The sequence below is a fragment of the Bos mutus genome, chromosome 6, assembly GCF_027580195.1.
Source record: "Bos mutus isolate GX-2022 chromosome 6, NWIPB_WYAK_1.1, whole genome shotgun sequence".
NCBI lineage: Eukaryota > Metazoa > Chordata > Mammalia > Artiodactyla > Bovidae > Bos > Bos mutus.
This window is the reverse complement of record NC_091622.1, coordinates 5,374,913-5,447,001: the sequence shown is the minus strand read 5'-3', so window position 1 is coordinate 5,447,001 and position 72,089 is coordinate 5,374,913. Positions and strand designations below refer to the sequence as shown.

At 42.5% G+C, this 72,089-nt stretch overlaps 1 protein-coding gene across 1 annotated transcript; it reads right to left on the bottom strand.

The window, feature by feature from the left end:
* Positions 1-22,431: 22,431 nt before the first annotated feature.
* APELA (apelin receptor early endogenous ligand) lies at positions 22,432-48,409 on the bottom strand. The gene is made up of 3 exons (XM_014477658.2): positions 48,151-48,409; positions 46,794-46,883; positions 22,432-24,354 (listed from the first exon to the last, which is right to left on the bottom strand). The coding sequence occupies exons 1-2, from the start codon at positions 48,224-48,226 to the stop codon at positions 46,795-46,797; spliced, it is 165 nt and encodes a 54-aa protein (XP_014333144.1). The 5' UTR covers positions 48,227-48,409; the 3' UTR covers positions 22,432-24,354; position 46,794.
* Between the last annotated feature and the right edge of the window lie 23,680 nt (positions 48,410-72,089).

Here is a 72,089-nt window from a genome sequence, read left to right as displayed (position 1 = left end):
CCAAATGCCACAAATAGAGAGAACATCCTCTCCACAGAGAACCCCCAGAGGAGGCAAGACAGCAACTAGAAAGGAACCATGAGTTCCCTCCTGAACTTGAAAAGAGGCTTATGCCATAACTCAAGAGAAGCCCATGGCCACAACAAGAGAGGAGCCCACCTGACAGTACTGGAGAGTGACCTACCACCACAACTGTAGAGGAGACCCTGGACATTGCACCTCAAGAGGGTGCCCTCCACCCCAAATAGAGACACACCACCTGTGCCAGTCGAGTAGACCCCCCCTACCACCATCAGAGAAGAGTAACCTCGGCACAAGTAGAAAGCAGCCCCTTGAACATCACCACTTGAGAGGAGCATTCCCATACAATGCAATTACACAGAAGCCTCCTTCCTCAACTAGAGAGGAGGCTCCCACGCCATGACTAAAGAGGAGGAGCTGTGCCAAAATTAGAGAGCAGGCTCACAAATATTGCACCTGTAAAGAGTGCCTGTGTACATCGCTACCAGAGAGGAAAGCCGCTCCACAATTTGAGAGGAACACTCCACTGGGACTCTAGAGGTGCCAGTCACACACTGTAACTAAAAAACTCAAGAGGATACTTCACACCAAACTATAGAGGAGCTCATCCAACACAAGTAAGCGTTGACCCCCCCCACACCAACTAGAGAGGAGCACCATGCCACAGGTTGTTTAGCTATCCACACATTGCAACAAAACAGAAGCCACCCTGAACACTGCTACTAGAGAGGAGCCACACCATCACACTACCACAACTAAAAGGAGCCCCCACTACCGCAACTGGAGAGAAGTCTGCAAACAACAATTAGATAATAGCCATCCCACCACAAATAAAGAGTGGACCCTCACTGCAACTAGAGTGGAGCCTCATGTCACAACTAGAGAGTAGCCTCTGGCACATTGCAATTAGACAGGGGCCAGCCTGCACATTACTACTAGAGAGGGTCTGCCCCACTGTAGCTCGAGAGGAGGCTCCACCATAAGTCTAAAGGAACCCTGAGTCAGCTGCTACTACTCAAGAGGCAATTTGACAGGAGACCTAGGCTGTAAGAATAAAAGACACCTCTGGCCAATGTGACAGAGGGACTCCCTGGTCAAAACTTAAGCGGATTCCCCCAGATAAACAACAGTGGTGTCCCCCAGGATATCACACCTAGACCTTCTGCCTCCAATGGAGATGAGCTCCATGAAGTAAGTCGAGTGAAGTCCCTCACACCTAGAGCAGCAATCCCATTAATATTGGTGAGGAACCCCCTGGTACCAAAAGTAAAGAGGACCTCCCCCATGGAGATGGCCACACCCCAGCCAGAGAGGACACAGCCCCACACCTGGAGAGGAGCCCACCACCACAACTCGAGAGAAGCCGCTGCTGGACATGACACATAGATAGGAGTCCTTCTGCTGCTAAAAGAGATGAACCTCACACCAGAAGTAGAAAGGAGCCGGGACACCACAACTAGAGAGAATCGAAACCATCACAGCTACAGAGTTGACCTTGACCAGAATGATAGAGAAGTATGATGTCAAAACTAGCGAGTAGCCATCCAACATTGCAGCAAGACAGGAGCCACCCTGCACATCCCTGCTAGAGACAAATTGGGCCAAGAGAAAGAGAGAGGAGGCCCCAATGCAAGTCTAGAGGAAGCCTGAGTAACCCCCAAGTCGAGAGGAACCCCGAGTTCACTGCCATGGCTACAGTGGAACCATAGGTCCCACACTGCAACTCAAGAGGAACACTGATTTCTCATTGCAACTCGAGAGTATCTCTGAGTCCTTGCTGAGACTCAAGAGGAACCCCGAGTTTCCCCCTTCAACTCAAGAAGAGGCTGGACTCCCCAGATGTAATTTGAGAGGAAACCCGAGATCCCTGATGCAACTCAAGAGGAACCCCGAGTTACCCGCCTCAACTTGAGAGGAGGCCTGACTCCTCAGTTGCAACTTGAGAGAACCCCAAGTTTCCACTGCAACTCAAGAAGTACCCTGACTTCACCACCTCAACACGACATGAGGCCTGATTCACCTGCAGTGACACAAGAGGAACCCCTAGTTTTCCATCACAACACAAGTAGAGGTACTAGCCAATTGATGCAACTCCAGAGGATTCCCAAGAGGAGCTTGCTGCTGCTGCTGCTGCTAAGTCACTTCAGAAGTGTCCAATTCTATGGGATCGTATAGACGGCAGCCCACCAGGATCCCCCGTCCCTGGGATTCTCAAGGCAAGGACACTGGAGTGGGTTGCCATTTCCTTCTCCACTGTATGAGAGTGAAAAGTGAAAGTGAAGTCGCTCGTGTCCGACTCTTGGCGACCTCATGGACTGTAGCCCACCAGGCTCCTCCATTCATGGGATTTTCCAAGTAAGAGTATTGGAGTGGGATGCCATTGCTTTCTCCACAAGAGGAGCTTCAGTTCAGTTCAGTTCAGTTCAGTCACTCAGTCGTGTCTGACTCTTTGCGACCCCATGAATCGCAGCACCCCAGGCCCAGGCCTCCCTGTCCATCACCAACTCCCGGAGTTCATTCAGACTCACATCCATCGAGTCAGTGATGCCATCCAACCATCTCATCCTCTGTCCTCCCCTTCTCCTCCTGCCCCCTATCCCTCCCAGCATCAGTCCTTTCCAATGAGCCAACTCTTCGCATGAGGTGGCCAAAGTACTGGAGTTTCAACTTTAGCATCATTCCTTCCAAAGAAATCCCACTGCTGATCTCCTTCAGAATTGACTGGTTGGATCTCCTTGCAGTCCAAGGGACTCACAAGAGTCTTCTCCAACACCACAGTTCAAAAGCATCAGTTCTTCGGCACTCAGCTTTCTTCACAGTCCAACTCCCACGTCCATATACGACCACTGGAAAAACCATAGCCTTGACTAGACGGACCTTTGTTGGCAAAGTAATGTCTCTGCTTTTCAATATGCTATCTAGGTTTGTCATAACTTTCCTTCCAAGGAGTAAGCATCTTTTAATTTCATGGCTGCAGTCACCATCTGCAGTGATTTTGGAGCCCAAAAAAATAAAGTCTGACACTGTTTCCACTGTTTCCCCATCTATTTCCCACGAAGTGATGGGACCAGATGCCATGATCTTCATTTTCTGAATGTTGAGCTTTAAGCCAACTTTTTCACTCTCCACTTTCACTTACATCAAGAGGCTTTTTTAGTTCCTCTTCATTTTCTTCCATAAGGTTGGTGTCATCTGCATATCTGAGGTTATTGATATTTCTCCCAGCAATCTTGATTCCAGCTTGTGCTTCTTCCAGCCCAGCGTTTCTCATGATATACTCTGCATATAAGTTAAATAAGCAGGGTGACAATATACAGCCTTGACGTACTCCTTTTCTTATTTGGAACCAGTGTGTTGTTCCATGTCCAGTTCTAACTGTTGCTTCCTGACCTGCATACAAATTTCTCAAGAGGCAGGTCAGGTGGTCTGGTATTCCCATCTCTTTCAGAATTTTCCAAAGTTTATTGTGACCCACACAAAGGCTTTGGCATAGTCAAAAAGCAGAAACAGATGTTTTTCTGGAACTCTTGCTTTTTCGTTGATCCAGCGGATGTTGACAATTTGATCTCTGGTTCCTCTGCCTTTTCTAAAACCAGCTTGAACATCTGGAAGTTCATGGTTCACATATTGCTGAAGCCTGGCTTGGAGAATTTTGAGCATTACTTTACTAACATGTGAGATGAGTGCAATTGTGCGGTGGAGCTTACCCCACCACAATTCGAGAGGAGCATTCTACTGCCACAAGAGAGGAAGCCTCAGACCACAACTAAGCAGGAGGCATGCCCTGCCACAAATATATAGGAGCTTCCTGCATATCACAACTAGAAAAAGTGCCCCTTCTCATTACAACCATAGAAGAGTCACCCAACTCCCAGTTTGAGAAGAGCACTCTACAGCATCTAGAGAGCAGCCCAATTACCACAATTAAAGAGGAGTTCCTCTGCCACAACTAAAGAGGTGGCTGCAAATGACAACTAGAGACGAGCCGACCCACAGCAAATAAAGAGTGCACCCCCACTGCAATTAAAGTGGACCCATACTGCATCTAGAGTGTAGCCTCCCACACATTGCACTTAGACAGGGACCAGCCTGCACATCACTACTAGAGAGGATCTGTCCCACTGCAGCTCCAGAGGAGTGTCCTCCACAACTCCAAAGGAACCCTGAGTCACATGCTGCAACTCAAAAGGCACCCCAGGTTCCCCGCTGAAATTTCATTGAATCCCTAGGCTGTAACAAGAAAAGGGGCCACTGGACCAAATGATGGAGTGGCTCCCATGCCAAAACTGAAGCAGATTCCCCAGGCACGACTAGAGTGGTGTCTCCCAGGATATCACACTGAGAGAGAAGACCCTCAGCCTCCAATGGAGATGAGCTCCCTAAAGGAAGTCTAGTTGAGGCCCTCACAACTAGAGAACAGCAATCCCACTAATATTAGTGAGGAACCTATAGAGCCAAAAGTAGAGAGGACCTCCCCCTTGGAGACATGCACATCCTAACCAGGGAGGACACAGCCTCGACCCTCAGGATGAGCCCTCCACCACAACTTGAGAGGGGGCCACTGGACATCACACAGAGAGAAGAATCCCTCTTCTGCTAATACAGATGAACCTCACACCACAAGGAGAGAAGAGCTTGAATATCACGATTAGAGAAAATTGAAACCTCTGCAACTACAGAGTTGACCCGGACCACAAGGAGAGAGTATTCCCTTGCCAGAACTGGTGAGCAGCCACCCGTCATTGCAACAAGATAGGAGCCACCCTGTACATCCATGCTAGGGACGAGTTGCCCTAAGGAAACTTGACAGGAGGTCCCATCACGAGTCAAGAGGAACTCTGAGTACCAACAAAGCTTGAGAAGAACTCCGAGTTTCCCACCATGACTCCAGTGGAATCCTTCATCCCACACTGGAACTCCAGAGGAACACTGATTTCCTGCTGCAATTGGAGAGGAGCTCTGAGTTCCCTGGGGCAACTCTAGAGGAAACCTCGAGTTTCCAGCAACAACTAGAGAGGAACTCCGAGTTTCTGCTGCAACTCAAGAGGAGGTCCGACTCCCCTGCTGCAACTCAAGGGGAAACACAAGTCCCCCACTTCAACTCGAGAGGAGTCCTGACTCCCCTGTTGCCACTTGAGAGGAATCCAGAGATCCCCGTCGCAACTCGAGAGGAACCCTGAGTTTCCTGCCACAAGTCGAAACAACACTGAGTTCCCCTCAACTCAAGATAAGGCCTGATTCCTCTGCAGCATCTCTCGAATGGAACACATGACCCCAGGTGCAGGGTCTGGGGTGTGGTGTCACCCAGAGTTTGTGCAGGTGTGACCCCAGGTACAGGGTCTGGAGAAAAGTGTCACCCTAGAAACTGTGGAAATATGATCCCAGGTGCAGGGTTGGGAGGGGATCACGCTGGAAATAATGGTTATGTGAACCTATGGGCATGGTCTGGGAGGATGTCAACATGGAGATTATTGACGTGTGACTCCAGGTATAGGGTCTGGGAGGTGGGGTTACCCTGGACTGTGGATATGTGATCCTAGTTGCTCAGTCTGGTGGGTGGGGTCACCCTGGAGACTGTGGGCATGTGACCCCAGGTACAGTGTCTGCAGAGGGCTGTCACCAATAGACACTGTGGAAATGTGACCCAAGATCCAGGGTTAAGAGGGGGTCACCTTGATACTGTGGACATTGACCCCAGGTGTAGGGTCTAGGAGGTAGAGTATCCTAGAGACTTTGGATGTGCGACTCCAGATACAGGGTTTGTGAGGTGGGATATCCTAGGAGACTGTGTACACATGTCCTCCGTTACAGGTTCTGGGAGGTGAGTTCATTTCTGGGACAGTGAACATATGACTTAAAGTGCAGTGTCTGAGGAAAAGGTTGACCCTGGAGACTGTGGACTTGTGACAACATGTATATGGTCTGGGAGGGGGTAACCTTGGAGACTATGTACATGTGACCACAGGTGTAGGGTCTGGATGGGGGGGTCACCTTGACACTGTGGATGTGAACCCAGGTGCTGGGTCTGAGAGCTGGAGTAACCCTGGAGATTGTGGATGTGGGACCTCAGGTATTGGGTCTTGGTGGTGGAGTCACCATGGGGACTATGGACATATGACCCAAAGTGCAATGTCTGGGGAAGAGGCTGACTCTGGATACTGTGGATGTGTGACCCGAATATATGCTCTGGGAGGGGGTCATTGTGGATACTGTAGACATTTAATACCAGGTATAGGGCCTGGGAGGGGGGTCACAATGGAGACTGTGGCCATGTGACCCAAGTACAGGGTCTGGGGAGGGTTGTCATCCTGGGGACTGTGGATGTGTGACCCCAGATACAATATTTGAAGGGGGTCACCCTGAAGACTGTGGACATGTGACACTAGATGCAGGGTCTGGGAGGGGATCACCCTGGAGACTGAGGAAGTGTGAACCCAATACTGGGCCTTGGAGGTGGGATAACCCTGGAGACTATGTATGCGACCACAGGTGCAGGGTCTGGGAGGTGGGGTCACCCTGGGGACTGTGGACATGTGACTCAAAGTGCAGCATTTGGGAAGGGGGCTCTCCCTGGAGACTGTGCACGTGTGGTCCAAGGTGAGTGATCTGAGAGGGGATCATCAAGGAGACTGTGGGCTTGCAACTACAGTAATTGGGTCTAGGAGTTGGGGTTACCCTGGAGACTGTGGACATGTGACCCCAGGTCCAGGGTCTGAGAGCTAGGGTCACTTGGGGCCAGTGGACTTGTGACCCCAAGTGCAGGATGGGGGACGTGGGGTCACCCTGGAGACTGTGGACATATTATCTCAGGTTCAGGGTCTGGGAGGGGTTTACCCTGGTCCATGGATGTGAGAACCCAGGTACAGGGTCTGGGAAGGGAGTCACCCTGGAGAATGTGGACGTGTGACCCAGGTACAGGGTCTGGGAAAGGGCATCATGATGGAAACTGTGGATGTGTGACCCCAGGTACAGTGTCTGGGAGGATGGTCACAGTAGAGACTGTGGACATGTGATCCCAAATACAGTACCTGGGAGGGGTCACCCTGGGAACTGAAGACATGTGACCTCAGGTACAGGGTCTGGGAGGCTGTCATCCTGTAAATGGCGGACGCATGACCCCATGTGTAGTGACTGAGCGGGAGGTTACCCTGGAGGCTGTGGACATGTGATCCCAGGTGCTTGAACCAGTGTTGTGGGATCACCCTGAAACCCATGGATGTGTGACCACAGGTTCAGTGTCTTTGGTGGTGTCACCTAGAGACTATGGACTTGTGACCAGATGTTCAGAGTGTGGGAATGGTGGTCACCCCAGAGACTGTGGAGGTGTGACCACAGGTAAAAGTTCTGATGAGGTGGAGTAACCCTAGAGACTGGGCATGTGACCCAAGGTACTAGTTCTGGTGAAGTGCGGTCAGCCTGGAGACATGGACGTGTGACCCCATGTGCAGGGTTTGAGAGAGTTACCCTTGAAACTGAAAATGTGACCCCAGAAACAGAGTCTTGGAGGGGAGTCACCAAGGAAATTCTGGACATGTGACCCAGGTGCAGGTATTTTGAAGGGGTCATCCTGGAGCCTGTGGACATGTGACACCAGGTGAAGGGGCTGGAAGGTGAGGACACTGGAGAGTGTAAACATGTGACACAGGTGTAGGGTCTTGGGAGAGGGCTCTCCCTGGATACTGTGGATGTGTGACACCAGTTACAGGGTCTGAGGAGAGGGATCACTGTTGACATGTGACCCCAGGTGCAGAGTTTGGTGTTTGGGATCACTGTGGAGACTGTGGAGTTTTTGGAGGTGGGTTCATGCTGGAGATGGGACATGCGACCATATGTTCATAGTTTTGGAAGGATGTCACCCTGAATATGGTGGACGTGTGACCTCAGGTACATGGTCTGTGTGGGGGAGGGTTCACCCTGGAGACTGTAGCCATGAGACTCTAAGTACAGGGTTAGGGTTAGGGTGTCAGCCTGGAGACTCTGGACATGTTACCCCAGGTTAGGATCTGGAAGGGAGTCAACCTGGAGATTCTGAACATGTGATTCCAGGAACAGTGTCTGGGGATGTGTGTCACCCTATAGAGAGTGGAAATGTTACCCCAGGTGCAGGTCTGGAGGGGGTCACCCTGAAGGCTGTGAATGTGTGACCCCACATACATGGTCTGCAAGGTGTGGTCTCCCTGGAGACAGTGGACATGTGACCCCAGGTAAGGGGTCTTGGAGGTGGGGTCACCCTGGGGAATGTGGACATGTGCACAGGTGCAGGGTCTGGGAGGGCTTTACCCTGGTGACCGTGGATGTTAGAATAGGTACAGGGTCTGGGAGTTTTGGTCACCCTAGAGACAGTGGTTGTGATACCCCAGTACAGGGTCAGGGAGGTTGGGTCAGCCTGGAGAATGTGGATGTATCTATCACTCCAGACAGGATGTGGGGAGGATTGTCACCCTGGAGACTGTGGACATGTAACCCCACATACAGGATCTGGGAGCATGGCCACAGTAAAGACTGTGGAAATTTGACCTCAGGTGTAGTATCTGTGAGGCAAGGTTACCCTGGAGACTGTGGATGTGTGATCCCAGGTGCTTGGACTATAATTGTGGAGTCACATTGAAGTCTGTGAACATGTGACCACAGGTTCAGTGTCTTGGATGGTGTCACCCTGGAGACTATGGATGTGTGACCAGATGTTTACTGTCTGGGAGTGGTGGTCACTCTGGAGACTGTGGAGGTATAACCATAGGTAAAAGTTCTGATGAGGTAGGGTCACCCTAGAGACTGTGGACATGTAACTCAAGGTACAAGTACTGGTGAAGTGCAGTCACCCTGGAGGCTGTGGTGGTGTGACTCCAGGTGCAGGGTCTGGGAGGTTGGTGTGACCTCAAGTGCAGGGTCTGGGAGGGGAGGTTACTGTGGAAACTAGAAATGTGACCCCAAGTCATGGTGGGGTGTCACCAAGGAGACTATGGGCATGTGACCCAGGTGCAGGTATTTCGAAGGGGTCACCCTGGAGCCTGTGCACCTGTGACCCTAGGTGAAGGGTCTGGGAGGTGGGGTCACCCTGGAGACTGTGGATGTGTGACCCCAGGTTCGGGATCTGGCAAGAAGATTCTCCCCAGAGACTGACAAGTGACCCTAGGTGCAGGGTTTGCTGACGTGTGACCCCAAGTATAGTGTCTGGGAGGTGGGGTCATACTGGAGACTGTGCAGTTTTGAACCCTGGTATAGAGTCTAGGGGGTGAGAAATCAGGCTGGAGACTGGATATGAGACCCCATGTATGTGGTCTGGGAAGGGAGTCACCCTGGAGATGGTGGCGATGTGACCTCAGGTACAGGGTCTGTGAGGGGGTTCCGTGGTGACTATGGCCATGTGACCCCAGGTACAGGGTCTAAGGTAGGGTGTCAGCCTGAAGACTCAGGATTTGTTACCCCAGGTGCAGGTTCTGGAAGGAGGTCACCCTGGAGATTCTGGATGTATTATTCCAAGTACAGCCTCTGGGTACATGTGTCACCCTACAGACATTGGAAATGTGACCCTAGGTGCAGGTTCAGGAAGGGGTCACCCTGGAGACTGAACGTGTGACCCCAGGTGCATGATCTGAGTGGTGTTGTCTCCCTGGAAACAGTGGACGTGTGACTCCAGGCACAGGATCTGGGAGGTGGGGTCATTTGGAGACTGTGGACATGTGACCCCAAGTACAGGATCTGGGAGGATGGTCAAAGAAAAGACTGTGGACATGTGACCCCAAATACAGTGCCTATGAGGGGTTGCCGTGGGGACTGAAGACATGTGACTTCAGGTACAGGGTCTGGGAGTGTGTCCCAGGAAACTGTGGACATGTGAACCCAGTGCAGGATTTGGTGGGGTTAACATAGGAGATTTTGGATATGGGAACCTAAGTGCTATGTTTGGGAGTCTTTGCCCTAAACTGTGGATGTGTGACCCCAGGTTCAGGATCTGGGAAGGGTGTCATCCTGGAAACGGTGCATATTTGACCCCTGGTGCAGTGTGTTTGGAGGTGGGTCACCTTGGAGACTGTACCCTACAGGTGCAGGGTTTGTAAGGGGTGCCACACCAGAGACTGCAGATATTTGACCCCAGGTACAGAGTCTGGGTGGGGGTCACACTAGAGACTGTGGAAGTATGATCCCAGGTGAAGGGTCTGGGAGGGAGATAATGCTGGAAATTGTGGAAATGTGACACCAGGTGCAGGATTGGGCAGGGGTGTCACCATGGATATTGTGAAAGTGTGACTCCAGGTACAGAGTCTGGGAAAGGGCATCAGACTGGATACTGTGGACGTGTGACCCAGGTACAGGGTCTAAAAAGGGTGTCAGCCTGGAGACTGCAGATGTGTGAACCAGGCACAGGGTCTGGGAAAGGGTGTAAGCCTGGAAATTGTGGACATGTGAACCTAATTTCACTGTCTGGGAGGATAATCACAGTACAGATTTTGGATGTATGACCTCAAGTACAGTGCCTGGGAGAGGACATCCTGGGATTTGAAGACGTGTGATCTCAGGAAAAGGGTCTGCTGCTGATGCTGCTAAGTCACTTCAGTCATGTCCGACTCTGTGCGACCCCATAGATGGCAGCCCACCAGGCTCCCCCGTCCCTGGGATTCTCCAGACAAGAATACTGGAGTGAGTTGCCATTTCCTTCTCCAATGCATGAAAGTAAAAAGTGAAAGTGAAGTCGCTTAGTTGTGTCTGATTCGTACAACCCCATGGACTGCAGCCCACCAGGCTCCTCCATCCATGGGATTTTCCAGGCAAGAGTACTGGAGTGGGTTGCCATTGTCTTCTCCAGAAAAGGGTCTGGGAAGGTGTCAACCTGGAAACTGGACATGTGACCCCAGGTGTAGGTCTGTTAGGAGTGATTACCCTGGAGATTGTAGACATGTGATCCCCAGTGCTCAGATTGGTGTGGTGGGATCACCCTGAAGTCTGGATGTACAGAGCCTGGAGGAGGGGGGTGCGGCGGGGTGTTACTCTGGAGACTATGGATGTGTGACCACAGCTAAAAGTTCTGATGAGGTGGGTTCACCCTGGAGCCTGTGGACATATAATCCCAGGTAAAGGGTCTGGAAGTCAGGGTCCCCTCTGTAGACTGTGGATGATGTGTGACCTCATGTACACATCCTCACCCTGAAGATAGTGGATGTGTGACCACAGGTACAGTGGCTGGGCAGTAATGCCACCATAGAGACAGTGGAAGTATGACCCAGGTGCAGGTTTGGAGGGGATTGCCCTGGAGACTGTGGAAGTGTGACCCCAGGTACAGAGTCTCGGGAAGTGGGGTCACCCTGGAGACTGGACATGTGATCCCAGGTACAGGGCCTGAGAGGTGAGGTCTCTCAGACATTGTGGAAATGTGACCCCATATGCAGAGTCTGGGGAGGGGGCTCATCAGAGACACTGTAGACATATGTCCCCAGGGACCTGGTTTGGGGGGTGGGGTAACCCTGGAGACTGTGAACATGTTACCTCAGGTGCAGGGTCTGGGAGTGATTTACCATGGAGACCATGGACCTGAGAACCCAGGTGCCAGGTCTGTGAGTTTTGGTCACTGTGGTTGTGATACCACAGTACAGGGTCAGGGAGGCTGGGTCACCTGGAGAATGTGGATGTGTGACCCTATGTACAAATCTGGGAAGGACTGTCCATGATGAACTGTGGACATGTGACCCTAGATGCAGGTTGTGGCACGGGGTGTCGCAATGGAGACTGTGGATATATGACCCCAGGTGCAGGGTCTGGGAGGGATGTCACTCTGGAGACTGGGGACTTGTGAATTCAGGTTCATGGTCTGGAGGGGGTTCACATAGTAGGCTTTGGTTATGTGAACCCCGTGCACTGTTTGGGAGTCCTCTCCCTGAAGATTGTGTATGTGTGACCCCAGGTTCAGGGTCTGTGAAGGGGTGTCACCATGGAAACTGTGGACATGTAACCCTAGGTATAGGGTCTGGGAGGGGTTCACCCTGGAGACTGGACATGTGAGCCCAGGTGCAGGGTTTGGGAAGTGGGATCACTCTTGGGATTGCTGACAGGTTACCCCAGGTGCATGGTGTGGGAAAGAGTCACCTTGTAGACCATGGACTTGCAATCCTAGCTGCAAGGTCAGGAGGTGCTATCACCCTGCAAACTGGCCATGTGACCCCAGGTACTGGGTCTGGAGGTGAGCTTATCCAGGCAACTGTTGATGTGTGATCCCAGGTAAAGTGTCTGTGGTGGCTTGTCACCCTATAGACTCTGGACATATTACCAATGTGCAGCATCTGGGAGCGGGTCACCGTGGAGACTGTGGATATGTTACCCCAAGTACAGGGTCTGGGAGGGGTAAACCCTGGGGACTGTGGACATGTGATTCCAGGTGTAGGGACTCAGAGGTGGGGTCACCTTGAGACTGGAAATGTGATCCCAGGTGCATGGTCTGGGAGGAGGTCACCATGGAGACTGTGAATGATTCCAGGTATACGGCCTGGGAGGTGGGGTTACCCTGGACTGTGGACATGTGATCCCAGTTACTCAGTGTGGGAGGTGGGGTCACACTGGAGACTGTGGATGTGTGAGCCCAGATACACTGTTTGTGGAGGGATATCACACTAGACACTGGAAATGTGACCGCAGGTCAAGGGTTTAGAGGGTGTCACAATGAATACTGTAGACATGTGACTCCTGGTACAGGGTCTGAGAGGTGGGGTCACCCTGGAGACTGTGAAAGTGGGACCCCAGCTACTAGGTGTTGCAGGTGGGGTCACACAGTAGACTGTAGACATGTGACCCCAGGTACAGAGTCTGCAAGGTGGAGTCACCCCAGGGACTGTGGACGTGTGACTAAAAGTGAAGGATTTGGTGAGACAGCTCTCCCCGGAGACTCTGACATGTGATCCAAGGTGAATGGTCTGGGAGGGGGTCACCAAGGAGGCTGTGGACTTGTGACTCTAGGTATGGGGTCTAGGAGTTGGGGTTACCCTAAGACTGTGAACATGTGATCCTGGTACAGGGTCTGAAGGTGGGCTCATCCTGGAAACTGGAGGTGTCACCTCATGTTTATGGTCTGGGGGTTACCCTGGATACTGCAGATATTTGACCCCAGGGACAGGATCTGCAAGGGGGCTCACCATGGAGACTATGCACACGGGACCCCAGGTACAGGACCTGGGAGAGGTATCACCCAGGGGACTGTAGACATGTGACCCTGATCCAGGGTCAGGGAGGGTGTCACCCTGGAGCTTGTGGACATGCGGCCCAGGTGCAGGGTCAGGAGAGTTTCACTGTGGAGACTGTGGACACATGACTGTAGGTGCAGGATCTGGGAGGTGGGTCACCCTGGAGGTTTTGGACATGTGACCCCAGGTGCAGGGTGTGTGTAGGGGGGTCACCTTGGAGATTGGAAGTTTAATCCCAGGTACAGGGTCCGGGAAGGGGGGTTACCCAGGAGACTGTGGATGTACACCGGAGTAGGTTCTGGGAGGGGTTCACCACAAAGACTGTGGACATGTGACCCCAGGTGTAGGGTCTGGGAGCTGGGTTTACTCTGAAAACTGGAAATGTAATGCCAGGTACATTGTCTGAGAGGTGGGGCCACCCTGGAGACTGTGGACATTTGACCCCAGATGTAGATTCTGGGAGGTGGTGTCACTCTGTAGAGTGTGGATATGTGCAGGGACTTAAGAGTAGACATGTGACCCCTGGTATTGGGTGTTGGAGGTGGGTCACACATGTGACCCCAGGAACAGAATCTGAGGTGGAGTCATTGTGGACATGTGACTAAAAGTGCCAAATTTGGTGAAGGGGCTCTCCCTGGAGACTCTGATGTGTGATCCAAGATGCATGGTCTGGAAGGGGGTCACCATGGAGACTGTGGACTTGTGACTTCAGGTATAGGGCCTAGGAGTTGGGGTTACCCTGCAGACTGTGGACATGTGACCCCTGGTAGAGGGCCTGGAGGTGGGCTCATCCTACAAATTGTGGAGGTGCAGATATTTGACCCTGGGGACAAGATCTTCAAGGGTGCTCACCATGGAGACTATGCACATGGGACCCCAGGTACAGGACCTAGGAGAGGTGTCATCCAGGGGACTGTAGAAATGTGACACCAGGTGTGGGGTAAGGATGTGGATGTGACTCAGTCACACTGGAGACTGTTTAAGTGTGACCTGGTGTACTGTCTGGACATGTGGGGTCACCCTCAGACTGTACAGACCCCTGTCCAGGGTCTGTGGGGTGTCACCCTGGAGCATTGTGGAAATGTGAAGGTGTGACCCCCCAGGTCCAGGGTCAAAGGGAGGGTTCACCCTGGAAACTGTGGACATGTGACCCCAGGTGTAGGTCTAGAGAGGTGCTGTGTCACCCTGGAAACTGAAATGTAATGACCCCGGGTGCTGGGTCTGTGAGGTGGGGTCTCCCTGGAGACTGAGTACACATGTCCCCCGTTACAGGTTCTGGGAGGTGGGTTCATTTTGGGGACTGTGGACATGTGACCCAAAGTGCATTGTCTGGGGAAGAGGCTGACCCAGGAGACTGTGGGCTTGTGACAACATGTATATGGTCTGGGAGCGGGTAACCCAGACCATATACATGTTGTCATGTACATGGAGTCACATATATGTGACTCCAGGTGCAGGGTCTTGGAGGTGGGGTCACCCTGGGGACTGTGGATGTGTGACCCCAGTTACTGGGTCTTGGAGGTGAGGTCACCCTGGGGACTGTGGACATGTGACTAAAAGTGCAGGGTTTGGGAATAGGGCTCTCTCTGGATAAGGTGATTATATAATCCCAGGTGAATTGTCTGGGAAGGGGTCACCATGGAGACTGTGGACCTGTGACGCCAGGTATACTGTCTGTGAGGTGGAGTTACCCTAGACTGTGGGACATGTGATCCTAGTTGCTCGGTCTAGGGGTTAGGATCACCTTAGAGACTGTGGACGTGTGACCCCAGGTATATGGTCTATGGAGGGGTGTCCCCTAGAACACTGCAGAAATGTGTCCCCAGGTCCAGGGTCGAGAGGGGGTAACCCTGGATACTGTGGACATATGATCCCAGGTGCAGGGTCTAAAAGGTGGGGTCACCCTGGTGTCTTTGGATGTGCAACCACAGATTCAGGGTCTGTGAGTTGGGATATCCCTGGAGACTGTGTATGCTTGTCCCCCAGTACAGGTTCTGGGATGTGGGATCACCCTGGGGACTGTGCATGTGAGACACAAAATTCAATGTCTGGGGAAGAGACTGACCCTGGAAAGTGTGGACATGTGTCCCAGTGTACATGGTCTGGGAGGGGGGTCACCATGGAGACTATGAACATGTGACCTCAGGTTGCAGGGTTTGAAAAGGGGGGTCACCCTTGGGATTGTTGACAGGTTACCCTGGGTGCATGGTCTGGATAGAGTCACCTTGGAGACTGTGGAATGTAACCCCAGGTATAGGGTCTGAGAGGGGTAAACCCTGGGGACCATGGAAATGTGACCCCAGGTGTAGTGTCTTGGAGGTGGGGTCACCCTGACACTGTGGACGTGTGATCCCAGGTGCATGGTCTGGGAGGTCTCTCACCATGGAGACTGTGGATGTATGAATCCATGTATAAGTTTTGGGATATGGTTATTACCCTGGACTGTGAACATGTGATCCTTGTTATTCAGTCTGGAGGGCAGGGTCACACTGGGGACTCTGGACATGTAAGCCTAGGTACAGTTTTTACGGAGGAGTGTCATACTAGACACTGTGGAAATGTGTCCCCAGGTCCAGGGTCGAGAGGGTGTCACCCTGAATTCTGTGGCCTTGTGACCCCAGGTGGATGGTCTGTAGAGGGGTCAGCTTGGACTCTGGACATGTTACCCAAGGTGCAGGTTCTGGAAATGGTTCACCCTGGAGATTCTGGATGTGTGATTCCAGGTACATGGTCTGGAGAGGTGTGTCACCCTATAGACTGTGGTAATGTGATCCAGGTACAGAATGGGGAGGGGGTCACCATGGAGACCGTGAAGGTGTGACCATAGGTGTATGGTATGCAAAGTGTGTTGTCCCTGGAAAGAGTGGACATTGACCTCAGATACAAGGTCTGGAGAACTGGAGTCACCCTGGAGACTGGACATGTGACCCCAGGTACAGGGTCTGGGATTTGGGGTCCGTCAGGGACTGTGGACATGTGACTCTATGTGCAGATTCTGGGGAGGGTTCTCACCCGGGAGACTGTGGACAAATGGCCCCAGGTACATGACTAGCAGGTAGGGTCACCCTGGAGATTATGGACATGTTCCCTCAGGTCCAGGGCATGGGAGGGTTTCACCCTGGAGACCGTGGATGTGAGAACCCAGGTGCAGGGTCTGAGAGTTGGGACCACTTGGGGACTGTGGACGTGTGACCCCATGTGCAGAGTCTGGGGAGCATGCTCACCCAGGAGACTGTGGATGTGTGACCCCAGGTACATGACTGGGAGGTGGGGTCACCCTGGAGACTGTGGAGATGTTCCCTCAGGTGCAGGGCATGGGAGGGTTTCACCCTGGAGACCATGGATGTGAGAACCCAGGTGCAGGGTTGGGAAGTTTGGTGACCCTGGAGACTGGTTGTGATACCCCAGTACTTGGTCAGGGAAGTTGGGTCACACTGGAGAATGTGGACGTGTGACCCCAAGTACAGGATCTGGAGATTATTGTCACCCTGGAGACTGTGAACATGTGACACCAGGTGTAGGATCTGGGAGGGGTTAACAGGAGACTGGACATGTGACCCTAGGTGCAGGGTCTGGGGGGGTCACCCTGGAAACTGTGGATGTGTGACCGCAAGTACTGGGTCTTGAAGGCAGGATCACCCTGGAGACTGTGGACATGTGACACCAGGTACAGGGTCTGGGAGAAGGGGTCACCCTGAGGACTGTGGATGAGTGATTCAAAGTACAGGGTTTGGGGAGGGGGCTCTCCCTGCAGACTGTGGATGTGTGATCCAAGGTGCATGGCATGGGAGGGGGTCAGCATAGAGACTGTGGTCCTGTGAATCCAGATATAGTGTGTAGGACTTGGGGTTACCCTGTTAATTGTGGACATGTGACCCCAGGTGCAGGGTCTGGGGTGTGGGGTCACCCCACAAACTGTGAAGATGTGACAGGTGCACGGATAGGAGGGGGAGCCCTGGGGACAGTGGTTGGTGACCCCAGGTGCATGGTCTGGGAGGGGTTCACCATGGAGACTATGGATGTACAACTCCAGTTATAGAGTCTGGGTAGTGGAGTTACCCTGGAGACTGTGGATGCATGATCCTAGTTGTTTGGTATGGTGAATGGGGTCACCCTGGAAACTGTGGACATGTGACTGCATGTATAGTGTTTGCAGAGAGGTGTCTCTCTAGACACTGAGGAAGTGTGACTCCAGGTCCTGGGTCTGGGAGGTAAGTCGCACTGGACACTGTGGATATGTGACACCAGGTGGAGGATCTGGGCAGGTGAGTTAACCTGGATATTGAAGAAGTCTACCTCCAGGTACAGGGTCTGTGAGGGTGTCACTCTGAAGACTGAATACATTTGACCACAGGTACAAGGTCTGGGTGGGTGGTCACCCTGAAGTCAGTGGACATGTGACCCAGCTAAAGGATCTTGGAAAGGGTGTCACCCTGGAGACTACAGTCATGTGACCACAGGCAATGGTTTGGGAAGATGATCACAGCAGAGACTGTGGGCATGTAACCCCAAATACAGTGCCTGGGAGAGGTCACCCTGGGAACTGAAGACATGTGACCTCAGGTACAGAGTCTGGGAGGGTGTCACCCTGTAAGGTGTGGACATGTGACCCCCTGTGTAGGGTCTGAAAAGTGAGGTTACCCTGGATATGGTGGACTTGTGACCACAGGTTCAGGGTCTAGGAATGGTGGTCACCCTGGTGATGTGGACGTGTCACCCAAGGTGAAGGGTCTGGGATGTTTGTTACCATGGAGACTGTGGACAAGTAACCCCAGGTATAGGGTCTGGGAGGATAGGCTACCAAAGAAACTCAAAATGTGACCCTAGGTACAAGATCTGGGAAGGTTGTCACCAAGGAGACTAGACATGTGACCCCAGGTGCAGGTACTTCAAAGGGGTCACCCTGGAGACTGGACATGTGACCCCAGGTGCAGGTTCTCGGGAGAGGTCTCTCACTGAAGACTGTGAACATGTGACCCCAGGTACAGAACCTGCGAGGTGGGGTCACTCTGGGGCTGTGGATGTTTAATAAAGCTGCAGGGTTTGGGGAGGGGGCTCTTCTTGGAGACAGTGGTGGTGTGCTCCCAGGTGACTGGTCAGGGAAGGGATCTCCATGGAGACTGTGGACGTGCGACTCCAGGTATAGTGTCTGGGAGGTGGAGTTACCCTAGATTGTGGACATATGATCCTAGTTGCTCAGTCTGGGAGGGTTGGATCATCCTAGAGAATGTGGATGTGTGATCCCATGTATAGTGTCTGTGGAATGTCACTCAGGACACTGTGGAAATGTGACTCCACGTCCAGGGTCAAAAGGGGGTTACTCTAGGTACTGTGACCCAGGTGTAGGGTCTAGAAGGTGGGTTCACCCTGGAGACTTTGGCTGTGAAATCCCAGATGCAGGGTCTGTGAGGTAGGGTCTCCCTGGAGACTGTGGGCATGAGACACAAAACGCAGTGTCTGGAGAAGAGGCTGACCCTGAAAAGTGTGAATGTGTGTCCCAATGTATATGATCTGGGAGGGGGTCACCATGGACACTGTGGACATGTGACCTCTGGTTCAGGGTATTGGAAGTGGGGTCACTCTTGGGATTGTTGACAGGTTACCGCAGGTGGATGGTCTGGCAAAGAGACACCCTGGAGTATGTGGACGTGTGACAATAGGTGCAGGGTCTGGGAGGTGGTGTCACCCTGTACACTGTGGTCATGTGACCTCAGTTACTTTGCCTGGAGGTGGGCTCATCCAGGAGACTGTGGACATGTGACCCCAAGTAAAGTGCCTTAGAAGGTTTGTCACCCTGTAGACACTGAACATGATACCAAGGTACAGGGTCTGGGAGGGGGTCACCCTGGAGAGAGTGGACATGTAACCCCAGGTACAGGATCTGGGAGGGGGATCACCATGAGGACTAAGAACATGTGTCACCAGGTACAGGACAATGAAGAGGTGTCACCCAGTGGACTATAGAAATGTGACACCAAGTGCAGGGTCAGGAGGAGGTCACCCTGAAAACTGCTTAAGTGTGACACCAGGTGCAGGGTCTTGGAGATGGGGTCATGTTTCAGCATGTAGACATGTGGCCTCAGTCCAGGGTCTGGGATGGTGTCACCCTGGAGCTAGTGGACATCCAACCCCAAGTACAGGATTGGGAGAGGTTCACCATGGAGACTATGGACACGTGACCCCAGGTGCAGGGTCTGGGAGGTGGGTCACCCTGCAGACTGTGAACATATTCCCCAGGTGTAGGTTCTGGGAGGGGTTGACCATGGAGACTGGACATGTGACCCCAGGTGTAGGATCTGGGAGGGGGGTTACTCTGGAAACTGAAAATGTGATCCCAGATACATGGTCTGGGGAGTGAAGTCACCCTGGAAACTGTGACATCTGACCTCAGGTACATCATCTGGGAGGTGGGGTCATTTGGAGAATGGATATGTTACCCCAGATGCAAGGTCTGTGAAGGAAGTCATTGCTGGAGACGGTGGACATGTGACACCAGGTGCAGGATCTGGATAGGGGCGTCAACCTGGAGATTCTGTACTTGTGATTCCAAGTACATGGTCAAGGGGGACTGTACCACTCTATATACTGTGGAAATGTGACTGCAGGTGCAGTTTCAGGGAGGCGTCTCCCTGGAGACTGCAAATGTGTGACCCCAGGTGCAGGGTCTGTGACGTGCTTTCTCCCTGGATAAAATGGACGTGTGACCCAAAATGCAGTGTCTGGGGTAGAGGCTGACCCTGGAGACTGTGGACATGTGACCCCATGTATATGGTCTGGGGGGGGTTCACCCTGGATACTGCAGACCTTTAACCCCAGGTACAGGGTTTGTGGGTGGTCACTGTGAAGACTGTGCATGTGTTACCCCAGGTAAAGGGTCTGGGGAGAGGTGTCACCCAGGGTACTGTGGAAATGTAACCCCAGGTGAAGGGTCAGGTGGGGGTCATCCTGCATACTGTGGTACTGTGACCCCAGGTGCAGTGCCTGGGAGAGGTCACCCTGGGGACTCTAGACATGTGACTGCAGGTACAGGGTCTGGGAGGGGATCAATATGGACATTGTGGACTTGTGACTCCAGTTGCAGGGTCTGGTTTGGTGGGGTCGCTGTGAAGACTGTAGACGTGTGACCCCACTTATAGAGTCTGGGGGGTGTCACCATGGAAACTGTGGACATGTGACCACAGATTCAGGGCCTGGGAACAGTGGGCACCCTGGAGATTATGGACATGTGACCACACTTATAAGGTCTAGTGAGATGTGGTAACCTAGACATTATGGATCAGTTACACCAGGTACAAGTTCTTGTGAGGTGGGCACTGGACACTGCGGACATGTGAGACCAGGTGCAGTGTCTGGGACATTTGTTATCCTGGAGACTTTGGAGATGAAACCCCAGGTGAAGGGTCTGTGAGGAGGTGGTCACCCTGAGGACGGTGGACATGTGACACCTGGTACAGTGCCTGGGAGAGATCACACTGGGGACTGTAGACATGTGACCTCAGAACATGGTCTGGAAAGGTATCACCCTGGAGATGGTGGACGTATGACCTCAGATACAGGGTCTTGCGGGGTGTCACACTTGAGATTTTTGATGGGACCCCAGGTTCAGGGTCTGGGAGCGGTGGTCACCCTGGAAAATGTACACTTGTGACCAGAGTTAAAAGGTCTGGTGAGGGGGGCTCAACCTAGAGCCTATGGACATGTCACTCCAGGTCTAGCGTGAGAGGGAGTTACCCTGGAAACTGTGGACATGAGACCCCAGAAACATTTTGTGTGAGGGGTGCCACCTAGGATACTGTGGACATGTGACCTCAGGGGGACCGTCTGGGAGGAGTTCACCCTGGAGCCTGTGGAAATGTGGTCTCAGGTCAAAGGCCTAGGAGGGGGGTCACCCTGGAGACTGTGGATGTGTGGCCCTGGGTGCAGGGTCTTGGGAGAGGGCTCACCCTGGAGACTGTTGGCATGTGACTCCAGGTGCATGGTGTGGTGATATGGGGCACCCTGCCAACTGTGGACATGTGACCCCAGGTGCAGGGCCAGAAAGGGGCATCACCCTGGAGACTGTGGACGTGTGACCCTATGTACAAGGGACTGGATGTGGGTCACATGGGAGACGTTGGATACATGAACCCAGCTCACCCTGGAGACATGAATGTGTGACACCAGGTACAGTGTATGGGAGGGGATTACCATGGAGACTGTGGACTTGTAACCATAGGTACAGGGTCTGGGAGAGGTTCAGCCTGGATTCTGTGGACCTGTGTCCCCAGGTGTAGGGTCTGAGAAGGGGAGTCACCCTGGAGACTGGATGTGAGAACCAGGTGCAGGGTCTGAGAGCTGGGGTCACCTTAGGGAGTGTGGATGTGCAACCACAGGTACAGGGTTGGGAGATGGGTTCACCCTGGAATCTGGACGAATGACCCCAAGGCCACGGCCTGGGATGTGGGACACCCTGGAGATTTTGGACATATGACCCCAGCTGCAGGGTCTGGGAGATGTAGTCTCCCTGGAGACTGTGTACTCATATTCCCGGGTACAGGTTCTGGGAGGGAGGAGTCACCCTGGGGACTATGGACTTGTGACCCAAAGTGCAGTGTCTGGGAAGAGGCTGACCCTGGAGACTGTGGAAGTGTGATCCCATGTATATGGTCTTGGGGGTCACCCTGGATATTGCAGACATTAAAATCCAGGTACAGTGTCTGGGTGGGGTGTCACCATGGAGAATGTGGCCATGTGACCAGTATACAGGGTGGGGTGGGATGACACCCTGGAGACTGTGGACATGTGACCCTAGGTACAAGGTCTGGGAGGGGGTAACCCTGAAGACTTGACGTGTGAGCCCAGGTACTGGGTCTGGGTGGTGGGGTGACCCTGGGCACTGTGGACATGTGACGTGATCACTGGCTCTGTGAAGGAAAGTGAAAATGATGAAGGAACCAAAACCTTCACTGATTTCATAGAGTTTAGAAAGGACTGAACCAAGAAAGAAGAGATTACAACTTTTCTTTCATACACTACTCTCTATCTGCTCCACTTCACTGACTCACCCATGACCCTAAATTGAGGTGGCACAGTTACTTCTGATCTCCTTAGCCATCTTGATTAAACTGTATACATTTTCTTTTTGTCTTCTGAAAATGTTAGAAATTGCAAAGAACTTTTAAGAGAAAAATAAAACAAACACCAAATCACAGGGAAGGTAGAGTTTAAAGTACATGTATTTGACACTCCTATGGTTTGCCCTTCATCTTGCCAGTAAAGAATAAAGTACAGCTCTATTGCCACAGACTTGTTCTAGTATGCCACCTTCAACATAAATACCACTAGTTGAGATTTTTATAAATTTTGAGAGGAACTTTGCCTTTCCTCTGATAATCTTGAATTAAGTAAAAGATCTCCATTGGCAGGGTATGATCAGTCATAAATGTCCCAATGAAAAGGAACAATGAAAAAAGAGACAAGTATCAAGAAAACCATGCTATGTTCAACACTTGGAACTTATACAAGTAAGGTCAACTAGGCACTCAAATCGCTGAGTGTTTTATTAAACAATTACTGAAATTGTATATGTAGAAATCTATAAGCATTTAATTATGACTGGTTTTCAATTTTTCCTGTGAATGTGAGAATCTGTACTTGCAGAAGTATGGCTTATATTCCATGAGATGTAACTGAACTGTATGAATCTTTTCTTTTTTTTGTACAAATTACATAAACAAGCACATATATGTTTTAAACATAAATATCATGGTTAATAGCTTATGTTTCTACTTAAATGAACTTGTGTGAAGGAATTCTAATTCACTGGAAAATAATTTAGAGTTTCCCCCAAATATATAATTTAAATAATTTAATAACACATTTCATAAAAATCTTTTGTGTGTAAATTTAATAACAGTAATATTAATAAGCACCTTCTAGCCACCAAAACACTGTGAATAAGCTATGAAAGGGAGACAAATTTTCATATCATAATTTCTATTTCAAAATCTTTATATATAAATCCCAATCTTCTGTTTTGGCAAATAGGGGTTAAGGGTTAATGGATTCTCCCATTCTAGAATGTTTACAAAGTAAAATTTATAGTCAAGACATGAATAGATAAGCTTCATACCTAGAATTAACTTATTGTAAAATATGTCACTGAGCTAACAGTCTTTGATAAATACAAATTAAAAGTATACTTAACTTGAGAACAACTAATTATCAATACAATTCAGACCTAGGATAGTGCCTTTCTTGGGATATCATATTATTGAATTCCTTCTGATATCTTATTTACATGCCTCACCACTACAAGTTGATAATACTAATATAAAGCCCAACAGAGTGATGTGTACTGATAAACATTGCTCTGCTTGAGACTTCATTGGCATAAGTGTATTTTAAATGTCACTTCTTAGTTGGCCTTTCTAGGAAGCTATCTATACAAATGAAGAAAAAGAGCATTAAACAGAATTTCAAAAGAAATCAAACACTGGCTTCTTATGATGACATGTTGAAGAACAGGTTCAGAAATGAACACTTTGGTTGTAATATAAAATGAGCTACAATTAGTATTTCAGACTTTCTTTTACAAGTTTAAATGGATATTATATTCAAAGTAAAAAAATACATTCATAAACATTAAAGCCTATTACATAAAACTGGCAGCAATTAAGTTTATTTCTTAGTGTTTCTATATAAATAATTAACTAATTGTTTTCTCCTTATTCTGCAAAACCAGATAGTCAATGCAATTGATCTCAAATTTAGGATTTTTTAAAAAAATATTCATACATATACAAAGTAATTTTAATACCTTTGGAAAATTTTAAGACTAGGAAAGAACAATTCTAAACTCATATATTTTACTATTATAAAGTTCTAAAACATTAAACGGTTTTTCTTCTTAAACCAAGTAAGAATAACAATGTGCAGAAAAAGATAAACAATTTTGCTCTGCAAGCAAGTAATTATACTTCAGACTGGAATTGCATTTGAATTTGATATTTTCTCCCTACAAGAGAACCAGGCAGAAGGGAATCCAGGTGAAACTAATAAACTGCCAGGTGCTTTCAAACAACTTCTTTTCATACAGGAACTTCTAAACAATCACAGTATTATATGGGTGGGTATCTTTTCCTTCAGTCTTCTTCTGACAGACTCAGTGAAGTTAGATAGAGAAGATCTGTATTTGGAAGCAAAGGAGAAAGAAACATATAATAAGAAACGTTATCCAGCAAACCAATTTACTCATTCTTAATTTCTTTTTATAGCCAATTAATTATGAAAATTTGCTAAGGTTTTTTAGTGCTGAAATTAACTTCATATTTACTTACCTTTCAATATAAATACAGCATTGTATTTCTTTAGAAGTCTGAACTTATGCTATTAAAGAGGGTTTTATGTTAAATTATTTTTCATCTAATAAACTTTCTTTACTCAGTGACCCACACTGGTAGTCTTAACTATTTTTAAAAAACATTTTGGATATTGATCCTAATACTTACACCCGCTAAGAAAGTTACTGGGATCAAATCAAAGATATCAGGACCCAAATCTTAATTAGGTGTATTTTATCTAACTCATAAAATTGTCCCCAAAAAAGACAAACATTTTGTCTTTTCTTTGTATGATATAACTTATATGTAGAACCTAAAAAATACAACAAACTAGTGAATATAACAACAACAACAAAACAAACTCATGGATAAAGAGACCAAACTAGTGATTACCAGTGAGGACAGGGAAGCAGAGAAGGGCAAGGTGGGGATAAGGAGGTCAAGAGTTACAAACTATCATGTATAAAACAAACTACAAAGATATATGGTACAACACAGGAAAATATAGCTAATATTTATAATAATTATACATGGGGCATAAAATTCCAAAATTGTGAATCAGTATATTGTATACCTGTAACATACATAAACTATAATTCAATTTTGTAATTTTATTTTTTATTTATTTATTTTAACTGGAGGCTAATTACTTTACAATATTGTGATGGTTTTTGCTGTACATTCACATGAACCAGCCACGGATGTACATGTGTTCCCCATCCTGAACCTCCCTCCCACCTCCCTCCCCATCCTGTGCCTCAGGGTCATCCCAGTGCACCAGTTCTGAGCACCCTGTCTCATGCATTGAACCTGGACTCGTGATTTATTTCACATATGACAATATACATGTTTCAATGTTATTCTCTGAAATCATCCCACCCTTGCCTTCTCCCACAGAGTCCAAAAGTCTGTTCTTTACATCTGTGTCTCTTTGCTATCTTGAATATAGGGTCATTGTTACCATCTTTCTAAATCCCATATATATGCGTTAGTATACTGTATTGGTGTTTTTCTTTCTGATTTACTTCACTCTGAATAATAGGCTCCAGTTTCATCCACCTCATTAGAACTGATTCAAATGCATTCTTTTTAATGGCTGAGTAATATTCCATTGTGTATATGTACCACAGCTTTCTTATCCATTCATCTGCCATTGGACACCTAGGTAGCTTCCATGTCCTAGCTATTGTAAACAGTGCTGCGATGAACATTGGGGTACATGTGTCTCTTTCCCTTCTGGTTTCCTCAGTGTGTATGCCCAGCAGTGGGCTTGCTGGGTCATATGGTGATTCTATTTTCAGTTTTTAAAGGACTCTCCACACTGTTCTCCATAGTGGCTGTACTAGTTTGCATTCCTACCAACAGTGTAAGAGGGTTCCCTTTTCTCCACACCCTTTCCATCATTTATTGTTTGTAGACTTTTGGATAGCAGCCATTCTGACTGACGTGATATGATACCTCATTGTGGTTTTGATTTGATTTTCTCTGATAATGAGTGATGTTGAGCATCTTTTCATGTGTTTGTTAGACATCTGTATGTCTTCTTTGGAGAAACATCTGTTTAAGTCTTTGGCCTATGCTTTGTTTGTGTCACTTATTTTTCTGGAATTGGGCTGCAGGAGTTGCTTGTATATTTTTGAGATTAATTCTTTGTCAGTTGCTTCATTTGCCATTATTTTCTCCCATTCTGAAGGCTATCTTTTCACCTTGCTTATAGTTTCCTTCCTTGTGCAAAAGCTTTTAAGTTTAGTTAGGTCCCATTTGTTTATTTTTGCTTTTATTTCCATTACTCTGGGAGGTGGGTCATAGAGGATCCTGCTATGATTTAAGTCAGAGAGTATTTTGCCTATGTTTTCCTCTAGGAGTTTTATAGTTTCTGGTATTACATTTAGATCTTTAATCCATTTTGAATTTATTTTTGTGTATGGTGTTAGAAAGTTCCATTCTTTTACAAGTGGTTGACCAGTTTTCCCAGCACCACTTGTTAAAGAGATTTGTCTTTTCTCCATTGTATATTCTTGCCTCCTTTGTCAAAGATAAGGTGTCCATAGGTGCATGGATTTATCTCTGGGCTTTCTATTTTTATAGTTCAATTTTTTAAAATGGTCCTGAGGAATCTTAGTACTATAAGACAATTTAGTACTAGAATAGTACTAATTTTAGTACTATTAGACTATTGCTTAGGACTTAGTATGGAGAAGGCGATGGCACTTCACTCCAGTACTCTTGCCTAGAAAATCCCATGGACGGAGGAGCCTGGTAGGCTGCAGTCCATGAGGTCGTGAAGAGTTGGACATGACTGAGCGACTTCACTTCACTTTTCACTTTCATGCATTGGAGAAGGAAATGGCAACCCACTCCAGTATTCTTGCCTGGAGAATCCCAGGGATGGGGGAGCCTGGTGGGCTGCCGTCTATGGGGTCGCACAGAGTTGGACATGACTGAAGCGACTTAGCAGCAGCAGCAATAGCACTTAGTAATGCATTAGACTTAGAAAGCAATGGATTTAGAAAAGGCAGAGGAACCAGAGATCAAATTGCCAGCATCCACTGGATCATAGAAAAAGCAAGTGATTTTAAGAAAAAAATCTACTTCTGCTTCATTGACTATACTAAAGCCTTTGATTGTGTGGATCACAACTAACTATGAAAAATTCTTAAGAGATGGGAATACCAGGCCACTGTACCTGCCTCCTAGGAAACCTGTATGCAGGTCAAAAAGCGATTTCAAATCCTAAAAGATGATGCTGTTAAAGTGCTGCACTCAATATGCCAACAAATTTGGAGAACTCAGCAATGGCCGCAGGACTGGAAAAAGTCAGTTTTCATTCCAATTCAAAGAAGGGCAATGTCAAAGAATGTTCAAACTACTGCACAATTGCACTCATTTCACATGCTAGCAATGCTCAAAATCCTTCAAGCCAGATTTCAACAGTATGTGAACTGAGACCTTCCAGATGGACAAGTTAGATTTAGAAAAGGCAGAGGAACCAGAGATCAAATTGCCAATATCTGTTGGATCATAGATAAAGCTAGAAAATACCAGAAAAAAAAATCTACTTCTGCTTCATTCACTATGCTAAAGCCTTTGACTGTGTAGACCACAACAAACTGTGGAAAATTCTTCAAGAGATGGGAATATCAGACGATCTTACCTGCCTCCTGAGAAATCTGTATGCAGGTCAAAAAGGAACAGTTGGAACTGGACATTGAGCAATGAACTGGTTCCAAATTGGGAAAGGAGTACATCAAGGCTGTATATTGTCACTCTGCTTATGTAACTTACATGCAGAGTACATCATGAGAAGTGTCAAGCTCAATGAAGTACAAACTGGAATCAAGATTGCTGGGAGAAATACCAGTAACCTCACATATGCAGATGACACTACCCTTAATGGCAGAAAGTGAAGAGGAACTAAAGAGCATCTTGATGAGATGAAAGAGGAGAGTGAAAAAGCTGGCCTAAAACTCAACATTCATGGCATCCAGTCCCATCACTTTACGGCAACAGATGGGGAAACAGTGACCGATTTTGTTTTCTTGGGCTCCAAAACAACCGTGGATGGTGTCTGCAGCCATGAAATTAAAAGATGCTTGTTCCTTGGAAGAAAAGCAGATAAATTACTTTGTCTACAAAGTCCATATAGTCAAAGCTATGGTTTTTCCAGTAGTCACGTACAGATGTGAGAGTGAAAGTCGCTCAGTTGTGCCTGACTCTTTGCGACCCCATGGTCTAGACGGTCCGTGGAATTCTCCAAGCCAGAACACTGGAGTGGATAGCCATTCCTTTCTCCAGGGGATCTTCCCAACCCAGGGATCGAAGATGTGAGGGCTGGACAATAAAAAAGGCTGAGAGACAAAGAATTGATGCTTTTGAACTGTGGTGCTGGAGAAGACTCTTCAGAGTTCCTTGGATAGCAAGGAGATCAAACCAGTCAACCCTAAAGGGAATCAACCCTGAATATTCATTGGAACAACTGATGCTGAAGCTGAAGCTTAAATATTTTGGCCACATGATGCAAAAAGCTGACTCATTTGAAAATACGCAGATGCTGGGAAAGATTGAGGGCAGAAATAGAAGGGGCAACAGAGGATGAGATGGTTGGGTGGCATCATTGACTCAATGGGGTTGAGTTTGAGCAAACTCAGGAGATAGTAGCCTGGTATTCTACAGTCCATTGGGTCACAAAGAGTCAGAAACAACTGAGTGACTGAATGACAACAAAAGCAATGCATTTTAAATATATGGTAGAGCAAAATATAACTAATTTTCACTTAGGAGTAAAATTTCATTGTGGTTTGGATTTGCATTTCCTGATTATTGGAGACTGTTGAGAATCATTTCATATGTATGTGGCTATATATGTATATCTTCTGAAAAACGTCTATTCAGGTCCTCTGCCTATTTTTTAATCAAGTTATTTGTTTTTATTTGTTTCTGATGTTGAGTTGTATGTTCAGTTCTGTTCAGTTCAGTTGCTCAGTCGTGTCTGACTCATTGTGACCCCATGAACTGCAGCAAGCCAGACCTCCCTGTCTATCACCAACTCCCAGAGTTTACCCAAACTCATGTCCATCGAATCGGTGATGCCATTTAACCATCTCATCCTCTGTTGTCCCCTTCTCATCCTGCCTTCAATCTTTCCCAACATCAAGGTCTTTTCAAATGAGTCAGCTCTTCGCATCAGGTGGCCAAAATACTGGAGTTTCAGCTTCAACATCAGTCCTTCCAATGAACACCCAGGTCTGATCTCCTTTAGGATGGACTGGTTGGATCTCCTTGCAGTCCAAGGGACTCTGGAGAGTCCTCTCCAACACCACAGTTCAAAAGCATCAATTCTTCTGCACTCAGCTTTCTTTATAATCCAAGTCTCAGATCCACACATGACTACTGGAAAAACCGTAGCCTTGACTAGACGGACCTTTGTTGGCAAAGTAACGTCTCTGCTTTTTAATATGCTGTCTAGGTTGGTCATAACTTTCCTTTCAAGGAGTAAATGTCTTTTAATTTCATGGCTGCAATCACCATCTGCAGTGATTTGGGAACACCAAAAAATAAAGTCAGCCACTGTTTCCACTGTTTCCCCATCTATTTCCCATGAAGTGATGGCATCGGATGTCATATTCTTAGTTTTCTGAATGTTGAGCTTTAAGCCAACTTTTTCACTCTCCTCTTTCACTTTCATCAAGAGGCTCTTTAGTTCCTCTTCACTTTCTGCCATAAGGGTGGTGTCACCTACATATCTGAGGTTATTGATACTTCTCCCAGCAATCTTAATTCCAGCTTGTGCTTCCTCCAGCCCAGCGTTTCTCATGATGTACTCTGCATATAAGTTAAATAAGCAGGGTGACAATATACAGCCTTGACATACTCCTTTTCCTATTTGGAACCACTCTGTTGTGAGTTGTGAGTTCTTTGTATATTTTGAATATTACCCTTTATTGCATTATCCTTTGAAAAATATCTTCCCCCATTGAGTAGGCTATATTTTTGGCTTGTTTATAGTTTCCTACAATGTGCAAATTTTTTTTAATTTGATATGGTCCCATTTGTTTATTTTTCTTTTTGTTGCATTTGCCTGAGGAGACAGATCCAAAAAAATATTGCTAAGACTGATGTCAAAGAGCATACCATCTATTTTTTTCTTCTAGGAGTTTTATGGTTTCAGGCCTTACACTTAAGTTAATTTTTTATATGATGTCAAAAGTAGTTTTTTTTTTTTTTTTAGAGTAGTATATTCCTTTTTTTGACTATAGTATATTTAAAAAATAGTATATTTTTTTGCATATAGCTGTCCAGTTCTCCTAAATTGTTGAAGCGGCTCTCTTTACCCCATTGTAAACCCTTGCCTCCTTCATTGTAGATTAACTGGTCATACGTGTATGAGTTTATTTCTGGCCTCACTATTTAGTTCCATTGGTCTATGTGTCTGTTTTTGTGCCACTACTATACTGTTTTGATTACTGTGTCTTTATAATAGAGTTTGAAATCAGGAACCATTATCTGCAAGCATTTTCTTCTTTCTCAAGATTGTTCTGGTTATTTAGGGTTTCTCACATTTCCATAGAACTTTTAGAATTATTCGTAAGAAAAATGCCATTGGTATTTTGATGGGAATTGCATTGACTCTGTAGATTCTCTTGGGTAATGTGGTAACTTTAACAATATTAATTCTTCCAGTTCATGAACATGGTATATCTTTCATTTCTATTAATCTTTACTTTTTTTTAAATCAATATCTTATAGTTTTATGAATATAGATTTTACCTTCTTACTTGCATTTATTCCTAGGTAGTTCATTCTTGATGGAATTGTAAATAGGATTGTATCCGTAATTTCTCTTTCTACTAACCCTGCTGCTAAGTCACTTCAGTCGTGTCCGACTCTGTGCGACCCCATAGATGGCAGCCCACCAGGCTCCCCTGTCCCTGGGATTCTCCAGGCAAGAACACTGGAATGGGTTGCCATTTCCTTCTCCAATGCATGAAAGTGAAAAGTGAAAGTGAAGTTGCTCAGCTGTGTCCGACTCCTAGCAACCCCATGGACTGCAGCCCACCAGGCCCCTCCGTCCATGGGATTTTCCAGGCAAGAGTACTGGAGTGGGGTGCCATTACCTACTCCGTCTACTAACCCATATAAATGCAGTAGATTTCTGTGTAATTTGTATCCTGCTACTTTATTGAATTCATTGATGAGTTCTAGTAGTTTTTATGATATCCTTAGAATTCTGCATATAGCATGGGTCCCCAGCCTCTGGGACCTAATTCCTGATGATCTGAGGTGGAGCTTTATTTTTATACATAATAATAATAGAAGTAAAGTGCACAATAAATGTAATGCACTTGAATCATTTTGAAACCTCCCACCTGAAGTCCATGGAAAAACTGTCTTTCACAAAACCCATCCCATGTGCCACAATGGCTGGGGACTACTTATATATAGCATCATCTCATCCACAGGCAGTAACAGTTTGATTTATTTCTTTCCAAATTAGAATCCTTTTATTTCTTTTTTTGTCTGAGTGTTGTGGCAAGTACTTTTAATACTATGTTGAATTACATTAGCAAGAGTGGGCAATTTTTTCTTGTTCCTGATCTTGGAAGAATGCTTTCAGCTTTTCACTGTAAAGGAAAAGCTCTAATTTTGTCATATATGATCTTTATTATGCTTAGGTATGTTCTCCCTATTCCCACTCTTTTGAAACTTTTAATCAAAAATATACCCTGCACTTTGTCAAAAACTCTTGTTCCACCTATTGAGAAAGGCATACAATTTTTATTCAATATGTTAATGCAGTTCTATTATATTGATTTATTTGTGGATATGGAACCATCACTGTGATAAATCCCACTTGATCATGATGTGTTATCCTTTTACTAGATTGTTGAATTTGGTTTGCTAATATTATGTTGAGAACTTTTGCATCTATGTTCATTAGTGATATTGGCCTATAATTATTTTACTTTTGGTGTCTTTTTCTGACTTTAGTAAATAGATGGGTAAACAGTGGAAACAGTGTCAGACTTTATTTATTTATTTTTGGCTCCAAAATCACTGCAGATGGTGATTGCAGCCATGAAATTAAATACTTACTTCTTGGAAGGCAAGTTATGACCAACCTAGATAGCATATTCAAAAGCAGAGACATTACTTTGCCAGCAAAGGTCCGTCTAGTCAAGGCTATGGTTTTTCCAATGTCATGTATGGATGTGAGAGTTGGACTGTGAATAAAGCTGAGCGCTGAAGAACTGATGCTTTGTTGGAGAAGACTCTTGAGAGTCCCTTGGACTGCAAGGAGATCCAACCAGTCCATCCTAAATGAGGTCAGTCCTGGGTGTTCATTGGAAGGACTGATGTTGAAGCTGAAACTCCAATACTTTGGCCACCTCATACAATTGACTCATTGGAAAAGACTCTGATGCTGGGAGGGATTGGGGACAGGAGGAGAAGGGGAGCACAGAGGATGAGATGGCTGGATGGCATCACCGACTTGATGGACCTGAGTTTGAGTGAACTCTGGGAGTTGGTGATGGACAGGGATGCCTGGCGTGCTGCGATTCATGGGGTCACAAAGAGTCGGACCCGACTCAACGACTGAACTGAATTGAACTGATGATACTATGGCTTCATAGAAGGATTTTCAGTGTTTATTCTTCAGTTTTTTAGATTACTATGAGAAGAGAGTTGTTAACTTTTCTTCAACTGTTGGGTAGAATTCACCTGTGAAGGCCTCTGGTCCTAGACTTTTGTTTGTTGGGAGTTTTTTGATTACTGATAAATTTGATTACTTGTAATTAGTTTGTTCATGTTTTCTATTTTTCCTTATTTAGTTAGTCTTATGAGACTGTACATTTCTAGGTATTTATACATTTCTTCCACGTTGACCATTTTATTGGAGTATCATTGTACATAGTAATTTCTTATGAGTCTTTGTATTTCTGTCTGTGGTGTTGGTTGTATCTGCTACCTTTTCATTTCTAATTTTATTTATTTGGGCCCTCTTTATTTTTTTGTTTTTTCCTTCATGAGTCTGGCTAAATGTTTATTAATTTTTTAAAAAATCTATTTCACTTATCTTTTTTATTTAAAAATTTTGTCTCTATTTAATTTATTTCTGCCCCAATCTTTATTCTACTTTTATTCTTCATTTTTTTCAACTAATTTTGGGTTTTTATTTTCTTCTAAATCCTTCAGGTATAATGTTAGATTATTTACTTGAGATTTTTCTTGATTCTGAGGTAGGTTTGTATCACTATAAACTTCCCTCTTTGAACTGCTTTTGCTATGTCCCACAGATTTTGGATAATTACATTTCCATCTTCTCTGTCTCAAGGTATTTTAAAATTTCCTCTTTGATTTCAACAGTGACTAACTGTGTTTGCTTAGTCATATATTGTTTAACCTACATATGCTTATTGGAGAAGGCAATTATGGTTTCTTGCATTTTTTTTTTCCCCTTCTTATAGGTGATTTCTTGTCTCATACCATTGTGGTTGGAAAAGTTGCTTGATGATTTCAGTCTTTTTAAATTATTGATTTTTGTTGTTGTTTTGATTTAGCATATGATAGATACAATGAAGCCCTGTGCCACAACAACTGAGCCTGCAAGCCACATCTACTGAAGCCTGCACACCTAGAATTCATGCTCCACAAGAGAAGCCACTGCAATGAGAAGTTCACTCATCACAACTAGAGAAGGCTCACCTTCAGCAACAAATAGCCAACACTGTCCAAAAACTAATTCATTAATTTAAAAAAAGGCAATATTTTTCACATTGATCTCCAAATTAAACATACTGCTATCCAAGTCATAGCTGACTTTTTGCAGAAACTACAACCTAATGTTAAAATCTGTATGGGAATTCAAGGGAACTAGAATAACCAAAACAATCTTGAATAACTACAAAATTGGAAGACTCACACATTCTGATTTTAAAACATGCTACAATATTACAATAATCAATAGGACTCATAGGATTAATTCAAGGAGTGACATACAGATCAATGAAACAGAACTGAAAGTCCAGATATAAATTCTTACATTTGTGGTCTACAGATTTTTGACATTAATGCCAGTAGTGCTAGGGTAATTCAGTGGGTGAAAAATAGTAATTTCAACAAATGGTGTTAGAGAATTTGGATATCTTCATGCAAAAGAAGTTGAACCCCTTCCTCACACCATACACAAAATTTAACTCTAAATATTACAGGCATAAATATAAAAGACAAAACTATAAAACTCTTGTAAGGAAATATAAATGTAAATATAAATTATTTGTGACCTTGGATTAGTCAATGGTATTTTTAATACAACACATAAAGCACAAACAACCAAAGGGGGGAAAAATAGACAAATGGAACTTTACCAAAACTAAAAACTTTTGTGCTCAAAAGACAACACAGAAAATGAAAGGACAGCTAATAGGATGGAAGAAACTAATTTTCAAATCATGTACCTGATGAGGGCTATGTATTCAAATATATAAAAGTATGGATGTGAAAGCTGGACCATAAAGAAAGCTGAGTGCCGAAGAATTGATGCTTTTGAACTGTGGTATTGGAGAAGACTCTTGACAGCCTCTTGGACTGTAAGATCAAGCCATTCAATACTAAAGGAAATCAGTCCTGAATATTCATTGGAAGGACTGGTGCTGAGGCTACTCTGGCCACATGATGTGAAGTACTGACTCACTGGAAAAGACCCTGATCTGGGAAAGATTGAAGGCAGGAGGAGAAGGGGATGACAGAAGATGAGATGGCTGGATGGCATCACTGACTCGATGGACATGAGTTTGAGCAAGCTCCAGGAGATGGTGATGGACAGGGAAGCCTGGCATGCTGCAGTCCATGGGGTCGCATTGAGTTGGACACAACTGAGCACTTAACTGAACTTTACATCTTAACTATTAAAAGACAAGTAAGTTAATTGAAAAAAAAATGTGCAAAGAATTTGGATAGACAGTTCTCTAAAGGAGATAGACACATGGTCAATGAGAACATGAAAAGATGCTCAGTATGGTTAATCATTAGAGAAATGTAATCAAAATCACTGTAATGTTAATCATCATTTAACATCCACTACTATGGCTATAATAACAACTATTGGTAAGAATATAGAAAAATTGGAACCCTTATATAATGCTGTTAGGAATATAAATTGCTGCAACCATTGTGGCAGTTCCTCTATAAGTTAAACATAGAAACACTATATAATCCAACAATCTCACTCTTGGATATATACCCCAAATACCTGAAAACATATGTACAAACAAAAACTTGTACATGAATGTCCAGAACAGAATTATTCATAATAGACAAAGAGTGACAGTAATTGACTCCCTTGCTATAGCAAGTTCTAAATAAATAAACTTTTCTTATTCTCATTGAGAAGATGTGGCAGTTTGAGGTTCCTGAGAAAGTCAGAAGGAAAGGGATCCATGCATAGATGGAGGTAATACCTTCTATGACACATAGAGGAAAAAGAGGGTTGGTGTGGGTAGAGTGGGGACTAGATTAGGTAGGAGTCTTGTTTTATACTTGGAAGCTGAGGGATATACCATGTGCTGACTTCTCTTTTCTCTATGATATGAGGCAAGGCCATCTTCTTTAAAATAATGGTCTAAAACTTAAAGTGAGTAGAAAAAGTTAGAAACAGTTATTGTGGAGTGCAATGCAGCAAGTTGACCACAGAAATGCAGGTTTTTCCAGACAATTTGGGACTGGATGAAGAATTTGAAGCATTTCCAATCCGACTGCTTGTATATTCTCCAACAGTAATAAAATGCCTGTCTGAAGACTTCAGAATTCTTCCAAAACAATGAGATGAAGACAGAGCATCAGGAAAACCTGTAATATTGGCAGCAATTATGGAAATAATGAATTATATAATCTTAGCAAAAGAAAGGGACCAGTCAATGGTCAATGCTTCATTGGAATGAGGTTGGAATAGTGACAGTGTGTGACCAAGCTCTGGATATGACAACAGGTGTGCAGGGCTGAAATCAGTAGAGGAATCCTTGGGAAAGACTGTATATTCTGCTTATTTTTCTTCTGTAATAGAATTTTAACAAAGCAAAGCAGAAGATATGTGGTTTGCCTTGTTATTTTATTTTGAGTGGTAACAGGATTTAATTTATAATTAAAATATTATCAGGGGTTTTATTTATAAATTAGCAATATTCTGAGGAACTGTAGATACACTGAAAAGATTTGGAACATTTCTTTTGATCTGTCAGTCAGTTCAGTCGCTCAGTTGTGTCCAACTCTTTGCAACCACAAGGACTGCAGCAAACCAGGCTGCAGTTTCTGTTGATAACTGCTTATAATTTTAAGATCAGGAAAGTTTAGAATTCATCTAATATTTTGATATTAATGATAATGTCAAGAGAACTGTGGCATTTAATACCATACATCACTATTAAAAAGAAAAAAAAAATACATCCAAGAGTGAAATGTGTTGATAAAAAGTTGTTAATAAAAAGTTTTTCTCAAGTCACTTAAATACTCTTTTGCTATTAAGAACAGCATATTTTTCAAATATATTACTGCTATGTAATAATAAATTTTAACTGATATCACTAATTGAATAACAGAGAACAAAAAAGTTATGCTACAAAGATATTTTAGATTCCTGAACATGATAGAGAACAGGTACTCTATTTTTTGTTTTTCATTTTAATTTTTTGGCTGCACCATGAGACATGTGGGATCCACGTTCCTTGACCAGGGATGCAACCCTCACATTTTGCATTAAAAGTTCAGTCTTAACTGCTGGACCACTAAGGAAGTCCCTAGAATAGCTACTTTAACCAAATATCTCCAAAAAGAATTATTATACACTTTGTAATGAGGAAGCAGTTTCCAAAGTGAAGAAAACTCTGAAATTAGGCTTTAGTCTATCATATATATATATTTTTTTCATATAGGGAAATAAACATTTATTATAATAATATATATAACTACTATATTTTATATATTTATAAATTCAGTACATTGTATGCATTATCATTAAGGCATCAGGGTCTTTATAAAAGAGCTTGATATCATCAGTAAATTAGGAACTTTAAAGATTTTCTCTGACATGATTCTTGGACACTGTAACAGGAGGGAAAGGGACAGGGCACGACTTTTTGAAGAATGACATAGCCCAAGGACACAACATAAACAGATTAGAATCAAAGGGTCCAAGATGGCAGCCAATTAGACTTTGACTAGACTTTGATCCTCAATTAGCAAGCTAAATGACACATCCAGAGGTACCATGACAGATACAAGGCACTGTCAAAAGACCAGAGAATGGGTGATGGCCCAATTCCTGGAAATCTCCACCTCTTCCCCAAAATAGTTGGAATAATCCTCCTGTTCATTAGCATATTAAATTACTCAGCCCATACAAATTAACCACATGCCACATGCCACATTTTTCAGCTGCACTTGCCCTCTACAATGCCACAGAGGTCTGTGGAGTTTGCTTCTCTCTGAATCTGAATAAATCTTCTTATGTATCACTTTTTCTCTCACTGAATTCTTTCTGTGATGAGACATCAAGAACCTGAGCTTCCTAATAAAGGAAACCGGTGCTGCGGGTTTTGGCTAAGTTCAAGTCATGGCCACACGGCTTCGAGTCTCAAGCTGGGTTTTGGCTGGATTCAAGTACTAGCACATGGGTTCAAGCCCCAGTCTGAGGTAAACAGTTTCAACTGGGCTATGATTAAGAATACAGTAATTTTCTATATTATATTTAGTTTTGAGCAAGACATTCTACAGATATTATACTCCATTCAAGAATTCCCTATACTTGAAGCTACTTTCAGGCTATAGATGATTATAGTCTAAACGTTAGGGGCCAAGTCTTATCATCAATGAGCTTGTATTCCAATATTAATGATTTGATGAAATAAAGTAGAATATGATAAATTCCTTTAAATAACTACTGGTAAAAATATAGTGATTGTTGAGAGTGGAAAATTATTTCAAACTATTTGGATCAGCGTGGGCCTCATACAGAAAATAGAGTTGGAAGAGAATCCTAGGGGAGAGAGGCAGAGTTTGAACCTGGTAAGATGACGGAGCCATACCTGGAAGTGCAGACACTTACAGCATAGATGTAGGGAAGCAAAAGTTCAGTCTGGCATTTCATTCAAAGATGGGAACAACAAAGGACAGAAACAGTATGGAACTAACAGAAGCAGAAGATATTAAGAAGAGGTGGCAAGAAAACACAGAACTATAAAAAAAAAGATCTTCATGGCCCAGATAATGACAATGGTGTGATCACACCTAGAGCCAGACATTTTGGAATGTGAAGTCAAGTGGGCCTTAGGAATCATTGCTACAAACAAAGCTAGTGGAGGTGATGGAATTCCAGTTGAGCTACTTCAAATCCTAAAAGATGATGCTGTTAAAGTAATGCACTCAATATACCAGCAAATTTGGAAAACTCCGCAGTGGCCACAGGACTGGAAAAGGTCAGTTTTCATTTCAATCCCCAAGAAAGGCAATGCCAAAGAATGCTCAAACTACTGCACAACTGCACTCATCTCACATTCTGGCAAAGTAAAGCTCAAAATTCTCCAAGACATGCTTCCTTCAACAGTATGTGAGCCATCAACTTCCAGATATTCCAGCTGGTTTTAGAAAAGTCAGAGGAACCAGAGATCAAATTGCCAACATCTGTTGGATCATAAAAAAAGCAAGTGAATTCCAGAAAAATGTCTACTTCTGCTTTATTGATTATGCCAAAGCCTTTGACTGTGTAGACCAGGAGAAACTGTGGAAAATTCTTCAAGAGATGGGAATACCAGACCACCTTACCTGCCTCCTGAGAAATCTGTATGCAGGTCAAGAAGCAACAGTTAGAACTTGACATGGAACAACAGACTGGTTCCAAATAGGGAAAGTAGTACATCAAGGCTGTATATTGTCACCCTGCTTATTTAACTTATATGCAGAGTACATCATGTGAAAAGCCAAGTGGGACAAAGCACAAACTGGAATCAAGATTGCTGGGAGAAATATCAGTAACCTCAGATATGCAGATGATATTACCATTATGGCAGAAAGTGAAGAAGAACTAAAGAGCATCTTGATGAAAGTGAAAAAGAAAGTGAAAAAGTTGGCTTAAAACTCAACATTCAGAAAACTACGATCATGGCATCAAGTCCCATCACTATTTGCCACTTCATGGCAAATAGATAGAGAAACCATGGAAACAGCGACAGACTTTATTCTCTTGGGCTCTAAAATCACTGTAGATGGTGACTGCAGCTGTGAAATTAAAAGACACTTGCTCCTTGGTAGAAAAGCTATGGCAAATCTAGACAGCATATTAAAAAGCAGAGACATTACTTTTTCTACAGAGTTTCATCTAGTCAAAGCTGTGGTTTTTCCAGTAGTCATGTAAAGATGTGAGAGTTGGACTATAAAGAAAGCTGAGGGCCAAAGAATTGATGCTTTTGAACTGTGGTGTTGGAGAAGATTCTTGAGAGTCCCTTGGACTGCAAGGAGATCCAACCAGTCCATCCTAAAGGAAATCAGTCCTGAATATTCATTGGAAGGACTGATGCTGAAGCTGAAACTCTGATACTTTGGCCACCTGATGCAAAGAATGGACTCATTGGAAAAGACCTGATGCTGGGAAAGATTGATGGCAGGAAGAGAAGGGGACAACAGAAGATGAAATGGTTTTATGGCATCACCGACTCAATGGACATGAGTTTGAGTAAGCTCTGGGAGTTGGTGATGGAAAGGGAAGCCTGACGTGCTGTAGTTCATGGGGTCACAAAGAGTTGGACACCTCTGTGCAACTGAACTGAACTGAATGTTGACAGTCTAGCAACACTGCTGCTGCTGCTGCTGCTAAGTCACTTCAGTCATGTCCAACTCTGTGTGACCCCATAGATGGCAGCCCACCAGGCTCCTCCATCCCTGGGATTCTCCAGGCAAGAACACTGGAGTGGGTTGCCATTTCCTTCTCCAACGCGTGAAAGTGAAAAGTGAAAGCGAAGTCGTTCAGTTGTGTCTGACTCTTCGCGACCCCATGGACTGCAGCCTACCAGGCTCCTCAGTCCATGGGATTTTCCAGGCAAGAGTACTGGAGTGGGGTGCCATTGCCTTAGACCCATGGTATTGCTGCCAGGAATGCATTATGTGTGGGGGCCTTAAACCAGTATCAGACTCTGAATGAAGTGCATGCCCTGGATAGTAGTGAAAGATCACAAGCAGATGGAAGTTCCTGAGGTGATTTCCCAATAGCCCTTGTGACTAACACCCTCCCTGCCCCTAGGGTCTGTTTACCTATGTATGTGCCTCTTAGATAAGACCCCCTGTAGCAGACCAAAACCTCACTCTTGTTCTGAATTGATCAGTCAATTTGACCCATTGCCTAGGAATCCAAAGCAAACCACCATATGCATGCATGACGGCCCTTCTCTCTGTCTGCATTCTGCCAATTACTTTCCCATGTGGCCCCTTGAGGCATGCTGGGTGCTTGCTTCAGACCTGTGAGTAATAAACTTCTCTATTTCAACATATCTGTGGTCAGCTGTTTAAATAAGGCTCACTATTCTGTACTGTGCCCCCACTTAACAGATGTTAATTTAACAAAGTCAGAATACCCACACTCTGCCTTCAGAGAATTTCACCATGGGGTGGTGGGGGAGGGAAGGAGTCCAGTCAGTTAACACATTATTACAATGCAGTGAGTCCAGTACTTTGACAAAAGTATACAAACAGTGCTGAGAGCAAAAAATGGGCACTTAATAAAATCAGTAGGAGGTATCAAAACCACGGAAGGTGTCTCAAAGCATGACTTGATAGTAAGGAAAAGAATAAATGAACAGAAGTGTAACTATAAAGTAAGATGTGAAGAATGGACTGACTTTAAAGTAATGGTAACAGTTCTAGCTATTATCTGTTTAACACTTACTATGTAGTAGGTATGGTTATGATAAGGTACATGCCTTTATTAGCTTAATTTTACAGGCCTGAAAGTGAAGGGAGGCTCACAAGGGATGAGCTGTGTGGCCAGAGCTAGAACTCAGGCAGTCCCTTCTTAACTCTTACCCACTCTGAGAGAGGACAAGGGAGAAGAGGTGCTCCTGGAAAGATACCTTTTGTAAAGTGATGCTTGCTAAATTATGGAAGTTCTCACTTCAGCCTCCTGAAGGCTACAGACAGTTAAGGATTTTAATCAAGGTGTGACACTTTAATCAAGCTCATAAGGTATGACATTACAGTTTAAAAAGACCATATGATAAAACAAAAAATGGACTTTCTAGAAAGAGACCTGGAGGCTGGAGTGAGTAGTTAAGGTGTAGAAGTCATGCTGGAGAGTTATAAGAGGCACTGAGATAGTCACAGAGATAAAGGAAGAAGCAGGTTATCAAGTAGAAATGAAAGCCTGGGCAATCACATAGAACTGAACACTGGGGCACTGTGCTCAGAAGTTTAGGCTGGGACAGTTACATGTATATTTCACAGCACAGTGCCTAATACATGGTAATTTGGAGAACAAAGGAGAAATATTTGAGTGAGAAGAATTAAATAACCTATTTTTAGCTATTCATTCAATAACTCATCAAATATTTCTGAAGAGTTGATGACAGTTACCAGGTATATAGCTATGACCAGAGCAAATTCCTGTTCTCATGAAACTTACATTCCAACAAGAGAGGAAGATACTAATCAAACAACAAAGTAAATATATGTTATGTATGTCACATGGCATTAGGTTTTATGGAGAAAAACAATAAAAGGAAAACAGAAGTATCTTGGGTAGGGTGAAGAACTGTTTTAAGATTTTATTTTGGTACTTCTTTTTTACATAAAATATCATCAGGGAAATCCTTCCTGATGACATGAATGGTATTGGAACAGAGAGCTGAGTTATAGGAATAGCTGTGCAGAAGCCATGGCTTATATCTATATATCTACTATGGCCATGGGCTTCAAGTTTCTGCAGGGCAGCTGCGGTGACTCCAGATAGGCAGTTGGACACCCTATACAGGGCCTGAAAAGCAGAGTGATTTATTCCAGAGATGGTCAAAAAGGAGCATGGTATCACTGAAACCAAGGAAAGTTCATTCTATTATTGACACAGAGACAGCTGATGTATTCATTGGATTCAAGAAGAAGGAAGTCACTAGAGACCTTTCCCAGAATGCTACAGGAGCAGTGCATTGAAACTAAATGGGAAAAAAGGAAGTACCACTTTTTCCAAGAAATCTGATTGTGCAGAAAAGAACCTGGGTTGGTCACTAAAGAGCACCATGGGATAAATGGCACACCTTTTTTTCTTTTTTTAAAAAAAGATGAAATAGATCAGTTTTAACATATTGAATCTGCTGGGGAAGAAAGGGAGTAATTGTTGGATCGAGGTTCCTGAGATACAAAGAGATTACCCATAACCAAGAGAGAAATCTCTTAATGAAAGGCCAGGAAGGGAAAACAGGACATTACGCAGACGTAGATGCATGTAGTTTGAGGGCAGGGTCCAGTTTGAACCTTAATTATCTCCATTTTCTCTGGGAAGAGGAATTATCTCTTGCTGTGAGTTGGATAAGGATTTCAAAAAGTTAAAGGGAACTAGAGGTCATTAAAGGTTTGAAATATAACCAGATGGGATTGAGAGATACCCAAAAGTAACAAGAGTTATTTCCAGAGAGCCCTGCTAATGTGGAGACAAAGTGCTCCACTGAAGTGGAGATTCCGTGCTAAAGGCAGAAGTTGGCTTTTGGATAAGCCAAAGACTGTGAAGGGCCACACAAGACAGAAAGGTTTGGAGGTAGAACAGAGATTTGGTAGACGTGGATGGGCGATCAGAAGCCCATGACTGTAAGTGATTAAGAATAAGGCAGACAGAACCAAAGTTGATCACACACAAGAGTATTTGGGTGTGGAGAAAGCATACCAAAGCCCCACTGTGGGAGTGGAATGAAATAATACAAATGAACCTATATATATAAGATAGACTCACAGACATAGAAAACAAATTTATGGTTTACAAATGGGGGACAAAATGAGGAGAATGAGGATTAACAGAAGCAACTACTATACATAAAATACATAAGCAACAAAGAACTATATCCAGTAGCTTATAATAATTTACAATGGAAAAGAATCTGAAAAAAATTTATAACTGAATCACTTGGCTATACACCTGAAACAAACATACTATTGTAAATCAACTATGATTCAATAAAATTGTTTTATTAAAAAGCAGTTTTATTAACTGTTTTATTAAAAATACAGAACTATAAACACTTGTATTTGGATGGCAATCAAGGGTCTCAGTTTAAATTAATGTGTTAATTTACCTTTAATGTGTTAATTTAGCTTTACCAAAACTGTTTTCATAGCCATTACCTCTGAGAAAAGAGCATGGATGATAAGGGAGTGTGAAAGTATTTTACTTTTGATTTGATATTCTTTCAGACTGTTAGAAAAAAATATTATACCATGAATATATATTATAATTATTATTAAAAAGCTAGAAAAAGTATGTGTTAACAAGATGTGTAGTTACCTTTGCATATACTATCAATAAAATCAGGCCTATAGCAGGATGACACTGTTGGAAGTGGATATCAAGAGTCCAAAGCCCCTACCTCATTTTCACTTTGTAGCGCTCACATCAACCTTTGAATTTGGATTTCCTGACACCCTTCTTTTGCTTTCCTTCACTCTAATTCACTTACAGCTGAAAGTGTTGCCAAAGTATTTTTGAGAAAAAAGAATATCAAGAAAATAAATTTTATATTGAATTAACTATTTTAATTAACTATTTATTTATATTTAATTAACTATATTAATTTTTTATTTAATTAACTCAACTATTAGGAAATCTATCTCACTGGGGGTCTTTGAAAAAGACTCTGGAAGAAGCAAAAATAGAGTGAAGATAACATGGCTTTCCCATCAAGTGAGCTGAAAGTCTAAACCACTCTAAAGGGTTAATTTGTAAAAATTCAAAGTCAACTGTTTACTTGACCTGTCCTTTTACAATCTTCCTTAACCCTAACCGAATCAAGTCAAGACAGGTGATTTTATCTAAAGCATGTAGAAAACAAAGTGGACCAATGAAGGAAAGTTCAGCCTCAGAGTTCCACTACAAATATTTATAGCATTTTATCCAGTTGTCAAAGTATCTTTGTTGTAAGACATATGAAAAATATGCAAATATTCAGGATAGTGAGAATCAGGCTATGAAACCTGAAGACAACACTTAGAGCACTGGTTTGGCAAGATCTTGGGAAAGTATCTTTTTTTTTTTTTTTTTTTTTTACAACAAAATTATTGAAGTATAGTTGGTGTATACTGTTTTAATTTCTGCTGTACAGCAAAGTGACTCAGGAATATATATATATTTCTATTCACATTATTTTCCATTATGGTTCACTGGATATTGAATATAGTTTCCCACGGGGAAATTATCTTAATGTTTCTCTTTCATTGGCTGTTATACTATCACTGGATTCCAAAATGTGACTTTTACACATTCTTCAAAGAACTATAGCTTAAACGCAGGACTAGCCTAAACACTGAGAAAATGGATGCTGTAACATGAGCAGTTCTTTAAAAGGATTACCTACCTTTTGTAAAGTATTGCCATTATTAAATGTTTTATATGGCTTTCAACTTAGGTTTCCCTTTGGTTTACAGATTTAGTTTACAGGTCAAAATCTTCCTTAACTTTGACAGTTCAAATTTCACTACTCTATCTTATTTACTTACAGCCCTAGTTTTTATGGCAGGTGGTTTGTGGAGAAAGCCAATACAACCTGTGACTTACTAAAGGGCTTTTGTTTGCATTTGTGAGGCATCTTTTCCTGAACATGCAGGAATTTCCTGGCTACTGTGAGACGCCTCTTGTTACTTTCAAAAAGTCCTGGAAAAATCTTGAACTTCCATTCCTTCTAAGCACAGATTTTACCATTATTTATTTGAGACTGAAATTCATTATCAACACACACCAAGGGATTTTTAATATATAAAAAACTTTTAAAGCATGCTTTAGTTTCTACTAATTGGCTGATCAAGAACTTCCTCCTGTATTTTTCTGGATTTTGCCACCAAATTTATTTTTCATATTTTGATAGTAAAGAGTAACTTGTTACAGATGCAGGTGTAGAGACTTTGGCTTTTTATCTCAGCCCTCTTGATAAATGCTTATTACTGAACTGCTCTTCCTTTATGTAATGCTCTACTACAGTCTTCACTGGTTTGAAAAGCATGTATTACATATTAGCTACAGCAATCATTTATTTATTTATTTTTGGCTTCAAAATCACTTCAGATGGTGACTGCAGCCATGAAATTAAAAGATGCTTACTCCTTGGAAGGAAAGTTATGACCAAACTAGACAGCATATTAAAAAGCAGATGCATTACTTTGGCAACAAAGGTCCATCTAGTCAAGGCTATGGTCTTTCCAGTAATCCATACTGATTTTTCCAGTATGGATGTAAGAGTTGGACTATAAAGAAAGCTGAGGGCCAAAGAATTGATGCTTTTGAACTGTGGTGTTGGAGAAGACTCTTGATAGTCCCTTGGACTGCAAGGAGATCCAACCAGGCCATCCTAAAGGAGATCAGTCCTGAATATTCATTGAAAGGACTGATGTTGAAGCTGAAACTCCAATATTTTGGCCACCTGATGTGAAGAGCTTACTCATTTGAAAAGATCCTAATGCTAGGAAAGATTGAAGGCGGGAGAAGAAGGAGACAACAGAGAATGAGATGGTTGGATGGCATCACCCACTCAGTGGAGATGCATTTGAGTAAGCTCTGGGAGTTGGTGATGGACAGGGAGGCCTGGCGTGCTGCAGTCCATGGGATTGCAAAGAGCCGGACACGACTGAGTGACTGAACTGAACAGCAACCATTATTCCCCTGAATGAATAGTGCCATAAATGCTCCAGTCCACAGGCCAAATTAATAGACTAATTTAGCAATTGCCTGTGTTATGTTAACCAGGCTGAAGGAAATTTCTATGACTTTTTTTTAAAAAAAGATATACTTCATTAGAATTGAAGAGCTTAAAATAATTACAATGGAATGTCAATTTCTTATTTTTGTATGAAGTTATTTAAACTTGGGTGATGTTTGAAGTTAACTGATTCAAACAACACTACTGGTGATGGTGGTGGTGTAAAATCAGGAACAAAATTCTATTCAGAGTATATCCTTAAAAATGCAACCATCAATATTAATTCTATTAGTGAAGCTGGAAAACTGCTATGTCATTAAGTTGATTTCATATCTGAAAATAAATATTTTCAGGAAGAATATACTACTAAATATTGAGGTTAATACATCATCCATTTGATGGAGCTGGGAAAAGTTGTCTGAATGTTTTCAAGCCTAGAATGGTGTTCATGGGAAATATGCTTGTTCTGAATAACATAGGGAGATATTCAGATTTTTTCAAAACACTAGTTACAGATACATCTATTATTAACTAAATTCTCCTGCTGCCTGATTTTTTAATTATGAAAATTTTCAAACACACAAAATAGTATTAATCCTCATATAACTATCACTCAGATTCAACAGTTATCAAGATTTTCCTACATTTTCCTCATCCATCCCATCAAATTATTAGAGCAATTCCCAAATATCATTTCATTTCTCTGTTAGTATGCAAACCATAGTATGCATTACTTCAAGGGACATCACAGTAAAGTCATTATCACATATTCAAAATATGAACAAACATTCTCAGGTATAGCTGATCTGGAACATTGCCAAAATGTAAACATTGCCAAAATCATTTTCCATTAGAAATACCTCAGGGGAAGGGCACTCGTGAATGGAGAGGCATACATCTCCTCTGAAGGCAGTTGTGTCTGTGCAATTTTCTTCTCATTGCCAAATTAGCTGGGGAGGGGGAGGGCGGAAGGAAAATGTTAGAGCATTTACAGAAAATTAGTTGCTGTTTAATCTGAAGATTGTGAGGGAATATTCTGGATCCAAATTATGCTGTGATTATCTGCTATCTGTTCATATATGATTGTGATATAAAAAATTAATGGGATGTAAATGCATGGCAGGTATTCCTAACAGTTTATATTGATGCTGGGATCTAATAGTAAAATTCTCCTCCTACATGACTTCTTTCTAAATACTCCTAGACCTTTTAGTTTATGTTGTGAATTAAGCACAAATATTTCACAAGAATATTTTCCAAATTGTTCTCTAATTTTAGAGGGGAAACAATTTGAATAGCAATTCAATTGCTATAAACAGTAAGAAGGGATCATCTGTTTCCAGAGTTGCTAATTTGAAACATTTTTCTTATTTATGTAAAAAGGGCAGATCAAGAGACCTCATTTGAACTAATCTCCGTGATCAAACTTCTGGTTAACTAAAAGGCAGAAACTGAATGTTTAATTAGTTATGCACCATTTTCTGTTGTAAATGGATAAGTATATTATCAAGGAAATAATCTAACATATTTGGATTTCTATGTTATCATCTCTCTATTTAAATTAGGTTTGGCTTTTTTCCTTAAAAAACTGTCTAATTTATTTTTTTTTAATCTGCCAGTGCTTTGAACTCCTAGATGTTTAGTTTTGAAGTAAAAACACTTTAAAATAACTTTGTTTACTAAGTTCCTATTAAGAACAACAGAACAGATATAATCTTTGAAAAATGTGTCAAGTAATTTAATATTATCCTGACCATACACAGTTTTGACTTTTTGTTTGTTTGTTTGTTTGGCTCTATAAGCATACTACTACTACAAATGGCACTTTTTAAAGTGACACATCTAACTATATATCTAGAAATAACTCTTTTTACTTATAAGGACAATGTAACTATGATAGTTTGGGGATCCATTTTCTTTGAATTTAGAAAAAAACAGTGGTAGAATATTTGTCATCATTTTAAAAGCCAGCTATTATTTTAAAATATCCAAATAACAGACCTAACAGGATAGAAAACATACTTCTGAACTCCTACACACTCACTCCCAACCCCCTTCAACCACCGACCCTCCCTTCCACCCCCTCCCCTCCCCACCCCATCACCAACAAGCACACATCTAAGTGATTTTCAACAGAAACACAGTCAGGCTCAGAAGCCCATTCACACAAACAGATATGAAATCAAGTTACTCCGTTACAAATGGGCAAAGTCCTACCTTGTCTTTGTCCGTGGATAAGTAGAAGACTCAACATAAAAATAACAAATAGAAGAAAGAACTGGTGAAATCTCATTTTTCTGCCAATCCACAGTGGAGCTAAAGCTCACAAGGTAACCCCTCTTTGAACAGTCTGTGTGGTATCTGTGTGGCTCTCCTCACATTCTAAAGACAGACCTCAGAGCACAGCTTTTTGTGTTCTCCAGAAAGGTTAATGATCACAGCAGACAAGGTTTCTGGTGCTGTGAGGCGGTCAGAGCCCCTTAGGCCCCAGACCCCTCCTCCACCCGCCTCTCCGGCCAAGGCCACACCCCTTTATTTCCATAAGTAAATATTGGTGATGCCAAGAGTACAGGATTTGAGTGGAAATGTCAGCTGCCAGCCCCTGGGAGAGGCTGCCTGAGTCTGATCAGGCTGTGGGGAGTGTGTGCAATAACACACTGGCTTGGCCTCCTCCCTCACTATTTACATCTGTTTACACTTTGCGTTGTGCACATTGGTGCCATATCCAGAAACCCAGAGGAATGACAGGACGTCTGTTTTTCCTTTCAGAAGGCATTATGAAGCTCTAATTTAGACCGTCGAATGCTTTGTGGCAAAGCAAGTGCCGAAATACTTTATCTTTTCCAAACCTATTGCAAAGTGGTGACTGTTTGCCCCAAGTCTCAAAATAGCTTAATCTATGAGGGTTTACATCAATAAACATTCCTAGAATTTAGAATGTTCTGAAATAAATCAGAATTTTTTTTTATTCTATAAAGTGCCATTTCTAAAGTAATGCAGATAGTTTTCATCTGCAGTACACCCAGGATTTTAAAAAAGGAAGTTCAGCCAAGCCATAAACTTATGAAATCTAGATTCTGTTAAGATTTACATATGGTAGCTGATATATTTCAGACACAGTAATTATGAATGAGCTCAGAAGACAAAGCATCTCTTGTCATCTTTTTCACACACACTCCAAGATTGCTTGTAGTTTTATTTATTGCCTGTCATATATAGCTCTTATAAATGAAAATGACTGTACTTACGATAAAGCAAACTGAAATGATAGTGAAGATACACTTGAATACAGGTAGATCCCAAATAGCAAATTTAAAGCATAAGCAAATTGTGAATTGCCAGGAATTTTGTTGCATTTCACTTTTCTAGATTCAGGCACTTGCTACTTAACCTTGGGCTTCCTGAGGTTTGATATTAATGCATAATTTGCTTATCTTCAACATCAGTCTGTAGGAATTCTGGCCTACCTGCTTATGCAAGTACTTCATAACAAGCATGTTTGTGCTTAGTCACTCAGTCGTGTCCAACTCTTCATGATTCCGTGGACTATAGCCCATCAGGCTCCCTCTGTCCATGGAATTCTCCAGGCAAGTCACCATTTCTTACTCCAGGAGATCTTCCCAACCTAGGGATTGAAATTATGTCCCTTGCGCCTCCTCATTGGCAGGTAGATTCTTTACCACAACAAGCAAGAACATACAGAAATTTTTAAATCATTTTCTTAAAATTTTGAGAACATTTGCCCATCTGGAGACTGAAAGTATGGGGTTAAAGGGCACCATGTACCTGTGCTGCATTTGTACATGACTCTATAACATCAGTTGAATACAAGAGTATGGATTTGTGATATAAAGCTGCCTCATGAATAGCGAAGATATTGTTGCTTCCCTTCCCGCCAAGCTTCTCAGCACAGCAGACTGGAAAGCTTCAAGCTGGAAACACAGAGTGTTAAACTGAGCAAATATAAATTTAAGTGTTATATTGAGCAACAGGTCAATATAGATTTTGATACTATAACTTCAGGCCAAGTCTTAGGTCTACTCAAAGATATAGTAGTCAGCCTTCTTTATGGATAATATAGTAACTACCACAAACTGTGTATACTGATTAAAATTTTTATGTTTCATTACCAGGTGACCAACTGTTAACTCCTAGGATGTAAACAAGTACTGTGGAAGATATTCCACTAGTCAGGATACAGCAAACTGCTGTATTTAAGTCATGTAACCAGTTTGAACATCAACATTCTCATTTTTTAAAATCGAGATAAAAATCCTTGTTTTCCACCTGAAATAATTATAAAGGATTAGCAAGATAATGTGTTACAAATGTATGAAAGTTAAGTCATTACTTATGTGCATAATTACCTATTTACAAAGCCTATTTTAAATTATTGTTTCCGAAAATAACTTAGGAAGAAGATGATGATGAAGCAGTTGATTTTCACAGTATAAAAATATCATGCATAGGCTTCCCTCATAGCTCAATTGGTAAAGAATCCACCTGCATTGCAGGAGACCTTTGTTTGATTCCTGGTTTGGGAAGATCAGCTGGAGAAGGGATAGGCTACCCACTCCAGTATTCTTGGGCTTCCCTTGTGGCTTAGCTGGTAAAGAATCTGCCCACACTGTGTGGGGGACCTGGGTTCGATCCTTAGGTTGGGAAGATCCCCTGGTGAAGAGAATGGCTACCCACTCCAGCATTCTGGCCTGGAGAATTCCATGGACTGTACAGTTCACGGGATTGCAAAGAGTAGGATACGACTGAACAACTTTCACTTTCACTTCAATATTATGTATAAAACTGATGGGCAAACAAATGCTAGAAATGGAACAGTGATAAGTGACCCAGCATTTCTGTGGGATGTGGGTCAATAGCTGTGCAAATCATTCAGGATAGTATTGAACAAGCCAGCCTGGGGAAGTCTTAATTGTAAAGGTGCAAGTGGCTCTGCAGGCAGTGCATTTAGCCTGTGGCTGGATGAAATAGTGAGTCGTCTCATTCACTTGAGCAGACCAGACCCCTCCCCATGCCCCACCTCACCATCCCCACCTCAAACACACACATAGCACAAGTTGATCTTGGAGTGGAGAGGTAAGCACTATCCCTTTGGGCCAGTACTGTGCCAAGTACATTGTACACATTTCTGTTCTTAGTCCTCCCCAAACACTCAGCTCCCTGTTGACCTGATGAAAGAGCAACTACTAAAGAGAGTACAGCTTCTAAGGCTACATAAACAGGAAGAAGAATAGGTGGAATTCAAATTCCCTGACCTAGACTGTTAATCATTTGTTTCTCCTCCGTTCTAAGAGCCAAATTCTAGTTCTTGTAACAACAGCCTATTTAAGCTATTGGGAAAATAAGGGTATGTTAAAAATATACTTTTAATGCTGGGTTCAATAGTGTCCTCCCCAAATTCATTTCAGCCTGGAACCTGAGAAAGTGACCTTATTTGGAAATGGATTCTTTGTAGATGTAATAAAAGATGAGGTCATAATGGGGTAGTGTGTGCATGCTAGGTCGCTTCAATCCTGTCTGATTCTTTGTGACCCCATGGACTGTAGCCCACCAAGCTTCTCTGTCCATGGGAATTCTCCAGGCAAGAATACTGGAGTGGGTTGTCATGGCCTCTCTCTTGCTGATCTTGCTCACAGTGCCAATTGTCTTGCTGTATCTCACTGTGCATACTGTTCACTGAACCCATGGTGGGCAAGATGCAAGCTGAGAAGCTGGAAGAATATGTGAGGAGCTGTAGGAACTGCAGATGCATTTATTCTCTCCTGACTGGTGCAGCAGCCATAGCAGCGGACACAACATAACCATAACATAGCCATAACAGCCAAAACATTACCTCATGTAACATAACCATGATGTTGCTCCAATGTAGCCCCAGTGCAGCAGTATCCAGGGCTTTCATGGTGAAGCTCATACAGGCGAACCACACCAAGTAGCCTGTGACCAAATGAGTACCTCCTGATATGCCTGCACAGTGCTATAAGTGATCTTAGCTGTTACATAACCATGCAGAGTCACTGTTTACAGGACACAGGGAGAGAGGGCATGAGAGCATGGGGCTAGAGAGCCTAACTGGTGCCATCTTGTTAATTTTCCCACGTCCTCCTCCAGGGGACCTTCCCAACCATAGTAGGGTAGACTGGGCCCTCAATCCAAAATGACTGGCATTCTTATGAGAAAAGGAGAAACATGGGGACACATAAGGACAAACGGAGAATGCCACATGACAACAGAGGTGGAGGTTGGAGTTAGGCAGCTACAAGCACAAGATACCCAAGATCACCAGCAACCACCAGAAGTTAAGAGAGAGGCAAGATTATCCCTGAGCTTCTAAGAAAAAATCAACCCTGCTAACACTTGATTTTAGCCTTCTGCCTCCTGGATTGATGAGATAATGCAGTTCTTGTTGTTTTAAACTAGCAGTTTGTGGGTGTTTTGTTACAGCAGCCCTAGGAAATCAATATACTTTTATATATTCATATTTTCTATAAATAAATATATTCTGTATATAATTCTATATAAACGCACTTATTTTGTATGGTGGTATGCTCTATATGTCAAGTATTTCACAAATGTCTTATTTAGACATGATAATATGATGAGTTTCATCTCCATTTTACAGACGAGAGAACAAACTCAGAGAAGTGACTTGCTGAAATTAAATAGCTGATGGCAAAGGCAAGGTGAGGCTTGTCTTCACCCAACTCAGTGCTTTTTCCTCCTGTTTTTAGTCCTGTACCCATTTGTCTTGCCGTTCTACCCCATCTGTCTTACCTTCGTCTCCACTCACATCTCCCTTTTTGCTCCTGTAGCTCTCTCCCTACGATAGTGTACTCTCCAGCTTGCAGCCTCTCTCCTAGGCTGCTTCTCATTCAGGCTCATTTGGTCAGACATCTTAAAACAGAGTCTGCCTGATTGTCGTACTCTATGCCCCCTTGTCCTCGGTACGGGGCTCACACTTTCACCAGAATCCTGAAACCAAAGTGTTTTGTATAAAATAACATTAAACTCTCAAATAGGCTCTTTCTGTAAACACTTCTAACCATCTAAATTAGGCTACTCTCAGCTCATATTTTCTCTTATTTATTTTTGTTAATGCCATGTGTTTCTTTTCTTTGAAAAGACTTGCTCTGTTTATCCCAATTTTTCTTAACTGAAATCCTACTAGTTGTTCAGGGTTTAATCCAATCACTCAAGATCAGTTCAACAAATATTTGTTGTGTACTTAAAGTATTGCCATATTCCAGAGTCTGGTTCTAGGTACTACATATGAATAAAATGAGGAATCAGACATGGTCCTTACTCTTAAACTCAATGTTTACTCATTAAACTTTATCTAATTTAATTTTCTTATAAATTCACTAGATTTCCTCTATAAGCATTTCCTGATTCTTGTCAACTAAACATGATTTCAATTCTGTTCTAGGAATCTGGAAAGTGTCCTCTGTTATCACTGCCTTTTCACAACCACAGCACTTAGTGCCTCCATTGTGTGCCATCAAACATTCATCCTGGTCTGACAGTTTCCTGAGGACACATGGACTCCTGCAGAAATAAAACTCCCTGAGTGGAGAGACTTTCCCTTTCTCTTTTTGATGTGTTTTCTGGAGCCTAGAAATATTGAATTCATGTTGACTTGAATTTGGAAATCATGAGATATTAAAAAAAAAGAAAGAGAACTTAAAACAAGAATGATTCTAGAAGTGATTATGTGCTTAGTCACTCAGTCGTGTCCGTGTCCGACTCTTTGTGACCCCATGGATTGTAGCCTGCCAGGCTCCTCTATCCATGGGGATTCTCCAGGCAAGAATACTTGGGTGGATTGCCATGTCCTCCTCCAGGTATTCCCAACCCAAGGATCAAACCCAGGTCTCCTGCATTGCAGGTAGATTCCTTAACATCTGAGCCACTAGGAAAGCCCAAGAATACTGGAGTGGATAGCTTATCCCTTCTGCAGGGGAACTTCCGGATCCAGAAATCAAACGGGGGTCTCCAGCATTGCAGGTGGATTCTTCACCAGCTGAGCTATGAGGGAAGCAGAAATGATTATAGGAATAAAGAAAATTAATACGTGAAAAAAAATTCTAGAAAAGATAAATAGGGGGGAAAAAAGAGAAAATCAGGAATTAGATCAAATACTAGGATAGCTATTTATGGATTTTGTCCTAGACAAAGATAGAAATTAGGTTGCCATTCAAATCTGAAAAGATATATTCTGTAACTATTCTCCAAAACTTGTAGGAAATTTTATGTTATATTCATTATTACACATTCATTATCTAACTTTCTGTTGAATAAAATTCCACTCTATCCTAGGAAAGTAAATGTTAATATTACCAGGATCTGCTCTTGATTTCTGGTTAATCATCTGTCTCTCTTTGTGGTGGGATTAGCTCCTGCCCATAGATGGAAACATTTAAAACTAATCCTGGTGGAGACAGAATACTGCTTAATTTAGAGTCTCCCTTCCCAAGAGTGTTTCTTCTTTGATTCCTGATTGCTTAGGTAGATGATGTTATTTCCCATTCCGAGTCTTGCTCTGACTTTATTTAACTGCCTGTGGCCTCATTTCCTTCTACTTCTATGCTTTCTGACTCTGGATTTCACACCAGTACACTGACCTACCTCTGGCTTTTGATCCTTAGTTCCATTTTGACCACTTCTGGGTCTACACTAACTCCATGCCTTTTAGTTTTCATTTCCTGTATTAGCTCTCCTAGGGCTCCTTAATTATCTACTGCTAATCTTGGGTCCCTAATTAATGCTGAAGAATAAAACTAATAACAGAAGTTGTAGAAAACAGAATCCTAGCAAATAAAAAATTGATTGATTCTGAAAGCATGTGTGACAAAAAACTGATTGATTCTGAAAGCATGTGTGACAAAAATTTGCATTCTTTCTACTTAGAGGAAATGGTGAATTAGACATGTTAGAGATATCGAATGTATAAAACTAAAACATTGAGTGTGATAAAGTATGTATTCAGTACAATGCTCACTCAAAAATTTCCCCAGCATCTTCTTGGCTACATGTGGCTAGCTGGAAAAACATCACCAATCATAAATGCTGCTGCTGCTGCTGCTGCTGCTATTGCTAAGTCGCCTCAGTCGTGTCCGACTCTGTGCGACCCCATAGATGGCAGCCCATCAGGCTCATCCGTCCCTGGGATTCTCCAGGCAAGAACACTGGAGTGGGTTGCCACTTCCTTCTCCAGTGCATGAAAGTGGAAAGTAAAAGGGAAGTCGCTCAGTCGTGTCCGACTCTTAGCGACCCCGTGGACTGCAGCCTACCAGGCTCCTCCCTCCATGGGAATTTCCAGGCAAGAGTACTGGAGTGGGTTGCCAGTGCCTTCTCCGCATAAATGCTGCATCAAGCTAATATCTAAGTCAAAACACATGTTTTCACAAGAAACCATAACTCCAAAAAAGGCACACACTATTGAGAGTATGGATACCTTTCTAGCCCTCATATGCCTGAAAAACTGTGGTGGGGGCGAGTAGAAGGGAACAATTATTTGCTCTAGACTCTCAGCTGGGCTTCCCTGGTAGCTCAGCGGGTAAAGAATCCACCTGCAATGCAGGAGACCCTGGTTCCATTCCTGGGTCAGGAAGAGTCAGACACAACTGAGTGGCTAAGCACAGCACAGACTCTCATTTTTATTTGGAACAAAAATAATAGAGGTAGCAACATGTGTGAAACATTCAGACACCACTACATTGTGGCGATTGTTACTCAAGCTACTGGGTTAAAATTGTTGACCATATGGCATCAAGAAAAATGTTGTCATTGTGGCAGGTTAAAAAGGTATATACGTGATCTTTATATGTTTTTGTAATGAAGAATAAATTAGGTAAAAATCAGTCAATTGCATAGGAAAAATCCCAATTAGTAATATATTTTTTTAAAAGAAAGAAGTGAGATATTTTTGGATTTACTGTCTCACCCCTTCTTTTAACCTTGTTTATATGTTTGTTTTAGTCAAAAATAGTCTCAAGAATTTTCAAAATAAATCCAAATGACTCCAAGATAACAGTTATTTTTTTTTATTGGATGAATTATGTATGATATAAAGTTGCTAGTAACTTTATATCATACATACATGTGTTGGTATTCTTTGAAGGTGTATTTAAGACTTTGATAATCTTGGAATTTTTAATCTCTTTTGAACCACAGAGCTCAAATGGTCTAGATTTTAACATTCAAATGATAGAGCAGAATCTTGATATTTGAATCTTGGCTTGTGATGATTTTGTTCATCACCAAAAGTGAAGGTAATTTGGTGTGATGGGAATAGGATTATTTTAGGAGTCAGGCTAAGATAATTGAAATTTTAGTCCTAACTCCTGTCACTAAGTCATATGGTTTTCATCAAGTTATTTTATCAGTTCTTTTTATAACTATGAAGTATTTAGTCTTTAAATTTACAAATTCTAAGTTCTCTGAAACCCTAATGTTTGGCTCTGCTTCAATTTCCTTTGGCTGAAAATTTTAGAGGGTTCATTAACTGATTTAATAAAGATGAAGTGAAAGGTTGTTATATGCAGGGATTTTGTTGCATTTTATGAGAAAGAAAAACGTAAGCCCAAGGCATCCATGTCTTAAATTGACTTCTCAGAGGTTACACACTAATTGATGTGTAGTTAATGAAGTACAGAAAAATTTGTTTGTCAATTTCCAAGCATTTCGCCCTTTCAATCCTGACCTTTATTTCACTCCCTAGTAACATCCTGAAAAATTTCATTTCTCTTTCCCAGAGAATCCAGTCCATTTAATGTTATCCCAGGGTGGTTGGTGAGGTATCTAGCATTGCTGCATTTTGCCTGACTCTCTTCCCAATAACTAATCAAGAAGAATTTTCAACTCTCTCTTTTCTACAGTGAATACCCACATAAGCTATTTGACAAGGATCCTGTTTACAGTTGTTTGTCATGTCTCTTGACCCAGCTGGAAGGATAATTTTATTATTATTTATTATGATGCTACCTCTGCATTCCCCAAACTTGGCACCTGAACTAGAAATGTTTGTGATTACTCAATTATTGTGACTGTTTCAGATTTGTTGAGCCCATATCACACACAACAATATTCAAACTAATTCATATACTATTGAAGTCCAATAAAGATCCTAGAAATATAAATATTCTATGGGTATTGGGGACGGCAGGGGATGAGATGGTTGGATGGCATCACTGACTCAATGGACATGAGTTTGAGCAAGCTCTGGGAGTTGGTGATGGACAGGGAAGCCTGATGTGCTGCAGTCCATGGGGTCACAAAGAGTCAGACATGACGGGGCAACTGAACTGAACTGGAATGTTGGAAATGAAATTCAATTTCTTACTTCATACAAATGAGAAAACTGGCATTAAAAGGCTTTCAGAAGGTGAAAGTAAGTTAATGATAGAACAAACATGCACCATAACGATTCTTGCTAGATACAAGTTTAATGTGTCTATCCCATTAAACTTCTCTCTATCACCTTCTATATGCCAAACATTATTGTAAGAACTTTTTACTTGAATTAACTAATTTAATCCTCACAGCAAAACACTTATGTCTGTTTTACAAATTAGGTATAGAGAAACAGTTTTCCAAGCGTACATAACTAGAACTCAGACTGGATTCTCTGGGAAAGAGAAATGATATCTTGCAGGATGTTACTAGGGAGAGAAATAAAGGTCAAGATTGAAACAATAAAATGTTTGAACTCAGACAGTGAGACATCAGAGTCCCTCTTCTGATTTGCTAGCTATCTCGCCAAGGCTGCAGGAATAAAACAATCCTTTTATGTGTTTGATTTTGTGGAGCCTTCCTTAATATTTACAGTGAAAACTATTTTATATTTTTAATAATACTTTATTTGAATTTTAAGTTTTATTCATATCTTGTCTTCAAATGAACAAATCATATTAGATTTCTGACTGATGAACTCCCGGTCAAATGTTATTTTTCAGAAATAAAATGGTTATAGTAGTAGAACATGTATGCATGTATGTATGTGCTCAGAGACATTTAATAATTTAAGTTAGGATATTACTTTCTTGTGAACTGCTTTAAGACATCTACTTACTCTGTAATATAAGCACAAATATCTGTAGAAGATGTAATACTAACTTATCAAGAACTAAACTAGGGGGATAACTGTGTGTCTTTTTACTTCTGTCCCTTTGCTTTCTGAAAGCAAAGTCTCACATTAATTTCTTTTAAAACTTTTGTAAGCCAACACATATGGATCCAATTACTTAATTGTCTGCAGAGTTGTAAGGGCAGTTGCTTGTACCAATTTTAGCAATTTTGCCAGATCTCCACTGCAAACTGAAGGATGGCTCCTCTAACTGACCCTTTGTCCTTTTTGGAGGAAGCCAATCAGTAGCAGACACAACTGAATGAGTGTTATAGGTGTGTGTGTGTGTGTGGAAAATATTTATGGTAATCTAGTCATTTTGAAAGGAAAATAAAAAAGTACCAAGTAAGAAAACCAAACCAGGAAAAGAGAAAGAAGGAGAGGGAGCAAGACAAAGGGAGGGAACTTGCATATTAAGGAATTTCAATGGAGTCTATTTGTTTACTTTAAGGAAAATATGTTTCACAAATTTAATTACCATACAGCATGGTTGCACCTGATAAAATATAACACTAAAGCCACACTGAGTTAAATGCATTAAAGGAAGTTGTAGAGCTGGAATTACAATCTCATGGAAACAACTTTAAATTTTCAAAATAGTTTCCTAGACATCGAACCACATCTCAGCATGAGAGGTAAAAGACTGGTTAACATTTCAGTGGTTCCTCCTGATTATAACAGAGGACAACACAATGTTATTTTCCATGAAAATCTCACCTTAAAAATAAAATTAAAAAATGTGACCAACCTCCTCACTTTAAGTTTTCTGCTGTAATTCTGCTCTGTTTCTCTTATTCCTGTTTAGTCTCATTCTTTGAAAAAAATCTAATGCAGGAAGATTGATGTCAGTGAAATAGGGTGGAAGGAAAATTGCAAAGCAGAATTACTAAGGAGATGGCTTTCTCCTCCACCATTTTGGAGACCATATTTCTTTTAATAATTTTTTTCAGTGCTACCTACAGGTAAGGAATGAAGCACAGATAATCATTAGGTGTTCAGTTCAGTCCAGTCCAGTTGCTCAGTTGTGTTCAACTCTTTGTGACCCCATGGACTGCAGCACACCAGGCTTCCCATTCTACCACCAGCTCTTGGAGTTTACTCAACCTATGTCCATTGAGTCAGTGATACCATCCAATCATCTCATCCTCTGTCATCCCTTTCCCCTCCCACCTTCAATCTTTCCCAGCATCAGGGTCTTTTCCAATGAGGCAGTTCTTCACATCAGGTGGCCAAAATATTGGAATTTCAGCTTCAACATCAGTCCTTTCGATGAATATTCAGGACTGATTTCCTTTAGGATGGACAGGCTGGATTTCCTTGCAGTCCAGGGGACTCTACAGAGTCTTCTCCAACACCACAGTTTAAAAGCATCAATTCTTCACCACTTTATAGTCCAACTCTCACATCCATGCATGAGGACTGGAAAAACCAGTTTTGACTAACAGAACTTTGTTGGCAAAGTAATGCCTCTGCTCTTTAATATGCTGTCTAGGTTGGTCATAACTTTTCTTCTAGGGAGCAAATGTCTTTTAATTTCATGGCTGAAGTCACCATCTACAGTGATTTTGGAGCCCCCCAAAATAAAGGCTCACAATGTTTCCATTGTGTCCCCATCTATTTTCATAAAGTGATGGGACCAGGTGCCATGATCGTAGTTTTCTGAATGTTGAGTTTTAAACCATCTTTTTCACTCTCCTCTTTCATTTTCATAAAGAGGCTCTTTAGTTCTTCTTCACATCCTGCCATAAGGGTGGTATTATCTGCATATCTGAGGTTACTGATATTTCTCCTGGCAATCTTGATTCCAGATTGTGCTTCATCCGTCCTGGCATTTTGCATGATATGGTCTGTGTGTAAGTTAAATAAGCAGGGTGACAATATACAACCTTGATGTACTCCTTTCCCAATTTGGAACCAGTGTGTAGTTCCATTTCCATTTCTAACTGTTGTTTCTTGACCTGCATACAGATTTCTCAGAAGGCTGGTCAGATGGTCTGGTATTCCCATCTCTTTAAGAATTTTCCAGTTTGTTGTGATCCACACAAAGGCTTTGGGTAGTCAATAAAGCAGAAATAGATGTTTTTTCTGGAACTCTCTTGCTCTTTCAGTGATCCAGTGGATATTGGCAATTTGATCTCTGGTTCCTCTGCCTTTTCTAAATTCAGCTTGAACACCTGGAAGTTCACAGTTCATGTACCATTGAAGCCTGGCTTGGAGAATTTTGAGCATTACTTTACTAACATCTGAGATGAGTGCAATTGTGTGGTAGTTTGAACATTCTTTGGTAGTGTCTTTATTTGGGATTGGAATGAAAACTGACCTTTTCCAGTACTGTAGCCACTGATGAGTTTTCCATATTGCTGACATATTGAGTACAGCACTTTCACAGTATCATCTTTTAGGATTTGAAATAGCTCAACTGGAATTCCATCACCTCCACTAGCTTTGTTTATAGTGATATTTCCTAAGGCCCACGAGACTTTGCATTCCAGGATGTCTGGCTCTAGTTGAGTGATCACACCATCGTGGTTATCTGAGTTATGAAGATATTTTTGTATAATTCTTCTATGTATTCTTGCTATTTCTTCTTAATATCTTTGCTTCTGTCAGGTCCACACCATTTCTGTCCTTTATTGTGTCATTTATTTCTGACCTTTATGCCCATCTTTGCATGAAATTTTCCCTTGATGTCTCTACTTTTCTTCAAGAGATCTCTAAGTTTTTCCCATTCTATTGTTGTCCTCTATTTCTTTGCACTGATGACTGAAGAAGGCTTTCTTATCTCTCATTACTATTCTTTGGAACACTACATTCAGATTCTACTCTGAATGTAGAAAAGGAATATCTTTCCTTTTCTCCTTTGCCTTTAGTTTCACTTCTTTTCTCAGCTATTTGTACAGGCTCCTTACAAAAAAGACAACCATTTTGCTTTTTTGCATTTATTTTTCTTGGGGATGGTCTTGATCACTGCCTCCTGTACAATGTCACAAACCTGTGTCCATAGTTCTTTAGGCCCTCTGTCCATCAGATCTAATCCCTTGAATCTATTTGTCACTTCCACTGTATAAACATAAGGGATTTGATTTAGGTCATACCTGAATGGTCTGGTGGTTTTCCCTACTTTCTTCAATTTAAGTGTGTCATAGGCCTAGATAAAATAAAGAATTCCATTGAAAATGTGAGAAGAGAATTCAAGAAATGGCTTAAAGTTTGTCTAAGCTTCCAAAATAGCATGTACAGCATAGACTCATCTTGACAACAAAAAACAAGAAACACAAAATCCCCATCTTATGTATGCATACGAAAAAATAAAATGTAGCATTATCCTGTAGTTATCATTGGCTCTGTCTGCACAGGGCAATTTTAAATGCTCTTTTCATCATTGAGGGTTTTGTTTTGTTTATAGAGAGCATGTATTGCTTGTGCAATTAAAAATAGTTGATCATTGTTGAAAACTGAGATTTGTTATACTATTCTTTCTTCTTTTATGTTTAAATTTTTCACACTAAAGAGTTTAGAAGCTAAGCTAGAAAATGTTAGAAAATAAAAACCACTTGAAACATAGACTAATACTTCAAGTGGCTATTGGGGCTTCTTGGGAGTAAGTGTGGTGTCAGCAAATATAGTCAATAAAAAATGTAGACATTGTAGGGGAGAACAAGATGGTGGAGGAGTAGGTGGATGTGGAGTCTATCTCTCTCCATGGATACCTCAGGAATATACCTTCAGACACAGAAGTGCATGCAGAACACCAGCTTAGAGCAGACAGGAGGACCTGACCAGTGGAAAAGAATATATAGAACCACGCAAAACTTGGTAGGACAAAGGAACTAGGGGAAAAAAAACAGGAGGGTTAGTAGGACTGGACCTGCCCTTGGTGGCTGGGGGAACTGAAGCAGGGGTCTGATCGCCACAGTGCGGCAATTGTCTGAGTCAGAGGAAAAACATTTAAGGCTGAGAGTGAAATAGCAGATATGTGGCAGCCTAAATGGAATGAGAATCAGACAGTCCTTGCCACAGCCATACATATGCCAGGCAGGAATCTGGATTTCCTGGAAGGGGCAGTGGCTGGGAGCTGGACCTTGAGGATTGTCGAGCAATCCCAGTGTGAAGGCTGCTGTTGACTGCAGAATGATGGATCAAAGGGATGTGAGGGAGGAGACTGGGGTGGGAAATGCCTGTGGAAGAAAGCCAGGAAGCCATGGAAGCAAGGCGATACTGCTGAGTCATGCATAGGGGGTGGAGCCATCAGCATAGCCTCTCTCTCTCCACAGGCCAGCATCGGCAGCTGAACAATAGAGAGGCTGGCCCATCAAGCGCCTGACATATTGAACTACAGAGTAGGACCCCACCCAGGGTGCCCCTTTAAGTGCGTGATGTGCTGATCTGCAGAGTAGGACCCCAGTCAGGGGGGTCCCCTCTATGTGTCTGACGTGCTGAACAACAGGAAAGGATCCCAGGCAAGGGATCCCTCTAAATGCCTGAATGGGAGGAGCTACAGAGAAAGACTGGCCAAAGAGGCTTCTGATCGCCAGCTACAAGAGGCTCCAAAAAAGACTCTAATAGGGCCATAACTCCTTCCATGGAGGCAGTCTGTGTCCCTGAACACTTGGTGCTGCCAGGGTCACTGCAAGCCGAGCAGCTGCACCACCTTCATGCTCAACTCTCATTGGCACAGGGCTGCCACCAGCAAAAACAATAAAAAATCTTATATTTATGTGTCCAGGGTCGCTTTGGTCCTGTCTGACTCTTTGCAGCCCTGAAGACTGTGGCCTGCCAGGCTTCTCTGTCAGAGAGGGGGTTCTCCAGGCAAGAATACCAATACTGGTTGCCATATCCTTCTGCTGCTAAGTCACTTTAGTCGTGTCCGACTGTGTGCGACCCCATAGACGGCAGCCCATCAGGCTCCCCCGTCCCTGTGATTCTCCAGGCAAGAACACTGGAGTGGGTTGCCATTTCCTTCTCCAATGCATGAAAGTGAAAAGTGAAAGTGAAGTTGCTCAGTCGTGTCTGACTCTTCACGACCCCATGGACTGCAGCCTATCAGGCTCCTCTGCCCATGGGATTTTCCAGGCTAGAGCACTATATTTCCTGCTACCCTAGCTGCCAATCCCCCTGAGAACCTGGTGTTGCCAGAAACCATACAACTCAAGCAGCTGCACCATTTCCACACCTGGCCCTCACAGGGGCAAATCCAAGCCCTCCAGGGAAGCTTCAGGAGCTAAACCCCAGTGGATAACCCACCTGTAGATGTGGAAATAAAACCACAATTGAAACCCAGGGGCAGTGTGGCTAAGGAAGACCCAAAACCTTCCCACCAACTGTACAAGCTGCAAATTAAATCCGCACGATCAACTAAGCAGACTGTGTCTATGGAATATATAAAAGGTCATTGAGAGCTCCCACAAAAGAAAATACTCTGATAGCTGTGGACATTGGAGGCAAGAATACACAGGAGTAGGACCAGATTAGAATCTGAGCAGCCCCCACAGCAGGTCCAGAGATCAGTACATGTTGGAGGGCACCCTAGGAAGGTAAGGTGGACTGTGGTTTCCAGTGAGGGAAAGTACTCTGACAGCAGTGACTCAAGAAAAACATATATTATTTTTATTTTTTGACTTGTTCTGTAGATTCTTTTGGAGGTTTTTTTTTTTTTTTCCTTCACCACCCACCCCCCACCCCATTGTAGTTGTCGATTTTATGGCACTAAGAAATACAATTAAGCTTTTGAGGTTTTCTTTTTTTTTTTCTTTTTCCTCAGTAACATTGTTTATTGCTGTCATAAACCTCTGTCTCTACGTTGGGCTTTTGCAATTCTGTGGAGTTTTCCTCTTTTTTTTTTTTTTAATTTCAATTTTTAATTTTTAAAGTCTATTATTAATTTTTCTACATTTATTCCTTTGCTTGCTTTTCCTACTGTTCTTTTCCCCTTGCAGTTAATCTTTAGTGTATATAAATCTTTTTTTATCTTCCTCTATCTAACTTTGCATATCTACTCTTTCTTTTCTATCTCTCCTTTCCTTTCAGCATATTTGTTAGTTTTATTTTCACTGCTTTATTCCCCAACTGGCACCTTGCTTTAGTTTTGTTTTCCAGTTTGTACTTTAATTAGTTTTGTTCTGGTAGATATAATTTTTGGTTTCCTGTGTTCACTGGGTCAATCTATTGTACTTAGTTTTTGTTAACTGTTTGATTTTGCTTATAGGTGTATATGTATATGTGTATATTCAGCCACACTTTCTATTGTTGTTATGAACCTCTGCCTCTCCATTGGGCTTTTGCAGTTCTATGGAGTTTTCTTTTTTTTCCCTTTTTTTCTTTCTTCTTCCATTTTATTCTCTTTACTCTTTTGTATAATTTTAATTTTAACTTTTTTAAAACCTATTATATTTTTTCTGCATTTATTCCTTCTTTTGCCTTTCCTACTGCACTTTTCCCCTTGCAGTTAATCTTTAATGTATATAAATCTTCTTCATCTGCCTCTATTTAACTTTCCATATCTATTCTTTCTTTCTTTCCTTTCTTCTCAACATATTTGTTAGTTTTGTTTTCAATGCTTTATTCCCCACTTGGCACCTTGTTTTAGTTTTGTTTTCGAGTTTGTGCTTAAGTTAGTTTTGTTCTTAACTGGTAAATATATATTTTTTTATTTCCTTTGTTCACCAGATCAATCTACTGTACTTTATTTTTGTTGGACAGTTTTCACTTTGCTCATGGGTGTATATGTGTATATTCCATGATTTTAATTATTATTTGCCTGGTTTTGCAACTGCCATTTGTCTGGGGTTCATCTTTGGTTTCTTGTTTTTGGATATTTGTTTTACTCTCCTTTAATGCCATAACAAACCACTTGTGGAATCTTTGTTCCTGACCACAGATCAAACCCTGAGCCTTTGGAGTGGGAACACTGACTCCAAGACCTTGGACTACCAGAGAATTAACCCTAGGGAGTATCACATAGTGAGAAATTGACAGTAACACAATAATAGTAGGAGACTTTAACACCGTACTTGCACCAATGGACAGATCATCAAAACTGAAAATCAATAAGGAAACACAAGTCTTAAATGATATGTTAGATGAGATGGATCTCACTGATATCTTTAGGACATTCCATCCAAACTCAGAAGAACACACCTTCTTTTCAAGTGCACATGGGACATTCTCCAGGAATAACATATCCTGGGTCACAAATCAAAACTCAGTAAATTTAAGAAAACTGAAATTGTATCAAACATCTTCTCTGACCACAATGCTATGAGACTAGATATCAATTATAAGAAAAAAAAAAAACTGTAAGAAACACAAACATATGGAGGTTAAACAACACGTTTCTAAATAACTAACAGTTTACTGAAGAAATCAAAAGGGAAATAAAAAAGAATCCTAGAAATGAATGACAATGAAAACATGACAACTGAAATCTATGGAATGCAGCAAAACCAGTTCTAAGAGGGAAGTTTATAGCAATACAATCTTACCTCAAGAAACAAGAAAAACATTGAATGGACAACCTAACTTTACACATAAAGCAACTTAAAAAAGAAGAAGAAGAATTAGTAGAAGGAAAGAAATCATAAATATCCTAGCAGAAATAAATGAAAAAGAAATGAAAGAAGCAATAGGAAAGATGAATAAAACTAAAACCTGGTTCTTCGAGAAGATAAACAAAATTGACAAATACTTAGCCAGACTCATCAAGAAAAAAAGAGAGAAGAATTAAATCAACAAAGCTAGAAATGAAAAAGGAGAGGTTACAATAGACAATGCAGAAATACAAAGGATTATAAAAACAATCATATGGCAATACAATAGATAACCTGGACGAAATGGACTGATTTGTAGAAAAGTTCAGTTTTCCAAGACTGAACCATGAAGAAATAGAAATTATGAAAAACCCAATTACAAGCACTGAAATTGAAGTAGTGATAAAAAAAGATCTCCTCAAAAACAAAAACTCAGCACCAGATGGCTTCACAGGAGAATTCTATCAAACATTTAGAGAAGAGCTAATGACTATCCTTCTAAAACTCTTTCCAAAAATTGCAGAGGAAAGAACACTTCCAGACTCATTCTATGAGGCCACCATCACTCTGATATCAAAACCAGACAAAAACAACACACGAAAAAGAAAACTACAGGCCAATATCACTGATGAACACAGATTAAAAAATCCTAAATAAAATTTTAGCAAACAGGATTCAGCAACACATCTAAAAGTGCATGATCAAGTTGGGTTTATTCCAGGGATGCAAGGATTTTACAATACATGAAAATCAATCTATGTGATACACCATATTAACAAATTGAAAGATAAAAACCACATGATCATCTCAATAGATGTAGAAAAAGCCTTTGGCAAAATTCAGCACCTATTTATGATTAAAACTCTTCAAAACATGGGCATAAAGGAATCTACCTCAACATAGCAAAGGCCATATGTGATAAGCCTACAGCAAATATTATTCTCAATGGTGAAAAACTGAAAGCATTCTCCCTAAGATCAGGAAAAAGAAAAAGGTGTCCATTTTACCACTAACATTCAACATAGTTCTGGAAGTCCTAGATACAACAATCAGAGAAGAAAAAGAAATAAAAGAATCCTGATCAGAAAAGGAGTAAATCTCTCACTGTTTTGTGATACTGTACATAGAACACCCTAAAGATAGTATTACCAAATTACTAGAGCTAATCAATATGGAATCAAGATTACCGGGAGAAATATCAATAACCTCAGATATGCAGATGACACCACCCTTATGGCAGAAAGTGAAGAGGAACTCAAAAGCCTCTTGATGAAAGTGAAAGTGGAGAGTGAAAAAGTTGGCTTAAAGCTCAACATTCAGAAAACGAAGATCATGGCATCTGGTTCCATCACTTCATGGGAAATAGATGGGGAAACAGTGGAAACAGTGTCAGACTTTATTTTTTGGGGCTCCAAAATCACTGCAGATGGTGACTGCAGCCATGAAATTAAAAGACGCTTACTCCTTGGAAGGAAAGTTATGACCAACCTAGATAGCATATTCAAAAGCAGAGACATTACTTTGACAACAAAGGTTCGTCTAGTCAAGGCTATTGTTTTTCCTGTGGTCATGTATGGATGTGAGAGTTGGACTGTGAAGAAGGCTGAGCACTGAAGAATTGATGCTTTTGAACTGTGGTGTTGGAGAAGACTCTTGAGAGTCCCTTGGACTGCAAGGAGATCCAACCAGTCCATTCTGAAGGAGATCAGCCCTGGGATTTCTTTGGAAGGAATGACGCTAAAGCTGAAACTCCAGTACTTTGGCCACCTCATGTGAAGAGTTGACTCATTGGAAAAGACTCTGATACTGGGAGGGATTGGGGGCAGGAGGAGAAGGGGACGACAGAGGATGAGATGGCTGGATGGCATCACTGACTCAATGGACGTGAGTCTGAGTGAACTCCGGGAGTTGGTGATGGACAGGGAGGCCTGGCATGCTGTGGTTCATGGGGTCGCAAAGAGTTGGACATGACTGAGCGACTGAACTGAACTGAACTGATTCAGTGAATTTCGCAAAGTTGCAAGATACAAAATCAAAACACAGAAGTCCTTTGCATTTCTATATACTAATAATGAAAAATCAGAAAGAGCAATTAAGGAATCAATCCCATTCACCATTGCAGCAAAAATAAATATCTAAGAATAAACTTATCTAAGGAGATAAAAGTACTGTACACAGAAAATTATAAAGCACTAATGAAGGAAATCAAAGATGACATAAATGGATGGAGAGATATTCCTTGTCCCTGGGTAGGAAGAAGCAATATTGTGAAAATGACTATACTATGAAATGCAATCTACAAATTTAATGCAATCCCTATCAAATTACCAATGGCATTTTTCACACAACAAGAACAAAATATTTCACAATTCATATGGAAACACAAAAGACCCTGAAGAGCCAAAGCAGTCTTGGGAAAGAAGAATGGAGCTGGGGGAATCAAGTTCCTGACTTCAGGTGATATTACAAAGCTGCAGCCATCAAGAAAGTATGGTACTGGCAGAAAAACAGAAATATAGACGACTGGAGCAAGATAGAGAGCTGAGAAATAAACCTATGCACCTATGGGTACCTTATTTTTGACAAAGGAGGCAGAATATGCAATGGGGCAAATACAGCCTCTTCAGTAAATGGTGCTGGGAAAACTGGACAGCTACATGTGAAAGAATGAAATTAGAACACTTCCTAACACCTGCTACTGCTTCTGCTGCTAAGTCCTTCAGTCGTGTCCGAGTCTGTGTGACCCCATAGACAGCAGCCCACAAGGCTCCCCCGTCCCTGTGATTCTCCAGGCAAGAACACTGGAGAGGGTTGCCATTTCCTTCTCCAATGCATGAGAGTGAAAAATGAAAGTGAAGTCACTCAGTCATGTCTGACTCTTCACGACCCCATGGACTGCAGCCTACCAGGCTCCTCCGCCCATGGGATTTTCTAGGCAAGAGTACTGGAGTGGGGTGCAGATAAACTTAAAATGGATTAAAGACCTAAGTGTAAGGCCAGAAGCTATAAAACTCTTAAAGGAAGATATAGACAGAACATTCAATGACATAAATCAAAGCAAGATCCTCTTTGACCCACCTCCTAGAGTAATGGAAATAAAAACAAAAGTAAACAAGTGGGACCTGATTGAACTTAAAAGCTTTTGCACAGCAAAAGAAACTATAAGCAAGGTGAAAAGACAACCTCAGAATAGGAGAAAATAATCACAAATGAAACAACTGACAAAGGATAACATACAGATGGCTAAAAAACACATGAAAGATGCTCAACATCATTCATTATTAGAGAAATGCAAATCAAAACCACAATAAGATATCACCTCACACCAGTCAGAATGGCCCTCATCAATATGTCTACAAACAATAAATGCTTTAAAGATTGTGGAGAAAATGGAACACTCTTATACTGTTGGTGGGAATATAAACTGATACAGCCACTATGGAGGATGGTATGGAGATTCCTAGAAAAACTAGGAATAAAACCACCATGACCCAGCAATCTCATTCTAAGCATATACCGTGCTGTTGCTAAGTCACCTCAGTCCTGTCCGACTCTGTATGACCCCATGGATGGCAACCCAGCAGGCTGACTCCTCCCTGGGATTCTCCAGGCAAGAACACTGGAGTGGGTTGTCATTTCCTTCTCCAATGCATGAAAGTGAAAAGTGAAAGTGAAGTCATTCAGTCTTGTCTGACTCTGAGCGGCCCCATGGACTGCAGCCTACCAGTCTCCTCCATCCATGGGATTTTCCAGGCAAGAGTAGTAGAGTGGGGTGCCACCATGAGGAAACCAAAATTGAAAGAGACCCATGTATCCCACTGTTCATTGCAGCACTATTATTTCCAATAGCTAAAACATGGAAGCAACCTAGATGTCCATCAACAGATGAATGGATAAAGAAGTGTGGTATCTATATACAATGCAATATTACTCATGCATAAAAAGGAATGCATTTGAGTCAATTCTTATTATACAGAGTGAGTTCAGTTCAGTCGCTCAGTCATGTCTGACTCTTTGAGACCCCATGAATCTCAGCACGGCAGGCCTCCCTGTCCATTACCAACTCCCGGAGTTCACTCAGACTCACATCCATCGAGTCAGTGATGTCATCCAACCATCTCATCCTCTGTCGTCCCCTTCTCCTCCTACCCCCAATCCCTCCCAGCATCAGAATCTTTTCCAATGAGTCAACTCTTCGCATGAGCTGGCCAAAGTACTGTAGTTTCAGCTTTAGCATCATTCCTTCCAAATAACACCCAGGGCTGATCTCCTTCAGAATGGACTGGTTGGATCTCCTTGCAGTCCAAGGGACTCTCAAGAGTCTTCTCCAACTCCACAGTTCAAAAGCATCAATTCTTTGGCGCTCAGCTTTCTTCACAGTCCAACTCTCATATCCATACATGACCACTGGAAAAACCATAGCCTTGACTAGACAGAGTGAAGTGAGTCAGAAAAAGATAAATACCATATTCTAACACATATTGGAGAAGGCAATGGCAACCCACTCCAGTATTCTTGCCTGGAGAATCCCAGGGACGGGGGAGCCTGGTGGGCTGCCGTCTATGGGGTCGCACAGAGTTGGACACAACTGAAGCGACTTAGCAGTAGCAGCAGCAACACATATATATGGAATCTAGAAAAATGGTACTGAAGAATTTACTTCCAGGGCAACAATGGAGAAACAGACATAGAGAATAGATTTATGGACATTGGGAGAGGGGAGGAGAGAGTGTGATGTATGGAAAGAGTAAGGTGAAAACTTACCTTACTGTATGTAAAATAGATAATCAACAGAAATTTGCTGTTTGGCTCAAGAAACTCAAACAGGAGCTCTGTATCAACCTAGAGGGGTGGGCTGGGGAGGGAGAGATGGGAGGGAGGTTCAAAAGGGAGGGGATATATGTATACCTATGGCTGATTCATGTTGAAGTTTGAGAGAAAACAGCAAAATTTTGTAAAGCCGTTATCCTTCAAAAAAATTGATTAAAAAAAAAAAAACTGTGCTAGAAATTAAACAAAAAAAAAAAAAAAAAAAGAAAGAAAGAGGTGTCAAGAATACCCAGAAGAACTATACACAAAAGATCTGCATGACCCAGGTTAGCACAATGGTGTGATCACTCACCTAGAGGCAGATATCCTGGAATGCAAAGTCTAGTGGGCCTTAGGAAGCATCACTATAAACAAAGCTAGTGGGGGTGATGGAATTCCAGTTGAGCTACTTTAAATCCTAAGAGATGGTGTTGTGAAAGTGCTGCACTCAATATGCCAGCAAGTTTGGAAAACTCGGCAGTAGTCACAGAACTGGAAAAGGTCAGTTTTCATTCCAGTCCCAAAGAAAGGCACTGCCAAAGAATGTTCAAACTACCACACAATTGCACTCATCTCACACACCAATAAGTGATGCTCAAAAATCTCCAAGCCAGGCTTCAACATTACATGAACTGTGAACTTCCAGATGTTCAAGCTGGATTTAGAAAAGGCAGGGGAACCAGAGATCAAATTGCCAATATCCACTGGATCACTGAAAGAGCAAGAGAGTTCCAGAAAAACATCTATTTCTGCTTTATTGACTACCCAAATCCTTTGATTGTGTGGATCACAACAAACTGTGGAAAATTCTTAAAGAGATGGGAACACCAGACCATCATACCTGCCTCCTGAGAAATCTGTATGCAGGCCAGGAAACAACAGTTAGAACTGGACATGGAAAAACAGACTGGATCCAAACTGGGAAAGGAGTACGTCAAAGCTGTGTATTGTCACCCTGCTTATTTAATTTATGTTCAGAGTACATCATGTGAAATGCTGGGCTGAATGAAAGCACAAGCTGGAATCAAGATTGCCAGGAGAAATACTAATAACCTCAGATAAGCAGATGACACCACCCTTATGGCAGAAAGAGAAGATCTGAAGAGCCTTTTGATGAAAGTGAAAGAGGAGAGTGAAAAAGTTGACTTAAAACTCAACATTCAGAAAACTAACATCATGGCATCCAGTCCTATCACTTCATGGTAAATAGTTTGGGAAACAATGCAGACAGTGAGAGACTTTATTTTTTGTGTTCAAAAATCACTGAAGATGTTGACTGCAGCCATGAAATTAAAAGACACTTGTTCCTTGGAAGAAAAGCTATGACAATCCTTGACAGCATATTAAAAAGCAGACATTACTTTGCCAATAACGGTCCATCTGGTGAAAGCTATGGTTTTTCTAGTAGTCATGTATGGATGTGAGAGTTGGACCATAAAGAAAGCTGAGTGCCAAAGAACTGATGCTTTTTAACTGTGGTGTTGGAGAAAACTCTGTAGAGTCCCTTGGACTGCAAGGAGATCCAACTAGTCCATCCTAAAGGAGATCAGTCTTGAATATTTATGGAAGGACTGATGCTGAAGCTGAAAGTCCAATATTCTGGCCATTTAATGCCAAGAACTTACTCATTGGCAAAGACCCTGATGCTGGGAAAGATTGAAGGCAGGAGGAGAAGGGGATGA

What these genes read in the sequence shown, in the direction of transcription:
- APELA (XM_014477658.2), bottom strand. Translation starts at nt 48,226, where the DNA reads ATGAGATTTCACCAGTTCTTTCTTCTATTTGTTATTTTTATGTTGAGT. An exon ending in TATCCACGGACAAAGACAAG is followed by an intron (nt 46,884 to 48,150) that starts GTAGGACTTTGC and finishes CCCCCTCCCCAG; the next exon opens with CTAATTTGGCAATGAGAAGA.